Consider the following 72,089-nt stretch of genomic DNA (forward strand, 5'->3'; position numbering starts at 1 on the left):
CTGCCTCACAACAACCTACAAGCTCCTAACAGGGATAATCGCTGATGCAACATACGACCATCTGATTGCTTGTGATTACCTCGAAAGTGAGCAGAGGGGGTGTACAAGGAAAAAACTAGGCACAAGATACCAACTCCTTGTAAAGATAACAATATTAGAAGACTGCAGAAGACAAAGAAATCTGTCAATGACCTGGATTGATTACAAAAAGGCCTTTGACAGTATAGCTCATTCCTGGATACTTCGCTGTTTGGAGCTGTACAATGTGTACACTGATATTACATCATACCTTAAAAACAAATGGCCAGATGGTGCACATCAATTACGTTGCAGCACACGGAAGGAAGTATACAGACCCCAAACATAAAAATCAAGCGAGGAATATTCCAGGGAGACAGCCTCTCGCCGCTCCTTTTCTGCCTCACAATGAATCCACTAACTAAGCTACTTAAGCGATCGAATGCTGGATAAAATCTCAGCATGGGCAGAAAGAAGGAGGAAAATAAAAGAGTAAAGAATCTACCCTTTATGGACGACTTGAAACTCTATGTGGAATCCGAGAATCAACTTGTCTCTCTGATCGACATTGTTAAAAATTATACATGGGACATCTGCATGGAGTTTGGATTCGACAAATGCGCTAATTGCACCATAAGGAAGGGAAGAAAGACAGCATCAGAACATCTTAATCTTGACAATGGCTCTATTGAAGACCTTGAAGAAGATGCTGTCTATAAATACCTGGGAGTAGAGGAGAATGAGACACTTGAACATGGAAAGATGAAAGAAAAAGTGCAGGGAGAATACTTCAAGCGACTTAAAAAAATTCTCTCATAAGAACTATCACCGAAAAACAAAATTACTGCCATTAATTAATTGGCAATACCCGTTGTATCTTATGGATTTAGCATAATCAATTGGCCACACAACTGCATCAATAATCTTGACGTAAGAACTCGATAAATGCTAGCCCTTCATAAAGTCATTTACAAACATCAGTGCATGGGCAGGCTGTACTTACCATGGAAAGCAGGTGGTTTAGGTCTCACTGAAATTACCTACGCATACCGAGCTTCAATGGTAAGCATAGGCCAATATACCAAATGTTCTTCTGATCCAAAAATAAAAATGGTGAATGAACATCATACCAAATGTTTGCCTTAGCAGACGTCAATTACAAAGCTTGGTGAAAGTTTCAGTGGTAACACACTGGATAGCACAAAAGAAGAATATGACAACCCAGCCACCCTAATCGCCCGAAAGAAGAGAAAGGAGTATACAAAAAGGGAACTGAAGACAAGACTAGAAAGACGGCAACAACATAAGAAAGCAGGCAGGTTTATGGACGAACTGATCCAGAACTACATTGAAAAAGAGGCTTCACTACAATGGCCTAAAAGTGACAAATTTCCATTTGATGAAGAACGATTAATTATAGCTGCACAAGACCAAGGATTACTCACAAATGGATTTAAGAAAATGGCTGGTTAACAAAAAACCGACCAATGCAGATTCTGTCACTTTACTGTTGAAAGCCCAAGCCACCTAATGTCTGGATGCAAGATCCTTCTAGCCGATGGTTATTACACTGCCCGCCACAACAAAGTATGTAGATACTTACATTGGACGATCTGTGGAGAGATGCAAATAGATAGGTTGTTGAACATCTGGGAACATGAACCACCACCGATAACATCAAATGAAAAAGTGACAGTGTTTTACAACAAAGATATACAGGCGGGCAGATACATAAAAGACAAGGCCATCAAGCAAGATATAGTAATATGGAACAAGCCCAAAAGGACTGCACTCGTTATCGACGTCAGAAATACTTAGAAGCAATCCCTGGAAAACCAAGCTGCAAGGAAATACAGAGAGCAGCCATAAAGGGAACAGTATTCTTAAAAGAGCCCTCGGATATAAATTTAAACTGTAATAGAATCAAGTGTTAGCCCCAGGAGGGAGCCCCTTGATCTCTTCAAACTAAAAAAAGTAAAATAAAACAAAGAAAGGGGATTGACGTATGCAAAGAGGCCATAAGGAAATGGAGGAGGATGGAGCGGGCCACTAAGATTGTCGAGCTGAAGTCAACCTATCTGCAGATCCATGTAGATGAAAAACTCTGGCAACATCACCTCGTCCAGTATAAGGGGAAGATGTATCGCCTGACGAGGTTAGGCTTTGGGCTGAGCTCAGCCCCCAAAATTATGATGGCCGTGAAGATGGTGCTGAGTAAAGACTTACATTGACGACATTCTTGTGGAGAAAGCAGATGTGACAGTGGAGAAAGTGAGGCGCCATTTCGAGAGATATGGGTTGACTGCACAACCGGCAGGGTCCCTGGATGGAGGAGCGATGTTTGGGTTGACGAGATGGAAAAGGAAACCTTGTCTTTAGACGAGGGAATGCGATATCCGAAGTCGGAACTGACCTGACAAAACAAGAACTCTTCTCGGTCTGCGGGAGACTGGTGAGACACTATCCAATCGCCGGCTAGCTCAGGATAGCATGCAGCTTTATTAATGACAAACGGGCACGTATGGCTGAGAGGGCTGTGTGACGGAGGAGGTCACAAACATGCTGCAAGAGAGTGACGAAAGAGAACCCTATGAAGGGGGAATAGTATTTTAGCGGCGGAGACGCGGGTGTGATTTGGTACGATGCCAGCAGCCTTGCATTGGGCATCATATTAGTGATGTGAGGTGTAACTGTGGAAGATGCGGCATGGCTAAGAAAGAAAAACGACTATTCCCATATCAACGTAGCCGAACTGGAGGCCGCTATGAAAGGAATCAATCTGGCCCTGAAGTGGGGATTGAAAATAATTTAAATCAAATCCAATTCGGCAACGGTAGTTTCATGGATCAGGTCAGCAGTAACTGGTAATAAGAGAGTTAGGACTAGAGGTGCTGCAGGAATGCTGATGAAACGCAGACTCAGAGCACCCGCAGATCTGGTAGCAGAATTCTAGTTGAAGGTTATCTGTTGTGCTGGTGCCATCAGAAGAGGACAAGGCAGATTCGATGGCACGGGTAAAGAAGGCTTGGCTGCAAGAGGGAAAGGAGGTTTCCTCGGTATACTGTGGAGGGGAGAAAGTTAAAGAGTTACATGAAATGCATCACTTTGGTCAAGAACGGACGTTATTCCTGCCAAGAGGGATTTAACCGGAAACCACCAAGGAGGAGGTCAGGGAGATAGTGGAGCACTGTCAGGAGTGCCAATCGATAGACCCCAGACCGTCGAGACACGAAGCAGGAGAGTTACACATTGTGGAGGACTGGAAGCGATTGGCCATTGATGTGACCCATTATCGCCATAAGCTGTATCTGTCGATGTCGACTGTGGACCGGGGAAGTTTGCCATCTGGAGAGGGATCAAGGCAGAAGCTGCATGGGCGATCAGAGGGGTCATCGAAGAAATAGTTTTGGAGAGAGGGTCGGTGTTTTGGTACAACATCTCACCGAAAACCAGACAAGATGAGACAACTGTGTCTCATAGAGCCATCTTTGCATATAAGTGGCGGCATCTGTGCAACAAAATGGCAGGAATTGAGGGTGAATAAGCTACCATTAAAGTGGGTGAGGAGGTGTGAGTGAAGCCCCCCAATGCAAAATGTACCACTCGCTGGGGAAGGGGGGCGTAATGGGAACGCAGTCAAAGAAAAACGTGATGGTGCATGGCGTTCCCTGGCATATCCTAGACCTGCGTCGTTTGACCCTGCCAGTGTGCAGTGATGGCAGTGAAGAGGAAGAAGTCGAGATCCACCGAGAAGCTAACGATGCATCCTAATTCGGAAGTAATTAAAGTGATAGAAAGAAAATTTGAAACATTGTTTGGATTCTTCGGACTAATGTTCTCAACTTAATCGCTATTTTCACAATAGTTCAGTCCATGTAACCTCCGAATATTTTAGAATTTACACAGAATTTCTAACAGAACTTTTATTTGATTCACAGGGCTCTTGTTCAATAAGCCATGATCAGGTAGAAACCATAAGTAATTCGCCATTGCATTTTCATAAAAATGGATAAAATAAAGAGTTCCATTCAAAATTCCGTGCATATTCTCGTTAGACAAAAAGATTCTCGAGTCCGACAAAAAAATCCAGAGTTCAACAAAATACACATGAAGAAGGTTGGAGGTTACATCAACCGAAACATTGTGGAAATGACACTCAAAATGAGAACAGAAGTCCGAAGAATCCAGATAATATGAATAATCAATCCTGATTTAATTTTTTTTTTTTAAATATTGATTTTATTTTTTTATTTTAGATGTAGATCCCTATTCACTTCAAATCCATGTTTCCTTCACGTATGCTCTGGCAAGCGTATTATGTGATAAACCTTCAGTGCTGGATGACGTCAGTACTAAAGTAAAGGAAATCACCAACAAGTACATCAGTAATTACATAGGATTCTGTCACGGCAGTTGTTCAAGTATCCAGTATAATCCTACATGCGATAACACGAAATACATTGCGATGGTTATTATCATTCCACATACAGCGTAAGTATAGCAATTAATCTGGGTATTAATTAATAAATCCACCCTATAATTAATATTAATTCAAAAAGGTACTTCTGAAGTGTAATACAATTTCAAACAAATGCATTTCAGTTAAAAACACAATTACGTACTTGCGTGGCATGCCGAAATTAGCATAAATTAAAAAAAGTTGCGAAAAATGATCGAATGGAAAAATAATTAAAATAAAATAAGTATAAATTAAAAAATCAAGTAGAAAAATAATAGCAAGTAAAAAAATGAAAGCCTTAATTAGATTTTGTCATTTTACGTTTATCAACAAAAATAATTTCGATGTTTGTGTAGATTGGTGAGCTTTAAAACAAACACATTTTAGGTGAAAACATTAACACATATTCATGAAATTGAGATTTTTTTTAATTACGAAAAATGATCCAGTAGAAAAATAATTACTAAAAAAATGTTTTTTCTAATTATAGAGTTTTATCGCATGTTTTAATGTGGAAGAATTCTTAAAATTTACGAGAGGTAACTGCGATCTATCATTTTATCTTATCTCCCTTCCTTTCTCTGCATTCAATGAGAATCCAACATTTCAAAAGAGAAAATGTTGGGCAGCCAATATCTATGATTTTTTGTAAAAATAAAATAGATCTAGTACATCTACTTAGTCATTTTTTGTAATTTTTACTACATATGACATAAAACATAAGTATACAATAGCGTTTTCTAATTGAAATGCATGTGTTTTAAATCTCATTATTTTACACAAGCACAAAAATATGTATAAAATCATTTATGTACAAAATTAATAATGGTCAAAATCAAATACTAGCAGGACCTGTGGAAATTCAATTGTTGTATCCTTTATTTGTTGTATATTATTGTCATGCTTAAAAAATCGATTCTGATGACGTCCGGATTGAAGGTGTGTAAGTTGATGAGTAGATATTTTAGTGTAGGTGAATGGGTACGAGTAGAAGCAACTTTATCCATGTATAAAACAAATACATTTGATAGAGTGTATTCGAGAATAACAAGGCATCAGAGGTTGATGGGTGAGGTCAGAGAAGGCAAGATTCAGAGTAATATTGTGTATTGTTGAGCTGGAGCATCTACCAGTATTATTTCACCTTTAGAAAAAGTCAAAAAAGAGTCTCAAATGTAATAGATTCTGCACTATCAACCAAGGATATTGTGTCCCTTTGTTTTGATGCTTCCTTGACATACATACTCCTGATGAACCTGATAAGCAACACACTCCCATCCCTTTATTGTTGAGATCTTTAGATACCGGAAAGCCTTCTAATCTAATACCTTTCCCCCTCGGACAGCTCGACTTTGGAATTCCCTCTTTGTTTCCTGCTTCCATGATTGTATTAACCTTCAAAATATGATGTGAATCGACATCTTGCTGCTCAACTTCGTTCAGTCCCCTGTTAAACATGGCCCCAGATAGTAGCGTCTTGCATTCTAAGTGGCAACATTCCTTGTTTGGTTTGAAAATGAGTAAAAAAGTGGAGCCCAACGGATTTGATATCATATGGCACCAAAATGGCGAACAACGATTGTAAAAAGACCAGTTTCGCATTTTGACATAGCTTATCAATGAAATAATGCTTTAAATATAAAATAACTGTTGAATCTCGCATGTGGTCATAAGCATTGATATCTCTTTACCTATCTATCTGGCTCTCAAATAATTACCTCAGGTTAAAATTCTATCCGTCTCATACTTACTTAATGCGTTAATGTGCATTAGGTGTAAATTATAATCGTAACTTCTTTAATATTTCTTCTTAATAAACCTCCATTTCTGAAATCATGTCTTCCGCCAATTGTTTTTACATGAATTAAATAAGAAGATATGAAGCAGTGACAAAATGATGACATATTTCGACAAAGAAATAAATGACAACTCAATAAAGAATTAAATAACAAAATTTACATTTTTCTGTTTACTGACCTATTTTTCCAACTTCATATGAGTTGTGTGGCGAATGGATTGCGAAGTTATTCCTACAAACACGAAAAAGAAAATGGTTCGAATTGCTATACTCTTTCTGTTCTAAATTTATGTGTTCATACGACTGATTACATCTAATATGTATATAACAAATGTATAAATACGTGTATGAACGTCTTGCATTTAAAATGTTCCACTAGTTGTATGTATGTGTGGATGTTTCACATATAATTCTATTCACATCGTAACAAACAAACGTACATGGGACAGTCTTTCATAACAACGAATGACATCTTAGTCTGCATGGTCCGCATGAAAACATACTCTTTTTATAGGGACTAATAGGTCGCTCACGCTTCTGTTTTTTTTTCTTAGTCCTAAAACAAATGTCTCTTTTCGAAGAAACGCCAAATACCAACTTCATTTCACATAAACTTTATTCTTGACTCTCCATCAGAGCTGCAAGACATTGTAAGTTCTACATCATGTTACGGTCTTGTTTTCTTCAGCTTCCAAACACGGAGACGATATCTTCCGTTCTAACTTTTCTAACTTTCCCAATCTGACTCCAGACTCTAACTAACAACTGTATATATCTCAAAATCTATCCCCATTCATTATATCATTGATACACGGAGCATTAAGATCACCTGATGTTTTTACATAATTTATAATGTTTATGTGTTAACATTACACATTTCTACTGTAAATATTTTAAATGTAAATTACCTAATTCGCCTCGATACATATTTTCGAAACACTCTTTTTCAAAACATCAGTAACAATGATAATTATAATCGTTTAGGTTAGTTGGCATCTCCGCACAGAGTTCTATATAATATTTCTTCGTTTCATCTTAATTCATTTGAATTGAATCCCCTGTCTTTGTTACTTCCAAAAATAAGTAAGTTTCACGGAGAAGTGTTTAAGAATTTTTAATCAATGAAAATCATTTCAAACTCCCAAAAGTAACACATCTATGTGAAAGTAATAAGCCAGTGCAAACTAAGACCTGTTTAACAATATCAGTTTTTCTCCAGACTTCACTAGCAAGCCACATGCAGAAAACCCAAGAACGTCTGATAATCCTCTCCCGTGCTTTTGGACCTGGGCAGTCAGAAAAGACTTAATGACTCACATACTAGCTTTCTTCAGTTGCTAATTAGTGATCCTTTTATTCTCTCATATTTCATTAATTGCTTGTTTAATATGAATGCATGCCCTGCTTATATGTCTTATTTTCTTCCTCTGTCGTAAGATTATTTTATACCTAATTTTATATAAAATGTCAGTGTAGTTCTTGACAATACCCAAAGAAGGTGTCATTGTTCAAAATGGCCAGAGACCACATCACAATTTTTAAAACTATTTTCTCACACTTGTGACTTTGATATTTCTCGTGGCATTTGTCAGCAATAGCATGGAATATGAGTTTAACAGTATGCATGTATTTTTCTGCTTTTTATATGCGACTGATTGATTTTTTTTATTTTTTTATATTTTAAAGAACGACGATAAAAAGAAAAAGTGATGGCGTCGACGTTTCTACAGATGAGGAAATAAAAAAGATTGTATTGCTCCAAAATGTCTACAAGACAGTAAGTAAACATGCTATTGCACTAACAGATCTTCTGTAACATTTCCTTTATTTCTTGGGTTCACGTCGCTTTAATGACAAAAGGTAGATAAAAGCATTATACATCGTCAGAGATCTAGGCCTTTTTGTTTAGAAACCATAAAACATCATAATATATTGAATCAATTTTAATAGTCAATCCTAATCAGTTTTTCATTTGTTGTCATAAATAGGGGTTGATAAGATTTTGCTCGCGAACTGGGATGTACTCTTTCTACTCTTATTCTATCCATAGACACAAGAACAAAGATTTATAAGATACATTTTATTCATATACGTCAGTTGTCAATTGTATTACAACCGTTTGTATTGACAATAATTCATGATGTAATCAAGGAAAATAACATGTACACGGAATCAAAGATGGTGTCAGGTTCTTTAACTTTGTTCAGAGATAAATTTTCTTTTAATTTGTTTCACATTTCCCTGCAAAATTTAACTTTTTTTTAATGTAAGTCATAGTTATCTTAAATTGTATTTTAGAAAATTTATTTTCTATAAATGTAAAATAATAAACACCTTACTAATAACATCGTAGGGGATGTTCGGAATAATTTTTATGCCTCACAATCGACATTCAAAACTGATTATAACTTAACCGGAAATTATTATCTAATAGGGACGTTATCAAAATTCATGGTTGTCATGGCCGAGTTATTAAAGCAAATCTATTTCGGTTCCCAGTTTCGAATCCGGACAGCAACGATAATTTTATTAAAAAAAAAAATGTTTACCTTTCGGGAAGTGTCATGGAGCTTTGTTCGACTCTAACTACTGAGCTGAGCGTCGCCGGTTGTCGTAAAGAACCCACTTTTCATTGCAAGTCACAGCCCGAGAAACGAGTCGTTCTTTTTGGGTAAAAGAAGAGAAGATGACATTTCATAACAATGTTAGATTTGGTTGTCGTTCAATTTGTCAGGCAACCATTTATGAAGTCTTTTTGTCTTTCCAATCTCTCTCAGGTGGTTGGAAATCGTCGTATACATTACGTCTGATTCAGAAGGAAGTTGTGCGTGGATTGACCTCGTCTAAGGCTCTTGATTGATAGTTGTCAGCATCCGATAGTCGATCACTGCGCTCATCTCCTTCAAGACTCTCGTCGCCACCGCCACGAAATTTCTTAAACCACTATTGTGCTCTGTGTTCGGTCGTGGTGCCTGTGCCTAACGCTTCGTTAATATAGCAAGCTGTTTCAGCAGCTTTTCGGCTTAGCTTGAATTGAAATAAGAAAATTGTGCGAATTTGCTTTTTTCCCCCCATTTTTTATTCAACGTTCTGAAAAGAAGACATAATTGTTTTTAAACGATTGTAATTTAACCGATTAGATAGAGCAAAAACACTCTTTAAAATTATATACAAATTAAAGGTATGGTAACGAAAAAAATTTTGAAAATACATCGTTTGAAATCGAAATTAAAAATTCCGCAAGATCTTTTTTCTTAATCTAATGTGTGTGTGTGTGTGTGTGTGTGTGTGTGTGTGTGAGTATATATATATATATATATATATATATATATATATATATATATATATATGTATATATATATATATATATATATAACAATTTGCTCTCTTTATCTAATATATAAAAGGCTACATGTCTCTCTGCCTGTCTGTCTCCCTGGTCGCTCACTAGTCTTTTTTCATCTATATAAGGGCAATAACTCTTACTTCCTTTATAAGAATTCTCCCACCTTTAGCTTTTAATAGCTATAACAAGACTTATAAAAATATCGAGTACAATTATAAAAATATTGATTATAGCTTTAAATATATTGATTATATTTATTAAAATATTGATTACAATTATAAATGCAGTGATTGTAAGTATATTAAATATATTGATTATAATTATAAAAATATCGGTTACAATAAAAATCTTAATTACAATAATCAAATTGTTGATTATAATCATTAAAGGATTAATTAGAATTATAAAAATATTGATTACACTTATAACAATATATAGTACAATAATTAAACTATTGATTACAATTATAAAAATATTGATTACAATTATAAAAATATTGATTATAATAACAAAAAGATTGATTACAATTATAAACATATTGATTACAATTATAAAACTTGATTATAATTATAAAAATATAGATGATAATAAAAAATATTGATTATAATATAAAAATATTAATTACAATGATAAATATATTGCTTGTAATGTAATAAAACTATTGATTATAATTAGGGTGAAAATATTCTATATAATTATAATAAAAATATTGCCTATAAATATAATAAAATATTGATTATAAGTATAATAAAAATATTAATTAAAATTATAATAACAATCTTCATTATAGTTATTATAATAATATTGATCATACTTGTGATAATGAAAATTATAATAGTAATAATAATTATTATAACTATAATAATTATTTTTATTCTAATTATAATAAAAATATTGATCATGAGTAGTATGAAAATATTTATTATAATAATATTTATTACAATTACGATATAAATAATGATTATTAATAAAATAACATTGTATTATAACTTAAATAATAATATTTATTATAATTATAATAAAATATTTAATCTAATAGTAATGAAATGTTCATTATACTTATAACATAATAAAAATAGAGATATTAATTTAAATTGTGAAAATATTTTTATTATTAAAATTACAATAAAATTATAAGAATTTTAAGCAAAATTCAAATTAAAATATTGATAATAATAATAATAATAATAATAATAATATTTATAATAACAATAATATAGTGTACATAATAATAATTATACTGATTGTAATTTTAATTAAATTATTGATTAAAATTATAATTAAATATTGATTAAAATTATAATAACACTATTAAATATAATTATTATGAAATAGAAGGAAGAGAAACATCATTTAGTTCCAACCACCTCATAACCAGATGCTAAAAACTAAATTTGTTAAGAAAGTTTGACTTTGATAACAAGATGAATATCACGTTTTACTAAATGTATTTTAATGAAATCTATTTCTTTTTTACGGCGTTTCTTCTTTTTTAATTTGAAAGATTGAACAACAAACATTAGGAAAATTGGAAACGGACAGCATCAATGTGATTACTATACCAATGTGTCAATTTGGTTACGCACTTGTCAACAATATATGTGGTAAGTTAAATTCTTCTTCGTAAAAAAAGAGGCTGGTGGGAGTTTGACTGATGCAGTGATGGCATCCATGTACTCTATTACCATACAATTTCTCCTTCCGAAAATCTAAGTAGAACTAAACAAAACTAATCATTTACAATAGTTACTGCGTTTGGATAGTTTTCCCCTATTCTATTATTATTTCTATGAAAGATATTCGTTTCAATCACAAATGAAAAACTTCTTTATACATATGTAGAGGGGGTTTATACGTGGATCTCTTTTTTCTTTTTGTTGTTGTCGTTTCGACTAGTCGTTGCTATAGTAATAAGCTTATTTTCATGAAGACAGATCGCCCCACACGGAGACGTTTGCTGTGAGTTTTCTTCAAGGTTTTATTTGGAGACAATTGATTCAGGAGAGATAGACTAATATTCTCTTAGCTAATTATTTACTTTTTTTTATTGAACTTTCCAACTTAGCTGAAATGAGTGACCACACATGGACAGAGACCTCGAGATAACATTCTGCTTCGTTTATCAAACTTTTATATTATTGACAGTGTTTCATTCGCAGTTTCTACGGAGAGATTAATTTGAAAAACGTTGTTTCTCTCCACTAAAAAGACATGACACCATACATCATTGCTTGAATCTGTTTTGTCTATCATTTGGTCCGTTGACTCCTGCCTCTATTTTATGTCACCAATCTCTGGGAACGATTCAGTTTTGCAAATTTAGGTTATCATGACATGTACTGAGAGTGACCCGTGTTAAAATTCATACCAACTAACGTAATCGCCATTGATGTATGGTCCCTAATATGTAGCATTTTACTAAACTCTTATCTTTGGTTCCTCCTTATAAAATATTCAAAGCAAGAGCTCGTCTTCTACAACAAATTAAAAGAATTATATATATATATATATATATATATATATATATATATATATATATATATATATATATATATATATATAAAATGAAAATTACAATTGAATTTACCAAAATGATCCAAGATGGTAAAATTAAAGTAAATTATAAATATTAAAGAATTAATATTTATAAAATTATCTCAGCCAGATATAAAAGCTCGATAATACCAAATAGGAAATAGAGCTTATAATACGAGCAAACAGTTAATGAAATATGTTAAAAAACACTTTGAAATGAGTTAAAAACATATTTAATCTGAAAAGGAAACACTAGATAAATGGATAGTCCTTAATCCGCGGAGTTTCGAAGAAATACTCTCCTTCTCATCAGAGGGTAGGAATTAGCAAAATGCGGGATCGGATTTTGCACGCAGAAGTATTTGATGAAACAACAAATAAGTCAAAGTTAAGCAGAGGGAATATGGTAAAGAAAAAGGTGATTACACATTAATGGATAGTTTGGTGGAAGATAAAAAATCCAGTGACGGTGAAATCCAAATGTAAAACTTCAAGAAAGTTAAAAGAATTTCCATTTGTACAAGTAAAATCCAAGGAAATCCCGTAATTGGAAGAAGATGGTCCATAATAATCCAAAGGCAGAAATCCATGGAATAATTCACAAAAATGTGTACAAGGAAAAAATAATATTAATAAAAGAAAAATAAGATGTGCTTTTCACTCTACTTCCGAGACATAACTATAAATAAAAAAATCTGGGAAGAGAAAGGAGAGAAAAAAATAATGATGAAGTTAAGTATGAAATATAAAATAAAGGGAAACAAAAGTCAAACTAACCCAGACAGAAAATGTTAAAGGCGCGAAAATATATATAGGGCAAAATAATATAGGTCAACTGAAATGTACAGGTCATCACTTAAAAAAATGTCAAGCAAGTGTTTGTAAAATCACTTCACGATTGAGTTACTGAATAATTACCATTTTATTATCAAAGCACAACATTGCCCGGTCGTACAATATGCATCAATATTATATTTTAATTCATACAGAAACTGAGACAAATGCATGTGAGTATTATGTTATTTCTAAACAGGTCATTTTATGTAAGTAAAAATAAATACTCGAGCTGAAATCGAAACCAAAAACTAAAGACAGTGAGCCAAGTACGATAACAATTAGGCCAGCTTGACACTTTCATGAAAAAATGTTTTCAAACTTACTTATTCTTAACATAAGGAATCTGTCATGTGAACCATTTATGCATGCACATTCGTGAAACAGTTGCCAAACGGATAAAAATCCGATGACCCCCCCCCCATGTACTAATTTTTCAGTTTTGACCCCTTAGTAGCCCTTCTTTCATTATGAAAACCGATTAAAAAGTTTTTCACGTGTCTGACTGCCTATATACCAAATTTTAAGTCTGTTGATTGAAAATTTGTTGAATATAAAGGTTTAGAATTGTCATCATCACACACACATTCTCACATTATTTTTATTATTATACTAGTAGTTCAGCCCGGCTTTGCTCGAGCCCTATATACTGTCCATGTGTATATGTGTATATGTATTAAAAAGTTTGACTCATGTCCAGGTAACTTACATCTCAAATGTCAAGTGTTTATACCCAAAATTGGCGGAGGAGTTTGGTAGACACTGCAATGGTCAACTCTTTAAACGTTGACCTCTTAGCAGCCAAATTTTAGCCCATAAACTGATTAAAAAGCTTTATTTTATGTTTACACCCAAAATTGGCTGAATAGTTTGCTAGACAAAGCAAAGGCATAATCCTTGGAACTTTGACCCCCTAGGATTCCAGATTTTTCGGCCACACACCAATTAAAAAGTTGTCCTATGTCTAAATACACTTTATGTAAAATTTCAAATGTTTAGACCAAAAATTAGCTGTGTTATTTCGTAGAGACCGAAGAGGTCAAATGGTTTTTTAACTTTAAACTCAATTTGGCCCCTTAACATTTATTGCTTTGAGCTCAAATCCAATTAAAAAGTTTGATCCATGTCTAAGGAACTTACATCTAAAAATTAAAGTGTTTAGACCCAAAATTGGCACAGGAGTTTGGTAGAGATTTCAAAGGTCAAATCATCGAACTTTGACAGCGAAATTTCTGGCCGAAAACTGATTTAAAAGATTTTCCCAAATCTCAAAAACCTTTATGTCAAATCTCAAGTGTGTAGACTGAAAATTGACAAAGTAGTTTGGTAGGGAAATGTACACACACAGACACACGGACACACAGAGACAATTTCACTTTTACACACACACACACACACACACACACAAACACACACACATATATGTATATATATATATATATATATATATATATATATATATATATATATATATATATATATTCTAACATTGATATGATAATATCTATATTTAAAATTAATTGTGAAATTAAGATAATCCTTGATGAGCGGATATCAGTGTTTTTGATTGAAAAGTCGTTCTTAAAAGAAAAAAGTTTAGTTCCAAGCAAAAAAGAATGGAAGCATAAATCTTGTTAAAAAAGATTTTCAAGCAAATAATTAATTCACTTTGCCATCAGCACAGATGTAATAATCCTCTCATTCTGACATGGGAACCCTAGATAATTTTACAAGATTCAGTATATTTTATAAAGCCATTCTGGCATCTGATTGGTTCATTCTTATCACACATGGTTATAAATAGAATCGCCCAAATCTATGAAGGCATATCATCACCCAATTTTTATTGAGTCAGGGTGGGTCTCCTTCTTGAAGATCAGGACAGAAATACTAGTCTAGGATATTGACAATCAGTCCAGTAGGTGATGGCCTATGTAACTAACACAGTATCTGTCGGACTAACGTATGCCATCTGGGTAGTGCTAAAGAGGTTCACCCCTTCCAGGCCTTGCAATCCAGTTTTTCGGTGGAGTAAGTTTATTGCTTACTGCCTGGGGTTGTCTAGGCAAGTTTTTTTTAGTTCAGTTCTCATTCTTTCAGGCACTGACTTGACACTCCTTATCTTCCTTCCTTGTGTCACATCTTGCTGTGGGAAGAAAGTAAAATCTACTCTTACACATAGCAATTAAATATTACAAATATTAACCTTTTTGAGATGGCTAAGCAGCATTAACTAATGTGGCCACTTAAAATGAAGTTGGTTTGGAATAATGTAGTCAAAATGAAACCTATATACCAAAATAAGGTGTTAGGTATGTTTGTAAATTATATTGTTTTGCTTTTTGCCTGAATAATTTTTAAATTGACATTATAGTTTCATCTTCTATGGAAGAAACAGTGTGTCAGAAAACCACCTATGGTGGTCGAATTTTACATTAATAACGATTATAATAGAGTTGAGTTAGAACTTTTATTATGTGAATAATTCCGGACAATTTTCGATTGCTTTGCTGATTCCATTTTTTCCAAGTCGATGACGCAACACAACATAAGGAAAAATTGCTTCAGCTAGCGGATCTGGGATTGATAATAATATTTGATAATAATTGTCTTGCTAATAAAATAAGGTTTTTCGAGAGAATAGTAGTGAAACGTTGTTTATCTTACAATCGAGGACAGTACCTGACCCTGAGGTCATCTTCCTAAAGCCTTCTCCACATGAGAAACACCTCAAAAGAAAATTACTTCGATGAGCGATTATGTATGGTTGGTACTGGATCAATCAAAAGAGAAGAAAATATAATGCAGCGATCACCAATTGGCTAGAATGGACATGAGAGTTCCAGTTTCCAAACCGTCACCTCCTTATATAAACTTATATACGCTTATGTATGAGGATTTTAAAGAAATCAAAGTTGAATCTCGAGGATTAGAAAAGTCTCAAGCCCCCTGACAGCTGAGCAATGTGCCACTGTTAAATATCGCTCCTCATCTGTTGATCCTCTAGCGAGCCGGAAGACTCTGGTTGAGTACGCCTGTCATATTATGGTTCTTACACAAAAATAGATTCGTTTCCCACGTTTGCAGACAGAGATAAAACTAAGGTTTTCAGATGAGTCTCTTTGTGGAAGCTGTTTAAAGAAAACATCTATAAATATAAAAGCGAAGATGTATGTATGTATGTGTATTAGCTTTTTCTGTGTGTCTACAAAAGGCTTCTTTCAGAGAAGCGGTCGGTCGGTTCACAACTTTTTAAAACTTTTTATATCACATATAAATCATAATATCTCACACTAAACAACGAAGCTCGCCTGTCTATTTAATTTGCTCGATTGCGGGAAGATAAATATTCAATATTTGTCGCTCGCCGCATGTGGGTAAGTCTTTTTCCTATAACATCTTGGGGGGAAAAAAGAGTTCAGCAGTAAATGAAATCTCGCATTCAAACTTGACCTCATTAACTCATTAAGTAATTAAATAAATTCAAACGTGTTTCCGTAAGCATGTCGCGGTGGGGCAATGGTTAACGTTGCACTTTTTTTTCTTTTTTTTTCACAATTTTGCCTCAACGGTTCGGGTTCGATCCTCATACTTACTTTTTTTAACCCCCCCACACACACCTCCAAACAACTGGTCAACGCCGGGTACCCCTCGCTAGTGTCTAATAAATGTAAAAATAATCTAAGCACAATGTTGCCTCAGTGTCTATGTCTATGTGCTGCTAGAAACAATTCATAGTATTGACGCTATCGCTGACAGAATCCCTCCCTCTACTACCGTATAAGTAGGCTTATGGTAACCACATTAAAACAAGAAGGACGAACTCACTTATTTGTGACATGGTGATTGTGCCACCACTATAAAGGTTTACAATGCATGAAAATGGTATTTTTTGAAGTGATCGATTACGTTACCCATGGACTCCCGAGAAAGAGAGTGAAGAAACCTGAAGTGACCAACCACCTTTGTCTCCATGTAGACAATTAAGGCGAAGCTATCGTGTTAGGAGAACTGTTTTGGGTGACCAGAATAGCTGTTAAACTTTCTTGGGCGTTCTGTGATCGGAAACGCCTAAAACGAACTCATATACCGGCGAACCTCACTACTGTAAGTCGTCGACCGATTATAAGTGTAAAACATAAAAGATGATTTGTTGGTAAATTAGAATCATTTTGTTTTTTTTTAGAACGTTAATTCTTCTGACCTTTGGTTTTTCTACTTTCTTTTCAGTACAATGTGGTCCTGGTACTTACTACAATGAAAGAACACTTAATTGTTCCTACTGCCCTGTCGGACATTACCAGAGCAAGAGCGGTCAAGCAAGTTGTGAGCAATGCCCAAACACTAAAACAACCCAAGAAGTCGGAACTCAAAAATTTGACGATTGTTATGGTAAGTTGGAACGTTCTACACATAACTAGTACATATTACCCTTTTTAGTCTTATCATATATCATATGTATCGATAATTACAATTATAGTCAATAGAACCTCTACAAAAGTTCATCCATTAATTCAAAAAAAATTTGAGCCGATTATAACATTTTCAATAACAAAATAACAAAAGAAAATTTTCAATAACAAAATAACAAAAAAAATTTTTTTTAATTAAAAAAATGAAAGCAGTAATCCCCCCCACCAACCTCCACCATATCCTTTAAGTACTCAGAATAAAATCAGTTAGGTCTGCTAGTTTTTCCTTCTTTTTCGATATGACCTCAAGAAGGACAGGTCAGACTCTCCAGACCCAAAGCTAAGTTAATCAATTTTTCTATCTATAAGTTTTGAAATCTATTTTGTCTTAATACCGCTAACATTTGTGTATTGCAAATATATATATATGTTTTTTTCTTATTGCAGCTTTGACTTAAACTCGAAACATCTTAACTTTACGTATCTTGTTGTTTTGCTTTTTCTTTTTTTTTTTTTGTTTTTTTTTTTTTTCTTTTTTTGTTCTTAAATCTTTTTGGTCAAATATGCCTAGTATTACTCTAAACCAGTCTTTAATGAGGTCCTCAAATCTAAATTAATACAAAATAACCCGACTTCACAAGATTTTAATTATAAGGTAAAGCTTAAACATTCTAACTCGAAGTAGATAAAGCCAAAAACATCCACGCATTAATATGGGAGGGGAGATCTTCAAACATCGTCCTAAATTGGTAATGGAGCAATGGACTTATGAAATAGATATTTATAAGTCCCTCTTACCTATTTTATTAATGGAGAGTAGATAATGCACAGTGGATGTGTTATCGGCAGCTCCAGTAACTCCGCTTCTCCTTTTTTATCCCTCAGTCCTCATTCCTATTGAGTGATTTTTCTGACAAAGGGTGAAGAAAAAGCTGCTTTCCAGATCGGTAGTACTTCGTAACAGTAGTCTGAGATGTCGGAAATGTTTCTGTTTCTATGTCTATCCTTGTGGTCATGTCACCAGTAAGGGTGCTGGAGATAAACATTCCATTTGGGCTGACGTTATCCGCTTGATAGTCAGGGACCCGAACCTTGGATTAACCACTAAGGAGGCTGTCCTATCAGCAGGTGCAAAGTACTGGGGCTGCTTTGGTGAATGGATTCTGGACCATGCAATAGTCTCTGGTGGGACATCTCGATGCCATAATAGTGGGTAATTGTTACGGTTTTACCTTATCATGTGCTACAAAAAATTTCCTGTTTTTCTCTCTTACTTTCCCTTTCCATCCTGCTCTAACCAAGTATGCCGACCTGTTCCACAAATCTCAAAACCTCAACATGAAATATCTCCAGAAAAAAAACAGGAATAAACCTAGAACCCCATCCTTCAACATAGACCCCTTACTACTATGTCTCCTTCTCCAACATCAGGGGTCTACATTCCAACCTTCCAGAGGTTGAAACCCAATTACAGGAGACAAAACCGGACATAGTCTTTCTAAGCGAAACTGGAATAGGGCCGACCATTTCCCTAGATGAGTTCATAATTAAAAGAATACTCTAACTTAACATCTAAATCTGACCCCCAAGATTGCCATGGACATGGAATATGTGTCGCAGAGATATCTCCAGAGAAACCCTTAATTTACCTTATATGTGCTTCTGGATTGCATTTGCTTACACCACCGCATTTATATTTGCCCTCTATCGCCCCCACAACAACGGAGTTACTATCTTTAAGAGTATATCTGAGAAAATTGACCATATTCTGTCTGCTCATCCCTCGGCTAACATTCACATTTGCGGTGACTTCAATGTCCATAACGTGGAATGGCTGACCAACTCAAATAAGGCAGATGATGAGGGGAGGTTTTGTCATGATTTTACCATTGCCTATGACCTCACTCAGATTGTTTGCGAGCCCACCCATGTGCCCGATACTACTGGTCAGTATGCAAGCCTTCTAGACCTTTTTCTCTCAACTTCCCCTGAACCATGTTCATGTTCCGTTCTATCTCCTCTGGGATCATCCGGCTACTCCGTTGTATCAGTTAAGATAAAAATGAAATGTATTAAGTCTTCAGACGTACCTCTCCACCGTACTGTATACCAATACAGTATAGCTGACTGGGATAGCTTCTGTACATTCATATCTACCTCTGCATTTCATGTTTAAAAAGGATGTGCCCTCTGTAGTGTCAGACCTAGTGGAATGGTTAATTGTAGGCATAGACCGATTCATACAATCCAAAATTTCCAACAAAAACCTAACAGCCAGCCATGGTTTTCCCCAGAATGTGCTGCTGCCATCGCGCACGGAAATCATTTTTTTCAACATAATAGATGCACTGAGACTAAAGCTGCTTTCAGGACCACCAGCAATCACTGTAAAAGAGTAATAAAATATGCAAGACAGCTATATGCTCAGTCCGTTAAATCCAAAGTAGCTAAGCAGTGGCTTGGTTCCCACCAGTTTTGGCAAATAACAAATAGGATCCTGAACAGAAGCGTGCGTTCTACCCCAACCATTATCAATGGACCAGAGGTCATCTCGTCAGCATCAAACAAGGCCAAACTATTGGCCAAGAACTTTGCAGCTAATTCTACCCTATGGGACGATGGCCATCAACTTCCCGTATTTCCTCCTATACCACACAACACGCAAGGTTGTGTGAAACTGTGCGAAAAAGAATGTCCTTTTTTCGTTAACACTTTGTTTGTCGTGCTTAGCAAAATCGTTTTTTTTCTTCTCCGACGTGCAGTCCGTCAACCAGTGAAAAGTTTATTTTAATCGGATTAAAATCCGACGTCTTTGTGTGTGTGTGTGTGTGTGTGTGTGATGTGTGTGTGTGAATACTCGCTTTAGCCAATAAAATAAAATATACTATCATTTACTTTTGCAAGAGTTGTTTTTCAACGTTAACCATAGGACGTATTAGCAAGACATGCTTTTTAGAACGACAATGTTATTTTTCAACATTACTTTTTCATATGGATGGAAAAATGTTGTTTTTTTTGTACTTACTGCCTTGGTCTCGCAATTGTATTTAGTTCTGTTTCAACTTGTAGTTTACGCTTTTAAGAGCTATTTTAAAAGGAAGATAAGGCTTTTTGACGATGTCTTTGTAAAATCTTTTTTTCGGCAAAAATTGTTGTCCCTTTTCGCAGCCTTATTCATACCCTGCTTGTGGATTTTTACGCTCGAATGTTGTTTTTTCCCCCAGCGTAGATAAATGTTTTTTCCCCCCGTTCTTTACTGAACTTTTGAACTTTCGAATTTCCCTCAAGTGTAGGAAAACATTATTTCGAATATCTGCCTGTGTTCTCTTTTCTTGAATCTTTTGGTCGTCAAATGCTGCCTTCCAATTTATTTAGTGTGAATTTGTTTTCCGAATATTCGTCATTCGGTAATTAGCAATTATTATAGATTGATCTGGGAAATTCTTGAACCGTCCTCGTCAGCCAGTTGTGGTAGATCCGTGCTAGAGGTTACAAATGAAAGAAACCAGTAGTGTAAAGTGTATAAAATATCATTGTTAAAAATATCAGTCAGACAGTCTAAAAGAGTCATCTGCTCTTGTTCCAAGAAAATTATGTAGGGATTATCTCCCTTTGTACCTTTCTTTTCTTTCAATGTAAATAAAAGAGAACGTCTCGTTCGGATTTTACTCTAAGCTAACAATCCATGGTTCTGGTTATTTTTTACTATGGGGTATAAAGATTGAAGCAAGCGAGGTATGCACAAGTGTCTAACCGTTTGATAATTTCTCTTTATTGCTTATGGGCCCAGCTACGTCTTGAAGATAATAGAACACACACTGGCGTAGCTGGGGGGGCACACCTGAGGGGGCGGCATTTTGAGAGGGTAAAAATAGAAAGTAGAAAAATAAATAAAAATAAACAAAAGCTAACAAAAAATAAGAAATTTTATACCAAACAGGTTGTAAAAAATTCGAATTTTGGTGGGTATCGGAATCAGAAAAAATGTATCCCTATTTTCTGAGCGTCGGTGGGGGCGGCACTGGGGCGGCATGAGGCGGCATTTTGAGATGGTAAAAGGGGAAAATCGAAAAAAATGCTAACAAATTCATACTTAAAGGGGAACTTTCATATAAATTTTTATCGAATAGGTGCGAAAAGAAAGTTGGATATTTGGGTGTATATACACCGACATCAAAGAGGAAATAACATTAGATGCGAAAGTTTAAATTCATTAATTTTATTACTGTCTAATTCATGAGGCTAAGACTTTGAGAGTATCAAACGTTTGTTTTTGTAGCATACTTTTTATAACTCCTTGTAAACTTTACAATTGTTAGCTGGGGGATCGGACAAAATCACCCCGGCAATCCCCACCATCTACTTAAAACAAAAGGAAAACTGATAAAATCTCAAATGAATAAAAAATATTAAAAATCAGTTTTCATATTTTAATTTTAATTTAATTGAATTTAGGAAAATTAGATACCGTAGAACAAATTTTAGCAAGGTATGAAAATTAAGCAACTACAGAATAAATGTTAACTTAATAATGATGGACCAGTTTTCCTACCTAGCAAAAAATGGACAAATTTTCCATGGGCGAATTTTCCATAGACGAATTTTCCATGGTCGAATTTTCCGGGCACCCAAAAGCCGGGGGGGGGGAATTTTACTACCGCCACGGGCGGCAAAAGGTCTAGCTACGCCACTGAGAACACGTTAAGGGTTTTTTTTAGTCATATAGAATTTTGTTTTAGTGGAAGTTTTGTATTGCTTTTAAATGTACAATGGCGATGGAAACAAATCTTAGTAACTTGGTGCCACTGAATGGTACAAATTATAATACTTGGAAGGTTCAATGTAAAATGGCTTTAATTAAGGATGATTTATGGAACATTGTTAATGAAACGGAAATCGTTCCCAATAAACGAACAGATTCTGCATCGCACGTAAAATATTTATCAAGAAGGGACCGTGCATTAGCGACGATTGTGAAATCGGTGGAAACTTCAGTTTTATATTTACTTGGAGACCCTACCGATCCCGCAGTAGTGTGAAAGAAATTGGCTAATCAGTTTCAAAAGAAGATGTGAACGAACAAGTTAGCATTGAGGAGAAAATTATATTCTCTTACATTAAAAGACGGCGATTCCGTACATGAACACATTAAAACTATGATGGAAATATTTGATGAATTAGCAGTCACTGGCGATTCAATTGATGAGGAGGATAGAGTTGTTCATTTTCTGGCTACTCTCCCAGACTCTTATAATATGTTGGCAACAGCACTCGAAGCAAGCCAGGACGTTCCTAAATGGGTGTTAGTCACTGAATGATTGCTGCATGAGAAAACCAAGATTAAAGAAAGGGAACTAAATGATATCGAATTGAAAGTCATGGCGTCTAAACACCACGTCAACAAACAGTGGCCAAAGTGTTATCACTGTGGGAATAACGGGCACATTAAACGTGACTGTCACTTACTTAATACTAACGGCAATTTCAAGTCGAACCCTCGGAAAAAGAAAGTTTTTTTTTTCACTAAGAAAACACAGGGTGAATCAAGTGACTCTAGTGATTGCGTTGTTGGACTCCGCACACATCATGCGTTATTATCCAAGGATAAAAGGAGCAACTGGATTGTTGACTCCGGAGCAACATGTCACATGTGTCATGATGTTGAGAAATTCATAAAATTCAGAAAATTGGATGTAACAGAGGAAATTACCCTTGGTGACGGATTTTCTGTTGAGGTACTAGGAACAGGAACAATAGAACTGAATGTGATTATATACCAGATGGGAAATGCCAAAAATGCAGGTTATATGATACTTTATATGTTCCTAAATTGTCTTACAATTTATTAAGTGTTTCTAGAGCCATTAAATCGGGGGAAACATGTATTTTTGATGACTTAGTATGTCAAATACTGATAACAGACAAAAAATAGTGGCTACAGGTTCAAACATTGAAGGCATCTTTTATTTAAACTGCAGTGATGTAAATGAAACAACTCATGCAGCGAACTCCTGCTTAGGTAGTATCACAAAAGAGGAGATTTGGCATAGACGTTATGGCCACCTTGGAGAAAAGTGGCAATTTGCCTTGTTTGGGGTGAAAATGTAATAAAAAAATAGTTTACAAAAACTAGTAAAGAACCAGCTCGTAACTTGCCTTGACTATGATGCAACCAAGGATATAAATTTTAGTGAACCTTGCGTGCGCAATCTTCGCTTCATCAACAACTCTGCCAGGGTAGATCCCGTTGTTGTGTGAGGCGTTGTCCGGTATGTCAGCAGAAAACGGGATATCTTTGTTTCCAGAGTTCCTCCCGAAATTTTTTTAATACCGTTTTTAACTAGCCCAACTGAGCGTTCGGCTAGACCATTTGATGCCTGATGATGTGGACTGACAAATTTGTGTCTGATACCATTCCGTTTCATGAACTCTGCAAATTCTGAACTGGTGAAGCATGGACCATTATCACTGACAACAATGTGCGGGAGACCATGAGTAGCAAAACAGCGCCTCAACCTTTCAACTGTAGTGGCTGAAGTAGCTGCACTTGTGGTATAGACATCAACCCATTTTGAGTGTGCATCCGTAATGACAAGCAGGTATTGGCCATTGTAATCGGCATAATCAACGTGAACCCGCTGCCAAGGTTCAGCTGGCCATTCCCAGGGGTGTAGTGGTGCCTTAGCAGGTAGGCTTCTGGAGCACTGGCAAGGGTAACAGTTGTTCACCTTTTTTTCGATGTCAGCATCTATCCCAGGCCACCATACATAGGTCCGGGCGAGGGCCTTAATCTTGACTATGCCAGGGTGGCATTGGTGAAGCTCGTCCAACACTCTCTGTCTGAAATGGTGGGGAATTACCACTCGTTAACCCCACAGCAGGCACCCCCTTTCAACACTTAGTTCGTTTTTACGAGCGTGAAATGGTAAATACGGAGCATCATGTGGGAGATTGCACCCTCCATGTTGTGTGGCTTGAACAACCTTAGAGAGGATGGGGTCTTTGCGTGTATGAGCACAAATGTCAGTCGAGTCAACGGTGGAATTGTCCAGGTGATCCATGAGATGTATAATGCAGCCTGGTGTTGGGACATCTAACGCTTTTGCAGGGGGAGACGACTCATTGCGTCGGCAGTGACGATGTGTGAACCAGGCCTATATTCTATCGTGTAATCGTAAGCACTCATCAACAGTGACCAACGTATTATTCTTGGTGGCAGGGTGTCCAATGTTGGCTTTGTTGGGCTAAAGAGGCTGATAAGTGGCTTATGCTACGGAATGCACGTCCAAATAAGTAGTGATGAAACTTTTGAACCCCAAAGATAATACTCAGTCCCTCCTTGTCCAACTGACTATAATTTTTTTCAGCCGGTGACATTATTCTCGAAGCAAAAGCAACAGGTTTCTCTGAACCGTCGGCAAAGATGTGCGACAAAACAGCTCCGACACCATATTGACTGGCGTCACAGGTCAGTACCAGTTCCTTCTTCGGGTCATAATGAACCAGGACATTTGTGGTCTGCAATGCATCTTTGGCTCGCTGAAAAGCTGTTAATTGGTGGGTGCCCCACGTCCAAGAGACACCTTTCTGCAGTAGATAATAGAGGGGGCCCGACTTATCTGCGACGTTGGGGACGTACCTAGCGTAGAACTAGAATAAGCCCAAGAAAGCCTTAAGTTCGGTCACATTGCGTGGGGCTGGTGCATCCAGGATGGCACGGATCTTTTCTGCTGTAGGGTGAAGGCCTTCGGAGTCAATCCAATGACCTAAGTAGGTTACGAAGGGTGCCATGAACTTACACTTGTCCAGAAGAACGCGGAGACCAGATTCTGAGAGTTTCCCTAACACTCGGTCAAGGGTGCTCAAGTGTTCCGCGTCTGATTATCCTGTAATTAGTATGTCGTCCTGATAGCATACGACATGTGGTTCATTTGCCAACAAATGGTCCATACAACGTTGATAGATACCAGGAGCTGATTTTACTCCAAAACTGAGGCGGTTGAACCTGTAGACACCCCGTGGTGTATTGATTGTAAGGTACTGCTTTGAGTTTTCCTCTAACAGAACCTGCAGGAACGCTGATCTCAAGTCAAGCTTGGTGAATTTCTTTCCCTGCACCAATTTTGCATACAAATCATCAATCCTGGGGATAGGGTACTGGTCGAGATTTGAACATTTGTTTATTGTAGTTTTATTATCTCCACACAACCGTATTGTTTGGTCAGTTTTGACAACTGCTACTATAGTGGCAGCCCATTCTGAGTATTGTACTGGTTCGATAATACCCAGAGACTCTAGTCGGTCCAGCTCCTTGTCAACCTTTTCACGCAATGCAAAGGGCACGTGTCGAGCCTTGCAGAATATGGGCTTTGTTTTCGGGTCAACACTAAGTTTTGCTGTGAAACCCTTCAGTGTGCCCAATTCATCCTTGAAAACATCGGGGTATTTTGCAATAATGTCTTCAACTGCAGGTGTAGCATTTACTGTTTTCAGCTGATGGATGCGTTTCCAGCTGAGTTGCACTACTCGTGACCAGTTTCTACCAAGAAGTGCAGGGCCAGAACCAGGAACAATCACTAATGGCAGACGAAACTGTGGGCCATCATAGTCTACCGACACTCGACACCTTCCACATGGCGTGATACTTTCTCCCGTGTATGCTGCTAGTTTCTGTGATATAGGCTTAAGTATCGGCTTATCAGGTTCACACCATAGTTTTTCAAATGCATTGCGGCTGATTAATGAAACAGCAGCTCCGGTGTCGATCTCCATCTCAACATTGCGACCATTTATGCCCACCAACACCATCAGGGGCTCGGTTTTGCTATTTGCTGGCAGGTTAAATAGCCTATGCACCGAGGCGCAATCGCTGCCTGTATCTTCGTTTACTGGTTCTTCACTGGTGACCTTGTTGGTTTTACGATTTCCAGCTCCGTCGTTGTACTTCCAGATTGTGGTGTAAATAAAGAAACAAGAACGACCGACCGCGTTTTTGTGTGGCTTACCTCGTGTTCATAATGAAGAAGAAAGAAACAAAAATGGCTGCCCTGTTTCTTTATATGCCTACAGGGTGACCACGAGGTATGCAAATGAGATGCTCCTGATTGGAGATAAAATAGGAGTGATTTGGGGAAGGAAGGCATTCTGAAGTTAGATTGCGAGCAGAGAAGTTGTATTTGTAGAAGAGAAAAGTCGGATTCGGGGAGAGAAAAGCTAAAGTTGCAGAAGTTCGTTTTGGAGTGGAGAGAAGACGCGTCAAGTGGTAACCAGAAAGTGAAAGTTCGGACAGCAGTGTCACGCAAACGACAAGCTATTTCGGCGCATCAAGCAAATTAACATGGCTGAGTGGAGACTGAGCACTCAGATGTTGAGACCCTTTACTGGGGAGGGTGACCTGATTAAGTGGCTGGAGAAATTAAAAATGGTGGCGAAGCTGCAAAAGATAGAAGATGTGGTCACCCTGCTGCCGCTATACTTAGAGGGGGAAGCCCTCACGATTTACCAGCAGATGCGAGATGAAGACAAGGAAGACCTTGCCTTAGTGGAGCAAAGGCTGAAATTGGCCTTCGCTGAGGGTCCATTTGAAGCACTTGGCAAGCTGTCAAGTTTGAGGTGGACCGGCGAGTCCGTTGACGTCTTTGCGGCAGAGATCAGAAGACTGGCAGGGTTGGCTGGTTACGTGGAGAGGAGCCTGGAGATGACGGTAAAGCTGTACCTAGTGAACGGCTTCCCAGAGGAAATCTCTGCGAACATGCAGAGAATCATGGGTATCCATTCTATGGAAGTGGACGATCTCTTGGTCCACGCCAGAGTCCTAGTGAAAAATGTTAAAAGCCCAATCGTGGCTGCAGCTGTGAGTGGAAATATGTGCATGAGGCCTCACTTGAATGAGAGGCAGCCGGCGACGCGACAGGAGGGGAGACCTGCCATCAAGTGTTTCCGGTGCCAGGGTCCTCATCTGATCAAGGACTGCAAAGAGCCGAGACCGGGGATCACGTGCTACCGATGTGGACAAGTGGGGCATATTAGCCGCTATTGTGTTGCTGCACGGGACCAGGGAAACGAGTGAAGGGGAGCTATTGCGCCAGTGGTTACCCCTTATGTGTAAAATGGCGCATGATGGAACATTGCCTGGGTTACCGGTGGTAGTCAATGGGAAGAGAGCCATAGCCCTTGTCGACACAGGCTGCACTACAACGTTGTTAGCGAGGAATGTCGCGAGGTCATGGAGTGGAACCAGGATTATTAGGACCGTGGATGGCAGGGATGTGAAATGCCTAGGAGAGACGACAGCGGAAGTAATGGTGCAAGGGGTGCCCATTGGACTGCAAGCCCTAGTGTTGAATCATCTGGTCGGTGGTGTCGACGTGATTATAGGTATGAGTGCAATTAACCGACTGGGGGGTGCTACGTTAAGAGGGGGCCAAGTGACGTTTGGACGTCTCGGCGCAGTGGGGATGGCAGGAGTGGAAGGTGATAGAACCGTCAAAACCCCAAAACCGGAGGTTTGCTGCATTGAGGACAAAGATTTCCTGGCGAAGTTTGATGGCGTGAGGTGGACGGTGGGATGGAAATGGATCTCCGGGCCCCCAGAACTACAGAATAAGGTGGGCTGCTACGAAAACACCCTGCGAGGAGAAATAAGAAAAGGATTCGAGGAAGAAGTGGAGAGGTGGATAAAAGAAGGAATTCTGAAACCGTGGACAGGGGAAGAAAAAGGAGTGTTGCCACTACTGGCGGTTGTTCAGCCTACCAAAAACAAGATTAGGCCCGTGCTGGATTTTAGGGAATTGAACAGACACGTAACCTGCCACACTGGAACGGGGATCGACGTATGTGAGGAGGTCATGAGGAAATGGAGAAGAATGGGGCGGGCCACTAAGATTGTCGATCTGAAATCGGCATATCTGCAGATCCATGTAGATGAAAAACTCTGGCAGTACCAACTGGTCCGGTACAAGGGACGGGTGTATTGTCTGACGAGGTTAGGCTTTGGGCTGAGTTCAGCCCCCAAAATTATGACTGCCGTGCTGAAGACAGTGCTGAGCAAAGACTGTACAGTGGAAGAGGCCACTAGTTCGTACATTGACGACATCCTGGTGGAGGAGGCAGAGATGACAGCAGAGAAAGTAAGAAGCCATGTCGAGAAGTATGGGTTAACTGCAAAACCGGCGGAGGCCCTAGATGGAGGAGCGGTGCTGGGGTTGAAACTAAGGCGAGATGGAAAAGAAAGCCTTGTCTTCGAACGAGGGAATGCAATACCCGAAGTCGGATCTGAACTGACGAGGCGAGAACTCTTCTCAGTCTGCGGGAGGCTGGTCGGGCACTATCCTATCGCTGGCTGGCTCAGGATAGCATGCAGCTTTATTAAACGACAAACAGGCACTGATGGCTGGGAGGGCTGTGTGACGAAGGAGGTCATGAACATGCTGCAAGAAGTCATTGCGAGAGTGAGGAATGAGGACCCAGTGAAAGGGAAATGGTATGTCAGCGGCGAAGACGCGGGTGTGGTTTGGTGCGATGCCAGTAACCTGGCGTTGGGCGTCGTACTAGAGATAGGAGGTGTAACTGTGGAGGATGCGGCGTGGCTAAGAAAAAACAATGACTTCTCCCATATCAACGTAGCAGAACTAGATGCCGCTATAAAAGGAATCAATCTGGCCCTGAAATGGGGATTGAAAATAATTGAAGTCAAAACCGATTCGGCAACGGCAGCGTCGTGGATTCGGTCGGCAGTAACTGGCGATAAGAGAGTTAAGACCAAGGGTGCTGCGGAAATGCTGATCAAGCGCAGACTCGGAGCGCTCACCGACCTGATAGCGGAATTCCAGTTAAGAGTATCTGTTGTGTTGGTCCCGTTAGAAAAAAACAAGGCGGATTCGATGACACGCGTGAAGAAGGCCTGGCTGCAGGAGGGAAAGGAGGTCTCCTCAGTATGCTGTGCAGGGGAAGAAGTCAAAGAGTCACACGAAATGCACCACTTTGGTCGAGAACGAACGTTATTCCTAGCCAGAGAGGTTTACCCGGAGACCACCGAGGAGGAGGTTAGGGAGGTGGTGGAGAACTGTCGAGAGTGCCAATCAATTGACCCTGGACCGTCCAGACACGAAGTAGGAGAGCTACACGTTGCGGAGGACTGGAAGCGATTGGCCATTGATGTGACACACTATCGCCACAAATTGTATCTGTCGATGGTCGACTGTGGACCGGGAAGGTTTGCCATCTGGAGAGAGATCAGGGCAGAAGCTGCATGGGCGATCGGAGGGGTCATCGAGGAGATATTTTTGGAGAGAGGGCCAGTTGAGGAACTCAATGGCCCCGCTTTCCGATCAGAAGCCTTTAAAGGGGTGTGCGATAAGTTGGGAGTAAGGCAATTATTCAGAGCAGCGTATCGGCTGAGTGGCAACGGAATAGTGGAGAGGAATCATCGCACCATTAAAGCCGCTGCGGAAAAAAGCAACGTATCACCCATAGAGGCGGTGTTTTGGTATAACATCTCGCCGAAGACCAAACAAGATTAGACAACTGTGCCTCATAGGGCTGTTTTCACATATAAGTGGCGGCATCCGTGCAACACAACAGCAGGAATTGAGAGTGAAGAAGCCACTATCAAAGTAGGTGAAGACGTGTGGGTGAAACCCCCCAATGCACAGTGTACCACTCGTTGGAAAAGAGGGGTCGTAACAGGATTGCAGTCGAAGAACAATGTGATGGTGAATGGCGTTCCCCGACATATCTTAGACCTGCGTCGCGTGACATTGCCGGTATGCAGTGAGGGCAGTGAAGAAGAGGAAATCGAGGGCCACCGAGAAGCAAATGATGCTGCTCGACCTGACTTAGGCCCGCGTTGTAGTGAACCTGAAAACGTTAACCCCCGAGAAGTTGTGCCCCAGAGGCCTCGACGTGAGAGGAGGCGGCCTGCTTGGATGGAGGATTACGAAGTATCCTATTGATCTCGAAGATCAGGGGGGGCGTGTGGTGTAAATAAAGAAACAAGAACGACCGACCGCGTTTTTGTGTGGCTTACCTCGTGTTCATAATGAAGAAGAAAGAAACAAAAATGGCTGCCCTGTTTCTTTATATGCCTACAGGGTGACCACGAGGTATGCAAATGAGATGCCCCTGATTGGAGATAAAAGAGGAGTGATTTGGGGAAGGAGGGGATTCTGAAGTTAGATTGCGAGCAGAGAAGTTGTATTTGTAGAAGAGAAAAGTCGGATTCGGGGAGAGAAAAGCTAAAGTTGCAGAAGTTCGTTTTGGAGTGGAGAGAAGACGCGTCAAGTGGTAACCAGAAAGTGAAAGTTCGGACAGCAGTGTCACGCAAACGACACAGGTGAAACAGGCTGGCGAAATGTGACCGGTTTTGTGACAGAAATTACACGTTGCCTCTTTGAAACGACAAGAATCGGGGTAATGTTTTCCGTTACATCGGAAACATGGTCTTTGTTTTTGTCTCCGTAGTGGAGTAGGCCGTTCAACCTGGTTGACTTTCGTCTGTACTGTAACATTGGATGTTGAACAGGCTGCCATGTCACTAACATTCCTGTCTGCACTTTCCATGGCAAGAGCTATCTGTCGGGCATAAGGAAATGTTAGTTTCCTCTCGGAAAGCAGTCGCCGACGGATTCGGTCATCCATCAATCCAACGACGAGCAAATCTCTCAACATCTCTTCTATCGTATTTCCAAACTCAGAAAATTTTTTTTAAATGAGCAATAAAATCCGAAATGGACTGACCTGGTTGTTGGCGGCACATGTAAAAGTTGAATCGCTCAACAATTACGGACGGTGTTGGGTTGCAGTGCTCTTTTAATGAGAGCGAGAATTCCTCATAACTTTTGTCTCTTAAGCTGTGTGGCGTAATGAGCTCCTTCAGCAGAGAAAATGTTTCGCCACCACAAACAGAAAGAAGGACGGCCTTTTTCTTTCCTGGGTCTTGTATTCCGTTAGCCTCGAAATAATACTCCAATCTTTCTGAGTATGTGTCCCAATCACTTCCACTCGGCGAGAATTCGTCGATTTTACCATAAGACGTCATGTTTTTAAAATGCGTGTGTGCAGGTAGAAATATGTCGCCATTTAATTTCTATTAAACGCGATGTTTTTCGGAGAAAAAGTTTAAATAACTTTCCCCTTTATGAGAAATGATCTCATCCTCGTCACCATGTGGTGTTTCTCACTGAGACCGCAAACGCCGAGTTTGTTTTAAGACTTTATTCAGCCGAGAGCCGACCGCAAGTATCTACATGCTGTCTCCTGTTTTGCACCGCCCGTTTTTCCGGTGTTTCCCCTGTTATCGTCCCATGTGTACCTACGTACATTACAACATTTATTGATGATAAATCAAGATTTGTTTGGATATACGTGCTCAAGCACAAGAGAGATGCCTTTAAAATGTTCCTGAAATAGAAAGCCATGGTGGAGAAATTAGCTGGGCATAATATAAAAACCCTACGCACCGACAATTGTGGAGAATACACTTCAAGAGAATTTGAAAATTATTTGAAAAGGGAGGGTATTCGACATAAAATATACTGTTCCCAAAACTCCAGAGCAAAATGGAGTAGCCGAAAGAATGAATCGAACATTAGTGGAAACACTGCGAGCAATGTTATCAGAGTCGAAGCTGTCTGAGAAATTTTGGGCAGAAGCCTTATCTACGGCTTCATATATTCGAAACCGGAGCCCAACAACTGCTGTACAGGGTATGACGCCATATGAAGTATTGAAGGGTCGCAAACCTAATGTGAAACATTTACGCATTTTTGGATGTAATGCTTTTGTCCACGTACCAAAGGATGAAAAATTTTAAATGGATTCCAAAGCAAAGAAATGCATATTTCTTGGCTATGGTATTGGCGTAAAGGGGTACAGACTCTATGATACCAGAAAATCTAGAGTATTCCATAGTAGAGATATCATATTCAATGAAACAGGTTCAATAGCTGAACAGGAGGAAAAGGAAATAGCAAACCCATCTCCAGTAGAAATTTAATATCAAGACAGCTATGAATAATAATGATGACGACGACGACGACGACGACGACGACGACAATTTGCAGGAGGTGGAAGAATTGATTATGACGAGACCTTTTGCCCAGTCGTCAGATTCGAATCTGTGCGAACTGTTATTGCGTTAGCAGTACAGCATGACATGAAGCTACATCAATTGGACATAACCACTGCATTCCTAAATGGTCAACTTAAGGAAGAAATCTATATGAAGCAACCTGAGGGTTTTAAAGTTGAAGGAAGAGAACATCTTGTCTGTAAACTGAAGCGAAGCATCTATGGCTTGAAGCAATCTCCAAAATGTTGGAATGAAACATTGGATTTTCAGTTGAAAAAGATGAACTTCGAGCAGTTGGTGGATGATCCCTGTATTTACATACAATCTTCAGGGGGAGAAATCTTTATCGTTTCTGTTTATGTTGATGATATCATTGTGGCAAGCAAATCCTCAACTCGTATTCAAGATTTTGTGAAAACTATATCGAAAATTTTCAAAATCAAGGATATGGGAAAACTGCGTCATTTTTTGGGTGCTAAGATTGTTTATCCTCAATCAGGGAAAATATGGATTGGGCAACCAGTATATACAGTAAAAGTCATGAAAAAATTCCAGATGGAAAATTCAAAACCTGTATCAACTCCAACTGATGCTGGGGCAAAATTAATGAAGGCAACTGAAATAAGTAAGCTGGTCACAAAGAATTATATCAATTAGCAGTTGGAAGTCTGCTGTATCTGTCAACAAGGACACGACCTGATATTGCCTATGCTGTCGGAATTGTTGCAATATTCTCCTCTTAGCCTACAATGGAACACTGGAAGTCTGTAAAGCATATCTTTCGTTACTTAAATGGTACACGAGGATGCGGTTTATTGTATGACAAGGAGAAAGCTAACAATCTCCAGGGATACTCAGATGCAGACTGGGATGGTGATTTAGATGATTGCAGATCAACATCTAGTTATTTATTTAGATTAAGTGGGGCTGCTGTCAGCTGGAGAAGTAAAAGGCAAACTTGTGTTGCATTGTCAACAGATGAAGCTGAATACATGGCATTAGCAAATGCGGCACAAGAGGCTGTTTGGATGCAGCACCTTCAAGATGCTTTATTAAGAACTTCAATTAGACCAACACTTATCTACGAGGATAATCATTCAACAATATGTATGACAAAGAAACAGCATCATGGAAGGGCCAAACATATTGGCATTAAATTCGAGAGCAGGTGGAAAAGAACACAGTTAAACTGGAGTACTGTCAGAGTAACGACATGATAGCAGACATATTAACAAAAGGACTTGTGAGCACACAGTTTGTGAAACTCAGGGAACTGTTAGGTCTTAAAGAACTGGAAATTTAGACTGTCAGCAATTGAGGAGGAGTGTTAAAAATATCAATGTCAGACAGTCTAAAAGAGTTATCTCCCTTTGTACCTTTCTTTTCTTCCAATGTAAATAAAAGGGAACGTCTTGTAGTACTTACCAACACAACAAACGCCCTCGTGTTTGTGCCTTGTATAGGCATGCGCGACAACAAAACTTAGGTTTTTATAAGCGGAAGTCTCGAGGTTGTCAGGAATCTACAGGCGCATGCGCAAGAGAAGGGATTGAGATAGTGGTATAAAGGCAGGTCGAGTGAGAAGGTTGTTGTTGTTGTTGTTGTTGTTGTTGTCATTGGACGTTACAGTGACGCGTGCGTTATCAGGTGATTAAGAGGCGGTTTATTTTTGTGTGTCAAGTCGCGCACCTCGGTGAAGGTCATATAAATCGTTCACCTCGGTGAAGGTCATACGTCTCGTTCGGATTTTACTCTAAGCTAACAATCCATGGTTCTGGTTATTTTTTACTATGGGGTATAAAGATTGAAGCAAGCAAGGTATGTACAAGTGTCTAACCGTTTGAAAATTCTCTTCATTGCTTATGGGCCCAGCTACGTCTTGAAGATAATAGAACACGTGTGAGGGTTTTTTGGGGGTTTTCAGTCATACAGAATTTTGTTTTAGTGAAAGTTTTGTATTGCTTTTAAATGTACAATGGCGATGGAAGCAAAACTTAGTAACTTGGTGCCACTGAATGGTACAAATTATAATACCTGGAAGGTTCAATGTAAAATGGCTTTAATTAAGGATGATTTATGGAACATTGTTAATGAAACGGAAATCGTTCCCAATAAACGAACAGATTCTGCATCGCACGTAAAATATTTATCAAGAAGGGACTGTGCATTAGCGACGATTGTGCTATTGGTGGAAACTTCAGTTTTATATTTACTTGGAGACCCTACCGATCCCGCAGTAGTGTGAAAGAAATTGGCTAATCAGTTTCAAAAGAAGATGTGGATGAACAAGTTAGCATTGAGGAGAAAATTATATTCTCTTACATTAAAAGACGGCGATTCCGTACATTAACACATTAAAACTATGATGGAAATATTTGATGAATTAGCAGTCACTGGCGATTCAATTGATGAGTAGGATAGAGTTGTTCATCTTCTGGCTACTCTCCCAGACTCTTATAATATGTTGGCAACAGCACTCGAAGCAAGCCAGGACGTTCCTAAATGGGTGTTAGTCACTGAATGATTGCTGCATAAGAAAACCAAGATTAAAGAAAGGGAACTAAATGATACCGAATTGAAAGTCATGGCGTCTAAACACCACGTCAACAAACGGTGGTCAAAGTGTTATCACTGTGGGAATAACGGGCACATTAAACGTGACTGTCACTTACTTAATACTAACGGCAATTTCAAGTCGAACCCTCGGAAAAAGAAAGTTTTTTTTTTCACTAAGAAAACACAGGGTGAATCAAGTGACTCTAGTGATTGCGTTGTTGGACTCCTCACACATCATGCGTTATTATCCAAGGATAAAAGGAGCAACTGGATTGTTGACTCCGGAGCAACATGTCACATGTGTCATGATGTTGAGAAATTCATAAATTTCAGAAAATTGTTATTTTTTACTATGGAGTATGAAGATTGAAGCAAGCGAGGTATGTACACTTGTCTAACCGTTTTATTATTCCTCTTCAATAATATGTATTTATCATAAAGAACACAGGAGTCAGTAAAGTGGTATGAGAGGAACGTATTCGTAGCATGCGGTTAAACATGGTATGAATGTCTCCATTTAGTCTTTGAAACCAGAGGTAGTCATTGGACTGGTTGATTCCACTTAGTTCTCAAATAGGGGTGATTTGTACCCCACAATACTTGCTTTCTCATGTCGAAAATTGGAATTAAAACAGTGTGACAGTTGCTATCTGTCGTTTGCGGTGGGCTTGTGGTCACTCATTCTTCCATACGAAATTTAAAAGCTGAATACATTTTTTATGTTGCACACATGGCGGAAAAAGTATATTTAGGCAGCGAAAAAGGTTTAAAGTTTGTAACATGTAAATGAAATGACGTGTGTCATCACGGCGAAATTCGTAAATAATTTTTGGCGTTCAAAAATAAGTTGAAACAAAAAAATTGCTATTTATTTTGTTAGTATTTTTATTGGAGTAAAATAACAGTTATTATTTCCGTTCGTTTATCATGTGCCTATATGTCTCTGACTTGGGAAACCGGTTCCCGTTACCCGGAAGTGACGTCATAGACGGAAGTGACGTTATGAAATAGTTCATAATTTTAGACAATACGTCTCTAACACTCCCCTCCGTCCAAAGATTTTTGTTCGTAAAAGCTATTAATTCTCCTTTGGTTTAGGATTGATCATTAGTGGATCGGTGACCTTTCTTTTCCGAACCGACGTCGTTGTTCGGGTATTGTTTGGGGATGTTCGCGATCAAATGTCTCGAAAATAGCGTCGATCTGTTCTTCCTCCAACAGTGGTTTATCGCTAGTGTCATCTGTGCGACATCCTTATTGATTTTGGTGACGTTTATGGGTATGTTTCGGTTCTTGTACGATATATACCATATCACCGACTCTTTTAATATTTACCCACATCCCAGAATGAGTTGGTATTTTTTAACTTTTGAAGAAAACTCTCTCTCCTGACATGAAACGTTTACTGGGTACACAAGTGGTCATTGCAGTCGATCAACAGGCAAAAATGATTGCTCACACAAATTCTCCCAACTGATTTTACCGCTTATCAAACGTCAAATGATTTCTCTCTCCTTTCCTACCGACAAGTAACCTGTTTTTATAAGGCACGCGCACGTGATCTTGCGAAACTTCGTTCACTACAAAACGTCACGGGCGTTATGATGGACTCTTTCTTTCTTTTTCGACGCGAGCGACTCATAGGACAGACAGACACGAGGACGTTTGTACGGTAAGCCATTTTCCCCACAGTAGACTTGACTGTTTTGGCAAGAGTTTGTCAAAACAGATCTCACATTCCGTGCAAACATAGTGATCCCCGGAGAGGCCGCTGTTGGGTTATTAGGATAAGGTGTAATCCTATACACGTGTAGCAATTGTTATAGGGCTTCATCTGTTACGGTGTCTTGAGCCTTCTCGAGTTCTTTTTTTTTAGAGTGGTCACAAAACGTTTTCAAAACAGTTCATGTAGGAAATTTATTGTTGTCCTACTTGTCGATCTTTTCACCTTAATACTTCAGGCCACTTGGCGTAGTTATCGACTAGGATTAAGTAATAGTGGTCGCCGAACAGAACTGCAAAGTCGATATCAGTTCTAGACCACGGTTGGTCAGTCTTCAACCAGGGTTTGAATATAATGGCCGGTACTTTTGAAGCGAGGACGCAAACTGTGCAAAGTCTTTCATCTCCATGATGTCTTTGTTCATGTTAGACCATTAGACGTAACCTCTCATTAAGCTCTTCATTCGGGTTTTTTCCAGTGTGTCCTGAGTGAAAATCCTGTAAATTTGTTTCTGGATTTGTTTTGGATTCAACACTTTTTCGCCAAATAGTAAGACCTCGTTGCAAAGTCAGAATACTTCAAGAATATTGTGGTTCTTCATGGCGATCTTGTTTTTGATGTTGCAGATAAAGTCGTCCTTATCTGCTTCTCTTTTAATTTTAGATAGGGATACCAGAAGCTCTAATCGTGTTGCCTATCATTGTTTTTATTTCGCAGTCAGTACGAAGAGCAGTAATGATGGACTCCTCAAAAGATTCCCTTTCCATAGGTATCAGTCTAGACAGGCTATAAGTATGGCTACTATGTTTTGATGACAAGCACTACAGTGTAAAATTATAATTCAATAAGATTGTCCCCCCTCTCAGCAGTCTATTGGCAATATATGTCGGGAAGCCTTTTTTTGATCAGAAGATGGTAAGTAACGGCTTCTGGTCCGTTTGCAACGTAAAATTTCTGTCATGAAAGTATCTATGAAATTTCGTTATGGCGAATATGATACTTAGTGCCTTCTTTTCGATCTGCGACTACTTTCTCTCGGCTGGTAGTAGCGATCTAGATGCATGAGTGTTTGGTTTTTTAGATTCAGACCCGTGGAAAAATCTGCACATACATAACTCTGATTGGTCATTTTGGTCACATATTTAGTAGTGGCTGCCCAATAGCTGATGCTCACTTTCGATAGTATTTCGGCCTTTTATAGCCGACCCAGTTCATTATCGATTTTCTCAGTTTCCACAAACGGGACGTTTCGTTTCTTCTTGAAAACGGGTAAAGCGTTCCCTTCAGTTTTAAGCTGACACATGGTACATCTTCCGAGATCCGCTAAGAAAACTTATGGAAACTTTTCGTTTTATACATCCTTTAGTCGTTGGGCCCCCGTAGACGAGTCTTCTTCCTTATGATAAAATCTGTTCACAGGTTGGTTCCACAGTTCAAATCGCTCCATCGAATCCGTTCCGAAGAGGTTTTCGGATGTCTTATGTACATAAACTTTCACTTTTTGGTGGCGGCATTTAATGTCACAGGGAGTGTCAGCTCTCCCTCAAATTTTACTTTATCGCTTGTCACTGCTCGAGCTCATTTGTCTTACGCATGATTAGTTTCTTCAATCTTTTGCATGTCTGTGGATTGATAATGGACAGGTCTGAGCTGGAGTCCAACTGTAACCCCACTATCTTATTGACGATGTTGACAGTGATGTATTTCGTCGGTTCTTCTCCGCTTCCCCATCGAATCTTGTTTGTCGACCCTGTTGTTTTTGCCCCTTTTGCAATGCGTCGCTTTGTGGCTTTTCCTGCTACACTCATTGCATATTTTTTTGTAAAAACATCTAACGAACCAATGTTGTCCGCCGCAAGGATTGCACAGCCTTGTGAGCAAATCAGGTTTGGAGATAGGATGACCACTCTTTCGTTGTGCCTGTTTTTTTTCTAGTTTGTTTGTGTTTCCCCCCATGAGAGTATTTTTTGGTCTGAAAATAGTCTTTCGCACGTATAACACGCCTGATTCCTCAATGTTTTGTGAGTCGTTCTTTACACTAACTACACGTTCGCAATCCTCGGCCAACTTCTAGAGAGTGAGCCCTTGTTCACTTTCGAGTCTAGAGAGGACGCATCGTCTTATCTGTGTTTTTTGCTGGGACGAGACCCTGTGCAAAAATCAAACATTTGAAATCTTCCGCTGATAATTTAACTACTCGAAATCATCACTAGTATTTACTAACAATAGACGCGAAAGTAAGATAATTTTCTGTTTGCAATGAATTAATTAATGAACAATCAACTGTGATACACGTTTGCAGAATTAGGTCAACTCTTAAAAATAGACAGTTTTTTGTTCTTCAAAAAGGACAGTTGTGTTTTCTCTTTCAAGCCCAAAAGCCTACTTTACGTAAAAGTGGACAGTTATATTTATAATTTAAGTTAATGTTTTTTCGTCCTTGTCCCCACAAAGTACAGCGTAACGTTTTTTTCTTATTTCTTTTTCCTTTGCTACAAGTAAAAAAAGGTTCAAACTATAGAACGCTTTATAATAGAAGTAGTTTTTTCTTTCAGAAAAAAATACTTTTTGCACAACTTAAATAAAAATTAAAAAGATTACTAAAAAAACTGTATGGTTTACAGTTCTTCCGCTTTTTTCGTAAAGAGACAAATAGGGTTTACTTACGACTCAATCCAAACTGTTTTCGTATTTAAGTCAGAGCTTACTTGAATGTTTCTTTTTATTTCTTTAAGGGTCCTAGCGTAAGCTGTTTTGAATAGTCGCTGACAAGTTCTGTTGGCGTAAAATTCAAATTTTCTCGCCGTCAAAGTTGTTTTTTTAGTTGCTTATGTAAGTTTGAATCCTCGTTCGCCAGTGTTGTGGTGTTAGTTTTTGAATAATTGACAAGGTAAAACACAGTGCCACTTAAATCAATATGTATTAACGAAAATACATGAAAAAAGTAAATTGAGCAATAGCTTTGCTCAACTGCTGAACTTGTAGGTGACAACCATAATCTCCCTGGTAAACCGGTCCTTCTTACCCGGATGTGACGTCATGGAATAGTTTATTATTCCAGGCAGTAGGGGTATATATATATATATATATATATATATATATATATATATATATATATATATATATATATATATATATATATATAACACTATAACTTCAGTTCTGGGCATAAAAATATTTAATGTTTCGTTTGCTCACAAAATGTGGTACCATTGTGGAGCTCTGTATCATACATTAGTGGGAAAGCTGATGAATATGAAACCCTTATCTGCCACAATTTTCAAATGGACGGGTGGTATGATATAAGTAGGTTCTCACAATGGTAATCGTCTCAATAATTTAATCAAATTAAAGTAATTTTTAAGCTTTCTTTGCTAATGCGATTATATTATATGTTGTTCTTTCCTTGCAACGTTTTGATACTCTTCTTTCTGGATAACAGGAAACAGAAGGGTAATAACAATGTTTGCATTTTACATGTATTTTATTACACTTAATCATATTTCCTTATCTATCAGTTGCTCCTGGCTATCCAAATAGGATCACAAGCTACCCTATTTACATGGACTATTACTATAAATTTTAAGAAATAACTAGTTTACTATATTCTAAGAATATTGTAATGTCAAAATTTATTTTTATTATTTAATAATTTTCATTATCGATGTTTCTTATAAACTATTTAAACAATTATATTATATGTGATTATAATCATCTATTTAAACAATTATTCTATTTGTTATTAAATGTTTTCCCATTTATACAAGACGTTCTTGGTAAGTACCATTATCGTTGCAGTTCTTTGTTAAAATTCCCGCAGCAGATCAAACTTTGGTCGTCTTACTTGCAGTGCAGAAAAAAGTGACGAGTACTTGACAGTCAAAATCCTGAACAACAGGCATCTGCAAACGACCATAGCAGACAAAGGATGATTCAAAGACGTGCCAATGAAGCAGGAGAGCGACGTGCAGCCAGACTTGACGAGGTGTGATTGCGGATACAGCAATCCCGTAATGCCTCAACATATCTGCTTCGTTCTTAATGGAATGAACGTGAGAGGCTGAGACATGCTGAAAGACGTCAACGAGAAAATGCAGATCAGCGTCCAACACGAACCCATGCTCAACAATCCCAGAATTGGGAAAGCCTTGCATTCTACTACAACCCTGATGATGATTATAGTTTGAGTCACCATGTTCACATCGCTATGACTGAAGTGTGTCCCTATAGCAAGGCTCTGAAATTTAAGGGAGAAACTAAAGGATTGTGTTGCGCCAACAGAAAAATTAAACTACCTCACCTTGAATATATATATATATATATATATATTTATATATATATGTGTGTGTGTGTTTGTGTGTGTGAATGACAGGTGAATTTATATATATATATATATATATATATATATATATATATATATATTAAAATAAGGGAGTAGTCACCAACAATGTGTATTTTTTAACATTATTTTATTATTCCGTGTCTTGTTTTTTTTTTTTTTAGAATTATGTTTAGATCATTGCAATAATGTTTTTAAGTCATTTAAATCGTTTTTACGCGCGTTTCAGACGTTCTGTGAAGCGTCCTCTTCAGAAATTATTTTCAAATGTGTTGGAGATGTAAAAATGGCAATTTTCGTAGTTCATTTGAAGTGTTTCCAAAGGGTGGAGACTTGTAAGTGTCTATTATTCATTGGCATGTTCAATTTTTATTACTCTTTTATTGGGCCTGTCGCGACCGCTGACCTGGCTGTAGTCACTCTCTCTTTCTGCTAGTTTTTTTTTCTTTTTCTTTAGGGTGGGGTAGGGTGTGTGTGTGTGCGTGTTCGTGTGTGTGTGTTGGAATTTCTTAACCCATTTCATATAAATATATATATATATATATATAAATTCACCTGTCATTCCTTTTTTAAAAGATGGAATCGTCCGATCCTCGAAGATAAGATTCAAGCAAGGACGATCGAACGGTCCATAGAGTTTTGTCGATAGATAGATAAATAGATAGATAGATAGATAGATAAATTAAAAACAAACAGAACAAAAACTGTAATACCTTCATATTAATGTTTTTTTTTCTAATAATTCTGATTTATTCTTTTCAATTAACATCTTTTGTTTTGTTTTTCCAGAAATATGTTCATTCGGATTTTATTTTGACAAGAAGAGTAAGAATTGTATACCTTGCGATATTGGTTTTTATCAAAGTGATAACGGCCAAAGTTTCTGTAAACCCTGTCCCTTGGGAAAAACTACATACGCAAAAGAATCCAATTCTTCTTCCCTCTGCCATTGTAAGTATACGTTTCTTTCATAGCCTTGATGGATCGTTAATATTCTACGGTCCGTATTAGGGAATTGTAGTAAATACTGGATAAAAGATTCGTTTTATTTTAATTATTGAAATTTCTAAGGATATTAAAAAATTCATGTTTACTTATAATATTAGTTAACTATTCACTCAAGTCCTTCTTAAAAAATAGATGAATTAAGAGACTGTTAAAACTCCCTATAAACAATTTAAAAAGGAAAGCATGTGAATGTATGGTATTATTTCCATACATTAACATGGGTACTAATTAGAGGTCACCATTTCGGTAGGCTCCCCACTTCGGGGCGCCTCCGATTACAGGGAGAACTGGAGCTCTGAAATAGAAAGAAATACTGGTAAAAGAAGACATTGTCTTCTTATAACAATGGGGACGTGTAACGCGACTTTGTTATGAATTCATGAGGTTTTATATATACAATATATATGTGTGTTTTTCCGAAACTCGGGTTACAAAGAAAGACAGTGCATTTTGTAAAGTCTGTATTAATGTTCAATGCTCCTCTTGGCTACCTAACGGGAGCTGAGGAGTGAGGCCTGTGCTCTGTCTCTTGTCGCCGTGGAATTAAGGACGTTTCCTTCACTTGAATGTCCCACGTCAACCATTCTCGCTTTTCATTGGCTGGAACCTCTGATGACGTATAAGAAGAAACGAAGGAAAATAGAAATAAGTAGGGAGAAAGAGAGAACTAAGGTTAGAATACAGCCTAGTCTCGTAGTAGTAGCAGCTCGCTACAAGAGTCCTCCTCCAATTAACAGTTAAGTAACTTATACCTAATTATTAAATCTGTTCTTTGTTTAAAAATAAAAGTATTCGTTTTTCTTCTTCCATGTCACCTTCCTTCCTTCTCTAGACTTATATGTGTCAGTAGCAATTCCATCTTCGACTTTGTCGGTATCGTCTGTGTAGAGAATAGGAACGACCATTAAGACGGGACACACAAAAGAGTGACACCGTCGTCTGATTAGTAGTATATATAGAGCACGCACGCACGCACGCACCGGGAAGAACGACGACTACGACGATAGTCGACTCGGAAACCTTACATGGCGCTACGAACAGGATTTATTTTTCAACATAATTTCTTTTGCACGATTTTTGGAGTATAATGGCGTCAGGACAACACGAGGACGGCCAATACATGCAGTTGATTCAACAAATAATAAATCTGCAAAGAGAAAACAATGAGCTTCGCGGAGGGAGTGCCTCGAGTCGGTCTAACACCAAGAAACCAGACCGGCCACGTATCGAACATGGATTCACCGATGCGGACTGGGCGCTTTTCATCGACTCGTGGGCCCGATACAAACAAATGTGCGGCCTTACCGACCCCGTGGAAATCCGCAATGAACTAAGGACAGCCTGCTCAAATGAGGTAAATAACCTTTTATTTGACTTAGTTGGGCCTGAAACCCTCAATTCTGTCACAGAGGAACAACTCTTAAGGCATATACAGTTCATTGCGGTGAAAGGTCTACACCCGGAGGTGCATAGACATAAATTTCATAACATCAGACAACAGACGGGGGAGGGACCCGCACAGTTCTTGGAAAAGCTTCGGTCCCAGGCACGGTTTTGCAATTTCATGGTTCTGTGCCCCAACGAGAACTGCCGGCAAGCCGTAAACTATTCGGAGGACATGGTAGCTGGCCAACTCGTAGCCGGTCTGGCAAATGCGGAGTACCAGTGTAAATTGCTGGCAGAAGCTTCACAGGCTGGTTAGTTTAGAAACTACAGAGACGTCTGCTCCTCAGTTGCAACGAGGCTCAGAGGGACACTCGACTTTTGGCCTACTAACAACCGAGAAAAAACCATCTCGGAAGGAGCAGCCGCTCAAAACCCCTCAGAATAGTCCTTGTGAAGGGTGTGGGAGGACCTCACACCCCAGTGGGTTAAAAGGGCGGAAGAACTGCCCGGCGAGGGGGCTAAAATGTTTTAATTGTGGCGTCACAGGCCACTTACAAAGAGTGTGCCAGAAACAGGAGAGGTCGACGGCGGAGTCAACAAACGATGCCACACATCAATCGAATATTTTCGGCAGCAGAATGGAGGGGGCCCCGGCATGTTACAATCAAAAAGGTAGAATAGCACTAGTGCCACACCTTGAATGGAACAGTGGTGGGTTCAGGAGAAGTCCCCCTGAGCCACCACCCTCATTAATGGTCAATGTTTCCCTGATACCAGAGTCCCAAGCTAAATTCGGGTGCGCTTTGGATAAGGGAGTAAGCCGTCGAAAACACCGCATCCAGGCCATTGCAGATACCGGTGCCCAGACGTGTTCGAGTGGCCCAGAAATATTGAAAATATTAGGGTGCACCAGCAGGATCCTGATACCTACCACCCACAGGATACGGGAAATCACAGACGAACCCCTACATATCAAGGGGGTGGTCCTGACTCAGATTAAGCTTGGTCAGAAGGAAACGCGATAAGTGGTCTACGTTTCAGAAAACATGTCAGGATTCTACTTGTCAGAATCGGCCCTCAAAGACCTAGGAGTTATCAATCGCGACTTCCCGCATCGAGTATCAAAGGCCGATTTATCGGCTTCAGAAAGTGGGACAGCACCGTATGGATGTCCGAAAAGAGAATCCGTCCCGGACAAGCCAGCGAGGATCCCGTTTACCCTCACTGGAGATAATAGGGAACGGTTAGAGAAGTGGTTACGTGAACACTTTAAGTCCAGCGCATTCAATACCTGCCCCCATCAACCGTTACAAGTCATGTTAGGGAGGCCGCTGGATATAACTTTTACCCCGGGGGCGAAACCATCGGCCATACACACACCTATTCCAGTCCCTCATCACTGGAAGAAAAGGGTAAAGGATGATTTGGATCGAGATGTTCCGTTGGGTATTATCGAACCGGTACCAGCAGGCACACCTACGATCTAGTGTTCAAGGATGGTAGTCGCTCCAAAGAAAGACGGGTCACCAAGAAGGACGGTAGACCTACAAAAATTGAATGCAGCAATGATGAGAGAGACTCATCACACACCGCCCCTTTTAATCAGGTGTCCGTGGTGCCTGCCCAAACCAAAAAGACTGTCTTGGACGCATGGAATGGGTACCATAGTCTGCCACTCTCCCCAAAAGCCCGGGACGCGACCACGTTCATAACAGAATGGGGTCGTTATCGGTATCTCAGGGCTCCCCAGGGTTTTCACGCATCCGGGGACGGGTACACGCGCCGGTTCGATGACATCACAGTTGACATGCCTCGAAAGACCCGGTGTATAGACGACACACTCCTATGGGACAGGTCCTTAGAATTAGCTTTCTGGCATACTGTGGACTATATTACCCATTGTGGTAAAAGTGGGATAGTCTTTAACCCTGACAAATTTCAATTTGCTGACGATAAAGTTGAATTTGCCAGCTTTGTGATAACCTCGGACGGCGTGAAGCCAACTAAAAAAATGACAGAGGCTATTCTCAATTTCCCGACCCCAACGAGCATTACTGGTATCAGGTCCTGGTTTGGTTTAGTTAACCAGGTGTCGTATACATTTGCACAGGCCGATATAATGGCCCCTTTTCGAGAGTTGCTGCAGACAAAGAACCGTAAATTTTACTGGGATGACACATTGAATAGACTTTTCGAAGAGTCGTAGAGGAATATCGTTCAGAAAATCGAAGAAGGGGTGAAAACCTTCGATATGAACAGAGCGACCTGCCTTTCAACCGACTTCAGTAAGGTTGGCATTGGGTATTTTCTGTTCCAGAAGCATTGCCAATGCCCAACGGAACTAGGTCCCAACTGTGGTAAGGACCACTGGAAGATGATTTTGGCCGGGTCTCGCTTCACGAAAGATGCAAAATCTCGTTATTCCCCTATAGAGGGGGAGGCTCTAGCGCTGATTTATGGCTTGGAGTCTTGTAGGATGTTCATCCTGGGATCCCCAGACCTATTGGTCACCGTGGACCACCAGCCCCTAGTGAAAATTTTCTCGGATCAGATCCTGGAGAATATAAAAAATCCCCGCCTGTTCTCATTCAAGGAGCGGTCGTTGATGTACAGGTTCCAGATTAAACATGTTCCTGGGAAACTCAACGCAGCACCGGACTGCACATCCCGATACCCGGCGCCGTCAAGACACAGCAGACTAAAGGGCACTGACACTTCCCAGCAAATCGAGGGGAGTATACAAGCATCCATCATAGCTGCATACGCACATGACCCCAAGTTCCGAGCGATCACCTGGGAGAGGATAGTCGCAGCTGCAGCCACCGATGAGGAGTGCCGAACGTTGGCGTCATACATTCAAGACGGGTTCCCAAGGTCACGCCACGAACTACCACCAGAAATCCGGCAATTCTGGCCGATGGCAGACCAACTATATTGTCTGGAAGGGGTACCCATAAAAGGGGACAAAATTTTGATACCAAAACGGCTTAGAGCCGAGGTGTTAGAGGCATTACACTCCGCCCATCAAGGGGCGAATGGTATGTTGGCTAACGCCAGACAACGGTTATTTTGGCCTGGTTTAGACGCCAGCATCCGACAAACAAGGGCGCAATGTCGGAGTTGCAATTCGATCGCCCCATCCCAGCCTAGGGAACCACTAATGCCACCCATAAACCCGGAATTCCCATTTCAAAAGACAGTCACTGACTTGCTAGATATGCACGGGAAAAGTTACATGGTATACGCGGACCGATATACCGGTTGGATTGAGGTCGCACCACTACCATCAGGAAGGACTGCAGCGGTGTGTAACGCCCTGAGGGTTTGGTTTTGCACGTATGGTGCGCCGGAGGAAATATCATCCGATGGAGGGCCACCATTCGATTCACTAGAATACAAATCGTTCCTAGAAGACTGGGGCGTAAAAAGGCGCATATCATCTGCACATTACCCCCAGAGTAATGGCCGAGCTGAACTGGCCGTAAAAACGGCCAAAAGAATGCTGATGGACTGCGTTGATGGCTACGGACACCTACATCATGATCGGGCAGCACGGGCGATGATGACTCATAGGAATACGCCCAGTCAGGACCTTGGATTGTCGCCGGCGGAAATACTATATGGTCGAACAGTAAGGGGCCATCTGCCCGCACTTCGCAAAAAATACTGCATCCACAAGCGTTGGACGGAGACCAGAGATTTGAGAGAGGGCGATGGCGAAAAGGCACGTACTTAACAAAGAACAGTACGACATACACAGCCGCCCCCTCCAACAGCTCCGAGTCGGCGGGTCTGTGCAGGTGCAGAATCAGGAGGGACCAAATCCACGACGATGGGCGAAAACTGGGAGAGTCGTCGAGACAATGGGTAACAGGCAGTACAGGATACGGTTGGATGGTAGCGGCAGGATCACATTACGCAATCGCCGTTTCCTCAGGAAAATCAAACCGGTCATGGATACGCCGGAGTATCCACCCACTCAACAACCCCATCAACCACCTCCCCAAACACCAAGAAGGGAGGACAGCAAACCACCGTGCAACATGCATGGGATGATGGAGGTGGAAGAAGCTGATTGTGACACATCAGAAACAGATATGGAGGTGGACCAAGATCCGATCAACCACAAGCCAATGCAGACGAATCCGGTCCCACGACGCAGCATGAGGGTAACACGAGCACCAAGGCCACTTTCCCCTCAAATGCAAGGACCAACACTACTACACGGAATTCTCCAGTCACATGACCACAAAACGACGGTAGTGTGGTCACATGGTGGGGGGAGGGCATGTAGAGAATAGGAACGACCATTAAGACGGGACACACAAAAGAGTGACACCGTCGTCTGATTAGTAGTATATATAGAGCACGCACGCACGCACCGGGAAGAACGACGACTACGACGATAGTCGACTCGGAAACCTTACAGTCTGTCCTAATAATATTATCACTAGTATTAACTTTATCTGTCTGTGACTTCTCCGTCTGTTTAATTTTATTACTAATAATTAGTTCTATATACGGTTTTAATCTATCTATCGATATGTGTGTGTGAGTACCGTTGTTCATGTCGATCTGGAAATGCTTGTCTGATCGAGTCAAGACTTTATAAGGACCTGAGTAAGGTGCTTCTCATGGTTTTCTAACTCGATCGACCCTGAGCCATACTTTTTCACAGGACCGTAAGGTTTTTGGTATGAAAGTTTTTGAATCGTCGTGGATATGCCCTTTTCCATTGGCGAGTACATCAATTTGGGACATCCATTCACACAAATTATGTATGTACTTATTATTAACTGGAGTCTCTCCTACTCTCTGTTTGTGTATTAACTGCTGAGGAATCAATATCGGAGCTCCAGTAACAGATGTAAAAGGGGAAAAACCTGATTCGTTAGGGGTGCCACGTATACCAAGTAGAATCACCGGTATGGATTTCATCCATGATTCTTTGCGAGCTATTATAGCTGATTTAAGAGTACGGTGTGCTTTTTCGATCATCCTGTTACTTTGAGGGTGATACGAAGTTGTCCTCAATCGGTAAAAACCTACTACCTTGGCTAATTCCTGGAACAACTCGCTCTCAAACTGACTACCTCTGTCAGTTACCACATGCAGTGGGACTCCAAATCTGGATATCCATGCATTGATAAATGCCTCTGCTACCGACTGTGCAGTTATTTCAGTCATAGGCTGTACTTCAATCCAGCGAGTTGCACGGTCAATGCAGGCAAGCAAGTATTTGTAAGGGCTTAGAAAAGGGTCAGACTCATTGTGCGTTAAGGGCAAGGGACCAATAATATCAATATGTACCGTCTGGAAACGTGCAGACGGTAACTCGAATTCTTGGACCACAGACTTTGTGTGTCTGTGAACTTTGGTTGCTGACACTCTACGCATTCTGCGCAGAATTGCTTAATTGTTATATCTAAGCTGGGCCAAAAGTATCTGGACTTAACCAGTTTAATAGACGCACCCATACCAGGATGCGCTAAGCTATGTAAACTGTTGAAAATAGCCTGACGAAGTTCTTTTGGGATAAACGGTCTGGGGTACTTCATCGAAATATCGCACAGGACTGAGCCGATTTCCTTCGACACACAATATTCTTTTAAATCAGTGCATTACTTTATCTCGTCATCACCTCTTTGTGCCTCTGCTATTTCAGCTAAATCGCATGCATCTATCTGGACAGCTAATGCAGGCCGAGACATACAGTCTGCAACTATATTCTCAGTTCCTTTAATATACTCCACGTCAGCAATATATTCGGCAAGTTCTAACAAGTGTCGTTGTTGTCGATCTGTATTTGCCGGTGTCTGACTGTAAAATGCTCCGCACAGTGGCTTATGATCAGTGAATAATGTCACGTGGCTACTTTCTATGAGGTGGCGGAAATGTATCACTGAAAAATAAGCTGCCAGTAGCTGTCAAACGTGGAATACTTAGTTTGGGCTTGGGAAAATTTTTTCGAAAAGAAACCTATAGGTACTGGTTTCTTATCTACCAACTGGTGCAATACAGCACCCGCGGCAAATTGGCTAGCATGCATAACTAGGTGGTACTCTGTAGTTGAAGACTGTGGATGAACTAACGCTGTTAGTTCAAACAACTTGCTTACTATTGCTTTGAAAGCGTGAGTTTCTTCCTCATTAAGCTCGGTCTTTGCTTCCGGATCCAACCTCATTCGTTCAGTTAACGGTAAAACTACGGATGCATAATTAGGGACTAACTTACGGTAAAAACCTGTCATCCCCAGAAATCTGCATAAGCTTTTAGAGTCCTTAGGGACTGGAAAATTTTCCAACTCTTTAATTTTCCTTGAAGTAGGCAATAAACCTTCTTTGTTTACGTGGAAGCCAAAAAAGTCTAACTCTGGTACTCCAAATACACACTTATCTAAGGAAATCTTTAAATTTTTATCGCTAAGGATTCTAAATACTCTTGTAATGAAAAATAAAGACCTTTTGAGATATTAGAAAGGTTTTATTCAACATAAAATTCAGCAGGTACAACAACATGGTCGGTAACGAACGACTAAGCTGGGAAAAGGCGCCAATTTCGTTCTATTTGTAAACATCTGGTGCGCATGCGCACTAGCGCTCTAAACTAACAACACTCTCCACCACATTTTATTATATTTCGGGTTGCAGGTGATCTTCCTTCCCCTTTTTGTTGTTTCTGGAAGAAATTTGAAAACGCCCTTCTTCGAGTCAGACTGTTGCTGTTGCTCTTCTATTTCTAAACACTTTGTTTTGTCGACTGAAGAGAAAGATTCTCCATTTGGTGAGGTATTATTCTTTGGGGTCTCCTGTTGATCAATCAACTCTGGTTCGCGGATGTTTGATGGAGTAGTAGAATCTGGTGATGTACCATGATCAGGGGAGACAGGAGATCCCAAGTTTGTAGAGGAGGGGCCAGTGACAGGAGTGGGGGCTAGGTCTTCTGCTGAGAATGTTGACTGACGGCCGTCAGGGAAATGAATTCTGGCAAAATTGGGAGTTGCAGATATTATATCTACTGGTTCCACTAGGGGATCTGACTTGTGTTGGTGGACAAACTTCCTAAGGAGGGCCGGTCCTCCTTGCAGCCACTCGGGTAAGGTATATCCGGTACCCGACCTTCTGGAAAAGTTAAATATTCTCTCGTGTGGGGTTGAGTTAGTTGCTGTACAAAGTAGCAATCGAATAGAGTGCAAAGCTATGTCGGGTACTTCATGCCAGTGACGTTCGTCCAATTGCCTGGTTTTGAGTGCAAGTTTGATCGTTTTCCAAATTGTGCCATTTACTCTCTCGCATTGTCCATTGCCGATTGGGTGGTGTGGAGTTGAGTGGGTAATCACAACTCCATGAAGTGAATAGTATCAGTAAGTAAAGAATTGCCTTTTAGAAAGGTTTTATTAACTGTAAAATACACGTACGCTCTTGAAAGGATCGAGCGGGAAAATGAAACAGAGGGCGCTTTTATTATGAATGTCAATCCCAAGGGGGATAACTCTTAACAACAAATTAAATCATAACATTTTCCCCGTCCTAAAGTATTCAAGTAAGGGGTAATTAATTATAGACAAATTTTTTTTTTTTTTTTTTTTTTTTTTTTTTTTTACAATCACATAAGAATCATTTTATTTACAAATAACATATGAACCCAAACTGCAGTTTTTTCAGTATTTAGTCACAAACTCCTTATATTTACTAGGGAATTGTCGAACTCGGGACGACCTCCGCACAGATTGGCAGGAATGCTGATTTTCAGTATTATTTTTTAGTGAAATCTGATTTTCTTCAAGATCAGACGATTGATTTTTGTCTTCCTCATGACCAATGTTTTCATTAGTAGAAGGTTCAAATAAAGTCTCTGAAGTAGTAGGATTATTATTAGAGTTTTCTTCATTTGATGAGTTTGGAGCTAAGTCTCGAACGTTGACAGTGGTTTCAGTACCAGAAGGTAGTTGAACATAAGCGTAGTGGGGGTTGACATCTATTAGGGTGGCAGGCGTTACAGGAGGGTCATGTTTACTTGTTTTAGTGTGGTTTCTAATATATATTGGGCCTGGTTTAACCCAAGAAGGAATTGAAATTCCGGAAGCAGATTTACGACTATATTTGAATAGTCTATCATGGGGAGTCATGTTAGTGGCAGTACAAAGTAATGATCTTATTGAATGAAGTGCGTCCGGTAGTATGTCTTCCCAATAAGGTAGTTTCATTTGATTAGAATGTAATGTTGTTTGAATGGCCTTCCATAAGGTACCGTTGAGTTTTTCAATCTGTCCATTACCTTCAGGATGATACCTACTTGTTTTAGAAGTAGCAATTCCTTTTTTGTGTAAAAAATCCTTTATTTCTCTTGCTAAGAAATCAGAAGCACGGTCAGTATGTATCATGTCAGGCAAACCAAAAATTGAAAAGAGTTTGTTTAGACAGTGGATAATGGTTTTGCTTGTCATATCTCTGCAAGGAAAAGCGAAAGGAAAACGGGAATACTCATCAATTAGAGTAAGTAGATATTTGTTGCCATGTACAGAAGTAGGTAGAGGGCCTTTAAAATCAAGATTTAATCGTTGAAAAGGTAATATGGCTTGAATGAGAGTCCCTCCATTGGTATTGGCGAATTTGGGTTTCAGTAATTGACAGGATGAGCAAGAGTCAGTAATATTCTTAATTTCATCCAAAGTAAAAGGGAGGTTCCTCGTTCTTATAAAATGGCTTAATCTTGAAACACCAGGATGACATAATTGTTTATGTAAATCACGAAGATCTTGTAGATTGTAAGTAAGAGCAGAGATGCGAGAGAATGTGTCAGCAGCAATATTTTCAGGTCCAGGTCGATAAACTATAGTGAAATTGTATTGGGATAATTCTATACGCCAACGACATATTTTGTCATTCTTAATTTTAGATTTTCTTTTATTGTCGAATATGAAGCTGATGCTCTTCTGATCTGTGATGACTTTAAAGTGCCTGCCGAGTAGAAAGTGTCGCCATTTACGGAGAGCTTCTACAATAGCGGCTGCCTCTTTTTCTACTGCATGGTGCTTAATTTCGTTAGTATTGAGAGTTCTTGAAAAAAATGCAATAGGACGACCTTCTTGATTTAGTGTTGCAGCAATGCAATAGTTACTAGCGTCCGTTTCTACTTCAAATTCTTTATTTGGATCTACCGTTATTAAAGTGGCGTCTTTTAGATCATTTTTCAATGTTTGAAAAGATTTTAATACAGATGGAGGTAGTGGAAATTCTTTGTTTTGATTTAGTAATAAAATTTTATCAGAAATTTTTTTAATGAATTTGCAGTAATAGGAAAACATTCCAACTATTCTTTTTTGAGATTTAAGATTCAGCGGAGGTGGCATTTCGAGTAATGGTTTTAGTCTTTGATAATCGGGAGCTATTTGATTATTTTCTATGGTGTAGCCGAGTAGAGTAATAGAACTAGAAGAAATTATGCTTTTATTTTCATTTAAAGTGATGTTATATTGTTTAGCAATTTTGTAGAATTTTTGAAGATTGTAATCGTGTTCTTCTTGATTTTTCCCACATATAGTTACGTTATCAACATACACAAAGGTATCGGTTAGATTTTCTTTTTCTATAATATAGTCTATGCTCCTCTGGAAAGCACTTACTCCATTGGTGACGCCAAAAGGAAGACGAGTAAATTGAAAAAGTTTGCCACTTACTTCAAACGCAGTGAATTTACGATCAGCATGATTTATAGGTATTTGGTGATAAGCAGATTTTAGGTCGAGAGTAGAGAAGATGTTATATTGAGCGATGTCGTCTACCATCTTATTGATATTAGGCATTGGGTAAGCGTCTAGTTCCGTGAATCTATTGATGGTATCGCTGTAGTCGACTACCATTCTTTTCTTATGATTCTCATTCGAAGTTACAAGAACCTGCGCTCGCCACGGAGATATCGAAGGTTCAATTATGCCTTCTTTCAACATTCTAGCAGTCTCTTCTTTTATGAATTTGTTGGCGGCAAAAGTGTAACGTCGGGATTTTGTCGCAATAGGAGTAGTATGAGGAGAAAGATTAGAAAAGAGAGGAGGGGGTGGAACGTTTATGGTAGGAAAAAAATTATTCGTGTTTATAGCTCCAATTATAAGTTTGTCTCTAGGACCGTCAAATTTAAATGTTACTTTTTTATATTTTTTAAAAATATCTTTTCCGATTATTAAATCAATGAAAAGGTTTTCAATGATTTCAATTGTTATTCCAGAATGGGTTTTATCTTTCAGTATTAAATCCACGACAGCTTCGCCAGTTATTTTAGCATGTTGATCGGAAGCAGCCAGAGCTATAGTTTTGTTTTTAGGTATTGTGAAGAGTTTAAGTTTTTTAGCAGTATTTTCATTAATGAATGTTTTTACACTGCCGGAGTCCACCATAGCGTTCACGAAGTGCCCGTTAATTTGGCATTGAGTGAATGTGACATCTTTGGAGTTAGTTCCTAGTCAGGATAGAGAAGGTGAGGGGTAGTCAGAGTCGTCATAAAGAACAGCAGTATGAGTGTTAGAAATAGAAGATTTACACACTTTAGCCCAATGACCATTTTTTTTTACAGTTAATAAAATTGAAGTGAATAGTACCAGTAAGTAAAGAATTGCCTTTTAGAAAGGTTTTATTAACTGTAAAATACACGTACGCTCTTGAAAGGATCGAGCGGGAAAATGAAACAGAGGGCGCTTTTATTATGAATGTCAATCCCAAGGGGGATAACTCTTAACAACAAATTAAATCATAACACCAGAGAAACTCTTTTAGTTCACATGAAATAAACTGACTTCCTCGATCACTATGGATGGAATCTGGGCAGCCAAAAAAGGTAAATAGATTCTGGAGACAATTTATAACAGTTTTTGTTGATATGTCCTGACATGGATAGACAAAAGGATAGCGTGAATATTCATCTACAATCACGAGTAGGTATTTGAGATTATTCGTAGATGGTTTCGGTCCCATGAAATTTATTGAAAGACGTTCAAAGGGGGATCGAGAATGGATTAATCAACCTGATGGAGCTATGAAGAACCTTGGTTTTAGTTCAGCACATATTTGACATTCAGCGCAGGTGCGCTTAGCATCTTCCATGGAGAATGGTAGATTCTTCTGCCTCACAAAGTGATAGAGTCTTGTTACTCCAGGATGACAAAGTGCTGCGTGCAGGTCCTTTAGTGATAATGAGCGCGAAGCAGAGCATGATCGAGAAAGGGTATCTGCAGAGTTATTAAGAGAACCTGGTCTATATACTATCTCATAAGAATAGTTTGAAAGTTCAAGTCTCCACCGAAGCAGCTTATCGTTTTTAATACGATTTGGTGTCTGCGTGTTGAACATAAATGATGCAGCCTGTTGGTCAGTAATAATGGTAAAGTGTCGACCAAGTAAGAGGTCACGCCATTTACGCACAGATTCTACAATGGCTGCCGATTCACGTTCCACTGCTGAATGTCGACGCTCTGACTGCGTTAGAGTTCTGGAAAAATATGCTACTGGACGTCCATTCTGGGAAAGGCAGGCTGCTAATGCTGTCGCAGATGCATCAGTTTCTATCGTAAAAGGAACTTCATCCTCAATGGCTGCAACCGAAGCCTTGCAAATTTCATCTTTCATGGCTTGAAATTGATTTTTGAGTTTCTCAGTGATAGGAAAGGACGTAATGTTTAATAAAGGTGAAATCCGATCTGAGAAATTCTCTATCCATAGTGAATAGTATGAGAAGAGACCTAGAGCCCGCCTGAGTGACTTACTGCAGTTCGGAATCGGTAATTCTTTTAGTGGTGTAAGTCTGTCTAGATCAGGACTGATTGTTCCATTTTTCAATAAGTGCCCCAGAAACTTTAGTTTGGTTATACCATATTCACATTTTACAGGGTTTAGTTGCAAGTTAAGACGGTTGATAACCTTTCTAAAAGCTTCCATATTTTCGTTTAATTTTTGATTAGTTTTTCCTCCGATGACAATGTCATCAATGTAGGCAAATGTACATTGGAGTTCATGTTCTTGAATCAAATTATGCATAATACGTTGAAACACAACTACTGAGTTCGTTAGCCCAAAAGGTAACCTAGAAAACTCGTATAGTCCTCCGTCAGCTTCAAATGCTGTGTAAATTCTCTCGTCTCTACGTATAGGGCATTGATAATATGCAGACTTCAGGTCCAACTTATTGAAAATTTTGTACTGTGATAGTTGGCGTATGATATCCGAAATTTTGGGAAGTGGAAAAGCATCCAAAAGTGTAAACCGATTTATAGTTGCAGAATAGTCAACGACCATGCGACGCTTATGTCTTTCATTTCTAGTTACTAGTACTTGGGCTTTCCATGGGGAATTCGATTTGATTATGATACCTTCTTTTAATAATTTTTGTATCTCATTCCGGATAAATTTGCAGTCCGATGCTGAGTAGTTTCTGCTTTTTGTTGCGATGGGTTTACAGTTCTTTGCTAAATTAGCAAAAAGAGACGGTGGCTCGATTTTCATCTGAGTGACGTTACAAATCTGTAAAGATGGTATCTGTCCGTTATAACGGAATTCCATCCGGTTATGCAATTGCATGAACTCTTGTCCTAGTATAATTGGAGCACACAAGTTGGGAAGGATAGATAGACGCATATTAGTGTAAATTTGTCCATTAACAGCGATGGACGCAACAGTGTCCTAAGGTTTTGCTCGTGAGATTCGAGGAAGCCATGCTTACCGTATCATTAGAAGGTAATATACTAAGGCCGAGTGATCTCACGATGTTCATTCGTATAAAGTTATGAGTGCTTCCACTGTCTACCATAGCTTTCAAACAGGTACTATTAATTGTTGCATTTACTACAGAATATTGTGTGCATGGAGTGCATTGGGATGACGCAGTGAGGGCAATATATGCAGAACTAGTCCTGGTATTATAAGTTGTTTGTTTTATTTTAGATCGGCAGACTTTAGAGAAGTGGCCCCTCTTTCCACATTTAAGGCAGTCAGCATTCCGAGCTGCGCAAATATTTCGAGAATGATTTTCTCGCCCACAGAATTGGCATCTAGCGAAGTGAGTCGCCTGATTATTTCTGGAAACAGCAGCACATTCATTAGTTAGTTCCAAACTAGAGTTATTTTCAGATTCATCTGCATGAATAGATGCCTTTGCTACAATTGATGTGTCATAAGCTGCTGCATTATGTTGGGCCATTTCTAGACTTCGTGCAGTTGCTACGGCATGATCTAGGTTAATTTCAAAACTTTCAAGTTATCTCTGCCTAATAGTTGAGGAAGTGAGACCTGTGATAAATGCGTCACGTATCGCTAGCTCCGCATGTTGAGAGGCAGTAACATCTTCAAATTTACAATCCTTAGAAAGATTCTTTAGTTTTAGGAGAAACTGATCAATAGATTCACCTTGATTTTGTTTCCTAGTGGCGAGAAGGTGACGAGCAAACACAGAATTTACCGGTTTTACATAGGTTGCTTGAAGGATGCTAATAGCCCTCTCGAATGTTGAACAGTGAGATATAAGAGAATAGACCTTCGGTGAGATGAAATTAATCAGAATACTTAACTTATTCGGAGGATTTTGAGGATGAGCGACTGTGAGAGAGTCTATGCCGTTGATGAGGGTACGATACCAATGATTCCATTCGTCAGCGGTTGTATCTGACGATCCTTCGAATTTACCAGGTCTCAGTATAGCATCCATTGTTGTTGTTAATTTTTAATTTTATGTTGAATAAATTGTAATGAAAAATAAAGACCTTTTAAGATATTAGAAAGGTTTTATTCAACATAAAATTCAGCAGGTACAACAATATGGTCGGTAATGAACGACTAAGCTGGGAAAGGGCGCCAATTTCGTTCTATTTGTAAACATCTGGTGCGCATGCGCACTAGCGCTCTAAACTCACAACAACTCTAAGTCTTCCTTGTGTTGTTGTTTGCTATCGCTAAAGACTAATATGTCATCTAGGTATATAAATACGCAGTCTAACTGTAAAAATATCTTGTCCATAAAACGCTGAAATGTAGCCGCAGTATTCTTTACACTGTGGAGAAATGCGTGACTTACCTGGATAGACCACGTGCGGGTCGGTCACCAAAAATAAATAAAAAGAAAGAAAAGAAATGGTCAAGACTCTTATTTATAGAGTAGTGATCACGTGAGTTAGAAGAATATGCAAATAGAGGTGAACGATTTTGCGATATAAAAAGCCTGTGTTGTTAAGAGGAGGGGCAGACTGTTGGCAGAAGTCAGTGCTGTCAGACGTGCTTTAGAGTTTTGTTATTATATGCTGTGTTCGATTGTTGGGAGAGAGAAAAGAGAAGAGGAGGAACCAAGAAGACATTCTGCAGATACTTGACTTTGTGTTGGTTTTAAGCTATTTCGGCGCTTGGTGTGCGGTTACTAACAATGGACAGATTCGACATTCGCTTAATACCCGAGTTCGACGGATCTACCACTGGACCGGCTGTCGTTGAATGGATTGAAAAGGCAGAGAAAATCTGTAAACTGTGCAAAATTAAAGAACCAGCCACAGTTATCCCTTTGAGGCTAACCGGAGGGGCCTATGCAGTCTACCAACAACTCGGGGATGAACCAGACTGGGATGAAATCAAGCAGAGCCTGTATACAGCGTTTGGTACAGATCCATTTGTTGCGTGGCAACAGTTCACGAGCCGGACACTTCAACCCAAGGAAACAGTCGACGTGTACCTAGCCGACCTGCGAAAATTATCTGTACCGTTTGGTGGGGTCAACGATAAAATATTAAGCTGTGCTTTTTTGGTAGGCCTACCCGAGGAGGTCAGTAAACTGTTGCGGGCATCATCAAGAATCGATGAATTGTCAACTGATGAGTTATTGGCCCGAGCTCGAAACATCTGTAAGGAACAGGAACCAATTGCAGCAGCAGCTCGTTTTCGACATGGAGGCAATGTGGACTCTCTTCCAGATAGTAATAAGCATGCCACCCCAGTGTGCTATAAATGTGGGGAGGCCAATCATTTTGCTAAAGAGTGCCGGAGTGATAGGAGAGGTGTATATCCACAATCAAAGAGACCAGTGCAATGCTATCGCTGCAATAAGTTTGGGCACATATCTCGCAACTGTTCGGGAAACGAAGTTGGGGGCAAGGTACTATCGCTACCCTTGCCCCCTGCCAACCAATAAACACAGGATTGCCTGTCATTAGCGTTAAACTTGATGATGTGCAGTGTTCAGCACTTATAGACACGGGGTGTTCCCGGTCTATAGTTAGTGCCCATTGCTGTCCGGTGTGGCGGAGGAACCCAGTTGGCGTTATGACCATCAATGGCTTATCACGGGTATGTTGTGGTGAAGGGACAGTCACAATCTGCACTGAGAAGGGTGACACAGCTAAAGTTGACGTTCTGGTGATGCAGGAGAAACCCCTTGGCTACGACATGTTGCTTGGAATTGATGCAATACAAGCACTAGGAGGCGTTACAATCACAGCAGCTAGAGGTATCAGGCTTGGAGAAGGGAAAGACGTCTGTGCAGCCATGTCGATTGAAGAAAAGGACTTCTGTGCTACATTTGATGACAACGAAAGGGTGTGGACTGCAAAGTGGAAATGGGCCATGGGCCAGGAACCAGATCGGCTGTGCAACACGATTCCAGAGTATGCAGTTTCTACCAAGAATAGGGCCGCATATGAAGAAGAACTTCAGATGTGGATTGACAACGGTTGGTTAATACCATACCCACAGGAACGTCTGGGACCACCCAAGGGATTAATTCCGCTCATGGCTGTTGAACAACCTACCAAAGAAAAAATTCGTCCCGTAATGGATTACCGAGAGTTGAATCGGCATGTTGATGCGTTTACCGGAAACGCAGATGTGTGCGCTGCTAAACTGAGAGAGTGGCGTCAAAAAGGGAGCAACGTAGCACTTCTGGATCTAAAGAGGGCCTACCTGCAGATACGTGTCCATGAGTCATTATGGCCGTTTCAGACAGTACTACTCAAGGGAAAACTATATTGTTTGACACGTTTGGGTTTTGGCCTAAACGTAGCACCCTTGATTATGACAACCATTATTAAAACTGTTTTGATGCAGGATGAGACCACAGCAAAAGCTGCTTCAGCCTACATAGATGACATCTATGTTAATGAGGACATAATGTCTGCGGATGCAGTTCGAATAAAACTGAAAGCGTTTGGGTTAATAAGCAAAGACCCTAAGCGCCTAAAGGATGGAGTGCCCGTGCTAGGCCTCGAGGTCTGGGAGGAGGGCAATACGTTGCGATGGAAACGAGGGAGCCCACTTCCAAAGTTACCCAATGTATTAACAAGACGTACTGTGTTTTCTATCTGTGGTAAATTGGTAGGACATCTACCTGTCTGTGGATGGCTCCGATCGGCAACAGGAGTGGTGAAAAGACGAGTGACTACAGTAACAAAAGGTCTTAATCTCGCATTGCAATGGCAGACTAATGTTGTGCATCTCCACACTGACTCATTGTGTGTTTACTATTGGTTAACCGACACCTTGACTGGAAAGGCTCGAGTTAAGACTAGAGCTGCAAGTGAAATGCTAGTACGAAGGAGACTAGCAATAATTAAGCGTCTAGTTGACGAATACAGCTTGCAGGTAGACATTACGTTAGTCTCGTCGATGCAGAATTTGGCTGATAGCTTGACTCGAGTACCAAAGAGGTGGATCGATGCAATGAGGCAGGGATCCGATCTTCAACAACAAACATGCGCGACTGTAACGGATCAATTAACACCTGACCAGATCCGTATGATACACCAGCAGATTGGACATCCTGGAATTCAGAGGACTGCATATTTTGTCCGAAGAGTATGCCCTGCAACTACAAAAGCATCAGTGAAAGCAGCCATACGTTCGTGTGAAGAGTGTCAGAGAATTGATCCGGCACCATCCCAATGGCAAAAAGGGAAGCTCGAGGTGGAGGGCAACTGGCAGCGAGTAGGGATGGACATAACACATTATGGGGGCAAACATTTTTTGACCATGACGGATTGTGGTCCGACGCGTTTCACAATATGGCGCCTGTTGACACGACAGGATGCAGCCAGCATTATACAACAGTTGAGAGCCGTCTTTTTTGAACGTGGTGCCCCGATTGAAATTCTGACTGATAATGCCGCCACATTTTGATGTCAAGAATTTCAGAAATTCGTGCACGAATGGGGGATTAAAATGCATTATCGGTGTGCATATTATCCCGAGGGTAATGGTATAGCAGAACGGTGTCACCGCACCATCAAAAGAATTGCAGCCAGGACGCAGTGCTCTATTCCAGAAGCTGTGTACTGGTATAATATAACACCCAAGGACAATGCAACACCAGCAACTGCACCAGCCAATGGGATTTACCAATATGAACAGCGTGTGAAAGGAGTTGATGCCATACCATCAGTGGTGAGTGTTGTCAATACACCATATCAGGTGGGAGACCTTGTTTGGATAAAACCCCCAAATGCTGGGTGCACTACGAAATTTTTCCGGGGAAAAATAGATGAAATCATAAGTCCTCAGACCATGTTGATTGGTGGCATACCACGTCACGTAAAAGATATCCGCCCTTGTTATACCTCTTCTGATTCTGAGGACGATGAGGAGGATCACACACCGTTCAGAGATGATCCTGATCACTTACTGCCCCTTCAGGTGAGCATAGAAACACCACCAACAGAACCAGATGAGGGAATGATGGGACATACTGATGACAATAGTGAGGAGAGCGATGGACACAAGGAAGTAATGCCTCATCGAAATACTCGACAGAGACGAATACTGCCCACCCCCCGTGATTGCGAAACCCAGCGAGAAGGGATGATGGAGCATACCGAGGAGATGACGCCTCCGATTCTTCGGAGAAGTACCCGACAAAGACGGATACTGCCCCCCTGCCCTGATTGTGAGACACCGCCTATGGAACCACGAGACGGGATAATGGAACAGACTGGTAGTAATGATGGTGGTAATGAAGAAAACAGCAATGAGGAAGTGCTTCTTCGAAGGAGTACCCGCCAACGACGATTGCCCGCATGTCCTGTTTGTGATCATGAGATCAGGGGGGAGTGTGGAGAAATGCGTGACTTACCTGGATAGACCACGTGCGGGTCGGTCACCAAAAATAAATAAAAAGAAAGAAAAGAAATGGTCAAGACTCTTATTTATAGAGTAGTGATCACGTGAGTTAGAAGAATATGCAAATAGAGGTGAACGATTTTGCGATATAAAAAGCCTGTGTTGTTAAGAGGAGGGGCAGACTGTTGGCAGAAGTCAGTGCTGTCAGACGTGCTTTAGAGTTTTGTTATTATATGCTGTGTTCGATTGTTGGGAGAGAGAAAAGAGAAGAGGAGGAACCAAGAAGACATTCTGCAGATACTTGACTTTGTGTTGGTTTTATAAACCAGCATTTGTATACTGCTCTTCTTCTTCTTTGGCCACTTACACCAGGGCTTGCATGTGCGAGCCTCTTCTGCAAAATAAATATGTGCTCTACACATCTTCGGTCGCTGTTTCCGTCGATATGGACGTAAACCAGCCGGGATGTTTTCAAAAGCGTGTCTGGTGGTACTATAATCGTTTGCCTTAGTATGACTTCTAACCGCCTGGAATACTGATTTATTCTCTATCAACGGCATCAAATTGTCGGAATTTCCTTAACGGCATCTCGGTGTGGGCTGCTACCACTGGTGCTATTTGCTTCGGAAGCGCACGTATAAACTTGTGGCGCATTATCTCTTCGCTCGCTCCTATCCTATTCGCGACCGTCACCATCTCAAGGAGGTATAACGATGGACGACTAGATAATGTAGTGGTCCTCATCAACTTCTCCAGGAGTTCGGGTCTGGTCTTTTCATAGGCAGATAACACCGATTCCTTTAATTTAGCGTAATTAAGTGACTGTAAGATTGCTGGGGGAATATTTGTCACTACGTCCGGTGGAAACGCGCTAATGACTGTGTAAAACTTTGTATCGTCGGTCGTCACGTGTCGGAGATGGAACTGCGCTTCTAATATAAAAAACCAACCGTTTACACTAGTCTCCATGAATTGTGGAGGTTTAATACTAACTTGCTGTGCATCCATTATTATTATTATTATTATTATTATTATTATTATTATTATTATTATTATTATTATTACTACTACTATGGTTATTAGCTACTATCAGTTAATATTATTTCTTCTTTTTTATTTACTTGTAATGGCGACTAAAGGAAATTGCTGGGGAAAAGGGGAAAAGTGTGATAGAAAGAGAGAGAGAGAAAAACGTACTCACCTGAGGTTAAATTCAGCCGTTACTGGGATTGATTATTATTAGTTTTTTGTTATATATATATATATATATATATATATAGTAAATGTTCTTCGGGGGGGGGGGGAGAGTTCGTCTGGTAAAATTTACCACGTATGTTCCAAAGATGGCGTATGTTGTCACGCACGTGCGTTTCAAAGAAAGTTTTTTTTTTGTGTGTGTGTGTGTGTCAGCACGCCGTTTGTGAATCTGTTTTAACTGCTCAGGCCGTTTTCGTCGGACAATAGTTTGTAGACCTGGTTCGAATTTAGCAATTTATCTGATGAAAATCACGTAAAATGACTTTTTTTTTCTTTAGTGTAAAACTGTTTCACAAAAATAGCAATGCATATATATACATATATATGACTGGCATTTCTTAGAAAGCGGATTCATATATACCTTATTTTTGTATGGTTTTACTGTTGTCCTCGAAACTTTTTTTTTCTTTCATTTTTTTTAATTTCTTTTTTTTACTCCGTCCCGTTCTCCTGGGGTTTTCTTGGAGATTGCGTGTATATACGCGCACAGGGTTCACCATATTATGGTATTATTACCATACATTAACATGGGTAGTAATTAGAGGTCACCATTTCGGTAGGCTCCCCACTTCGGGGCGCCTCCGATTACAGGGAGAACTGGAGCGCTGAAATAGAAATAAATACTGGTAAAAGAAGACATTGTCTTCTTATAACAATGGGGACGTGTAACGCGACTTTTTTATGAATTCATGAGGTTTTATATATACAATATATATGTGTGTTTTTCCGAAACTCGGGTTACAAAGAAAGAGTGCATTTTGTGAAGTCTGTATTAATGTTCAATGCTCCTCTTGGCTACCTAACGGGAGCTGAGGAGTGAGGCGTGTGCTCTGTCTCTAGTCGCCGTAGAAGTAAGGACGTTTCCTTCACTCGAATGTCCCATGTCAACCATTCTCGCTTTTCATTTGCTGGAACCTCTGATGACGTATAAGAAGAAAGGAAGGAAAAGAGAAAAGAGTAGGGAGAAAGAGAGAACTAAGGTTAGAATACAGCCTAGTCTCGTAGTAGTAGCAGCTCGCTACAAATGTATTGGTCTATTCAAAATTAATACAATTTACTTGCGTCACTATTTAAAAAAAATAGATTGGTCGGTTGGTTGGTTGGTTGGTTGTTTTTGTTTTACAGCATATCAACTCTTTTCAGGTTATTTAATGCCGAATCCAGTTATTTTGAAAAAAATTTTTTTAATAGAATATATTTGTCTTTTTATTTTCAAGCTGGTTTCTATTCAACCCATAGTTTGGCCCCTAACAGGTACTATCACTCTGCGTCAGAGTTGACCTGAGAGCAATGGCAATTAAAGGGTGGCTGAACACTCCCCAGAGCCAGCAAGCTGGAGCCTCACCATCGGATATAGTTTAAGGTCATATCCAGGACATATAGTCACAGAAAGAAAAAAAAGATAAATTCAACAGAATCCTATAGCTACAAGTGGGTCATTACTTTCCTACAGCAGTGTGTATTATTATTTTTAATGTTCTCATAATGTAATTTTGATTTTTTTTGCAGGGATTTGTAAACCTGGCTTCCAGCTTATGGAAAACGGAACATGCGAAGAATGTCCTCGTGGATATTATCGTCAATTTTATAATCAACCTTCTTGTATTTCCTGTGAAATAAGCAAAACGACCGAGACTGTTGGATCCAACTCACCTGAAAACTGCTCTATCCGTAAGTCATATCATTTTAATTTCAAAATATGGTGTCATGTAAAGGTACGTATATGATGATTGCGTCCTCTTCAAAAAGATTTGCTATATTTTCAGTTGATTGCTTTGTAGCTGTGTGCATGTAGGTGGCTTTTAACCCAACTTCAATCCTACATGAACGTTCACATATGTGACACAGAACCATTTTCTGTAAGGGTACTCGCATGTGAATACTGTGAATCCTCGAATGTCATGTTAGGCCATTTTTTTTATTTGTTGATTGTAATAGAAATCATCACTCTCGCAAACGACCTCATGTTTGCTTAAGCTGTAAAATACCAGCAGCAAATGTAGAAAAGAAAAGATAAACATACATTTTTAGGTCGCTAATTGGTGAACGTATGTCATTAATTTGAATATGTACACAATTGGTAACTATTAAATAGGACGAATTTTAAAGCATGGTAGTTGAGTGGAGTTTTTTGTTGAACAGCTTAGAACAAATGGTGAGAGACAATATCGAATACATGAGGATTTATTGCAAGTTGATTTCAAGTTGAGGAAAGAAAGGAAAAAAAGACTTTCGTATGTTGCATCGACAAGAGGACGGTTTGACACTGCCGGTCTTTTTTTTTTTTGTTCCTTTTTCATTATATACTGATTAGACCACAAATATGATAACTTAGTGTGAATTGAGAGGATTTACAAATCCAGTTTTAACAAAAGGGACCTATCACATACAATGCATTTCTGTTCCTCTTGCATATTCTCTAACATTATATTTTTATTCTGCGTTCTTAAACATGTTTTAAGACAAAATATACACTCCATTGTTTTTCAGAAAATCCTTAAACATCTTTCTTGATTTATGTTGTTGTCTTTTACCTCTACTTTACCATAGAACAGTTGTTTAGTTAGTCTTTCGTCCTCCATCCTAACCGGATGCTTAGTCTGCATCTGATTTTGAATGATTTTCATTTCTATACTGGTGCTATTTGACAGTTCAAGAATTATGGTGTCAGGCATACTACATAAATACTAAGCTTTGTTTTTTATGTGATTTCCCAATCTTACCTTACACGTTTCTCCAATTTGCCAAAAGCAGAACTGGCTTTGGCTATTCTGTGATTCATATCGAGAATACAGAACCTACTCTGCATACTATTAATATACACAAAGCTGTCCGTAACCTTTAACTTTTTCCATCAACCAAGATGTTTGGTTTAACATATGGCATTCCAAAAAGTAGAAATATATTTTCTTGATGCTGATGGTAAGCCGAAAAGCTATACATGCATAACTAGTTCAAAATCAATTGCATGCTGTCTTCTGAATGTGAAACAAGGTCTGCATCATCTGCATGTAAAAATTCAAGACCACACCCTAATATCGCAATTGCTAAAAGCATGCCCCAGCATCACAGCAAAATAAATAGAGAATAATATGGGAGCAAGGATATTACTTTGTTTCACACAATATTATCAATTGATATTGCATCAGGCAGAGACCCATTAAAGTTCACTCAGACATTGATGTTATAGTATAACTGCTGAAGTATCTCCACAAAACTTGTAGGATGGCCTAGTTTCCCAAGAATCTTCCCAAGTGTACTGTGATTCGTGATATCAAAAGTTTTGCTAGATCCATAAAAACTTGGTATAATGGCACAAGCAGTTTCATACAGTTTCTATTAACAGAGAATATCATGTCCATTGTGCCAAAACCAGGTCTAAAACAACATTGATTACCTGAGATGATAAACTCATGATATATACATATACGTATATATATACATATGTGTGTGTGTGTACACATATATATATATATATGTGTGTGTGTATATATGCATATGTCTGTATATATACATATGTGCATATATATACATACTAGCTGCACCCGGCCACGCGTTGCTGTGGCTCAGTTTGTTAAAATGGAACACATGTGAAAGTAGAGAAAAGTTTGATTCTTTTTTTCAAGAGAATGTACAAATTATCTTTTTTTAACAGATGTCAAGAAAATAAACAGAAAGATACTTCCATCATTAATTATGCAAAAAAAATAAATAAAATGTTGATTTAGTGTTTCAATATGCTTATAAATTACGATAAAACTTGCTGAGTATGCACTGTTTTACGGTTGTTGTAAAAACGGAATGGAAACCTTAATTTCGCTTCGTTTTAATCTTTCTTAATTTTTTAATTGTGCCCCCCTCAAACGAATATAATCAAAACAGTAACATTCAACAATTGTACTTTATGTATATAAAACACAAAATATTTATTTAACAAATTTTTCTTTTTTTAAAGTTAATAACGAAAGGGAAATAATTCCATTTTTAAACGAAAAAGTCAGTTTGGTATATCTTTTTGTTATTTTTTACATAAGACCAGCTTACCATTCATATTGGAAATGTCGCCATTTATAGGTTGTCGGGTACGTTTACAATGAATAAACACTCCAATCTAGTAGATGTATCAGAATTTTTGTAGGAATTTTTTACACCCCTATCACGAAACTACGAATAAAATATAAAAATCTCGTAATTTCTCTTTTAAAAGGGGGCTGTTTATTTTCTTTATGGATTATACTTCCAAAATAAACTATTAAAGTTGTTTTAAAAGTAATAGAAATATTGTTTTTTATTTAAAAAAAAAACAGTAAGGAATTTTACGAACTCAATATTTTTCAATTTTTAAACTTTAAACATCTATCAAAATTTTTCTATTGATTCTATTTTTACGATATTTTCAGGGTCAATGTGAAATTTTATGCTTTTTCCAATAAACCGAATATAATATTTTAGACAAACGTGTTTTTAATTCACGCCCCCTATTTTCAAGTGTCTAGTAAAAAGTAAATAATTAATTTACACACCAAAGTTTTATATATCACAAATTGAAGAGAAAAAGTCAATAAGTAATATATTCAAATTTAAAACAAAAAACGTAGTGTTTTTTAGAAATTTACCTGTAAAGTTCGAAGTTTAAAACCTTTTTTTAAAACCACGTTGTTTGTTTTTTCTTTTGTTTTTTTTTTATGAAATCTTGGTCCTTGCTCCTTTAATTGAAAAACAAATTAGGGCTTGAATTACATTTTTCGAGTAGTTATAAGCTTGGAAAGTCAGGGGGTAGAATAATTCACGCCTCCCATTTTGAAATGTCTATTAAAAAGTAAATAATTTATTCACCAAAGTGTTATATATCACAAATTGAAAAGAAAAGGTCAATAAATAATATATTCAAATTTAAAACAAAAAAAGTAGTTTTTTAGAAATTTACCTGTAAAGTCCGAAGTTAAAACCTTTTTTTTTAAACATGTTTTTTTTAATGAAATCTTGATCCTTGCTCCTTTAATTGGAAAAAAAATAGGGCTTGAGTTACATTTTTCGAGGAGTTATAAGCTTGGAAAGACGGGGTGGTATTATTCACTATTTTTCACGAAATTTCTTACACACCTACCAATCTACCCATGTTAAGAACGGCTTTCGGAATATACATAAACTATCACACACATATATGTATATGTATATATATATATATATATATATATATATATATATATATATATATGCGTGTGTGTGTATGTGTATGTGCATGTATGTGTGTATACATAGGTATATTTATATGTATAAAAAAAGGAGAACGTCTACCTAAACCACTAACTTAGTTCTAAAACAGATCCTTTGTTTGATAAAATACATGCCCATTGGCTTATAGGAAGGGGCGTGGTGGATACTAGAAAGCTGATTGGCCAACTAGAAATCCTCAACATATATAAAAACAAGAAGCAACCACAGAATTCGCGCATAAGCCTGACGAATCCTATAGTTGGATGAAACGCAGAATATTCAGTGTAGCTTAATCGCCATATATATTTTATAAATTACTATATATATATATATATATATATATATATATATATATATATATATATATATATATATACCGATTCAGGTTTGAGGTGCTCAAAAGTCAGAACTAATGAAGACCACGAGGTTATTAAATAGTGCTCAATAAAAAGAGCAAAATATCTTTTTATTGTTTGGAGTAAAGAGTTACATATGGTCGCTACAAATAGTGTTTAGACCCAAACTTGGCAGAGAAGTTTGGTAGAATTTTATGCGTCAACTCGTTGAACTTTGACCCCTTGAAAGCCAAATCTCTGGCCGAAAGCAGATTAAAAAGATTTATCCAAATAACAATACCCCTTATGTCAAATCTAATGTCTGTAGACTGAAAATTGACAAAGTAATTTGGTAGGGAAATATACTCACACACACACACACACAGATGCATACAGACAATTTCACTTTTATTGATATGCTAGCATGGGTGCCCGGCGTTGCCCGGGTATTTGGAGGTGTATGTTGAGCAAAGAAAAAAAAGCGGTCAATTTTTTTAACTTTGATCCCTATTATGACCCCGTAAAATGTATGGTTTTAGGCTCAAATCAAGTTAAATTAGATCCATTTCCAAGGAACCTATATCAAAAAATTCAAGTGTTTAGACCCAAAATTGTCGGATGAGTTTGGTAGAGTTCTCAAATGTCAAATCATTGAACTTTGACCCGTTAATCGAAAATTTCTGGCCGAAAACCGATCACATCGATTTTCCCGAATCTCAGTACCCTGTATATAAAATTTCGAGTCCGTACACATTAAATTGACAGAGTTATCGCGTAGGGAAATGTACACACACAGATACACAGACAGACAGATACTCAGACACGTTCACTTTTATAGATAGATAGATAGATAGATTAAACAAAAAAATTATACGTATAAATAATATATATGGAAACAATTTTGTGTTTACTGTAAAGATTTTACGCAAATATTATGCAAGTATAAATCATGTAGAATATCTGCATGAATATAATTACACGTAATAATAAACTCTAGATAATCATCCCATAAGAAAACCGAAAAAACTAATAGGGAATTAATTAAAATGGATGTTTTAATGAATATGCAAATTAGCTATACCTTTTGCTAGTGAATGCATTTCCACGACCCATATATAAGAACATTGCATCTTCTTTTTTAAATAAATAGAAAAGAGGATTTTTAATATGAATATCAAAAAACACAAAAGAAAAATAAACTTATAGGTGTATAGATAGATTAAATAAGCGTTTATATATTAAATTATTAAGATACAAATTAATAATTGATTTGGTACAACCAGTAAGTATATTTAAATCCATAACTTTACTAAGACGATAGAATATCTGTACGCATGTGTGTATTTTCGTGTACATTTGCATATGTGTATGTTTGTCTGCACATATATATGTTTGTGCATGTATGTGTATGAATGTCGTATGCATTGATATATATATATATATATATATATATATATTTGTATGTGTATATGATGTTTGGTTGTATGTGGGTATACACATATATACATGTATGTTTGTTTATAGTTATATATATATATGTGTGTGTGTGTGTTTAGTGTATGCGTATTGATATTGTGTCAATATTTCTATGTATGCTCCGTGTATATATACATATGTATGAGTAATATACCTAATACACCCATATAATTAAGTATCCCATTTATTTAAATCTACCACTAACAACTAAATAAGTATGAAATGCTAATTTTCCATAATTATATCATGCTAACCAATATTACTAGAACACCCTCAATAAAATTACTAACCAAGCTCTGATCGTTATTTCTCTAATATACTTTCTGCAGTTCTACATTCATACTAAATATATCGGCTTAAATAGTTTCACTGTACTTATTTCCTAACATATATTGGAAATTATCCAACTAAAGAGTCCCAATAATACAATTTAAATTAATACTTTCAAAGATATATAAAATACTAAGAGGACATGACGTTTTTATAAGGATAAATTAAGTTCCTAAAACATATACTCTATAATTTTGGAAAAAGACTGCTAAACTGCAGAAATTAAGGTTAACCGTAAAATGTTTTTTAAATTCTTTGGAAAATCCTTCGAAATTATTGAGATAAAAAACACCCTTTATATACCAAAACTTAAGTAAAAAAAATTATAAGTTTTAATAAAAGAAATAAAAGAATTAAAATAAGTAGATTATAAAAATAATGAATCACAATTTTTTTAAAATAATAATAATAAACATATCAATACTTATATAAATAAAAAAAATTATCTATACATGGACTTATGCTTATGTGCGTGTGTCTCTGCGGGTATATCTGTATACGTGTATATTTGTGTGCGTGTCTATATGTGTGTGTGTGTGTTTGTATGTATATGTATGTGTATATATAAAGCTAAAATAACTACTACTTGATAAGCTTAAATATTCTAACTTGGATAAATAATTGATAGACAATATGACCCAATTTAGTTAAACTTTTTTTCTATAGGTGAAACACTTCTAAATGACTTGGATTATAATATTGTTAATAACGTCGTCTGCTACTTTCGTTAATGATGTAATGGAATAACCTAACATCCCTTCATAGATGAAATGAACTATAGATATGACACTCTCACGTGATTGAGGCAGAAGGAAAAAAGACAGGAAGAGAATAAGAAAATATGTCGTGTAACACTTATGTTACATGTATTTCCTTGTAAATAAACCCCTTTGTCTTTCACCCAAACCCCCGTGTTTCTTGCTGTATTCTTATTTAAAGTAAGGATATAACAAATGGCGACAAGATTCGAATTCACAAAAAGGAAACTTTAAACCAAACCAAAAAGATATTGGACAACGAAGAAAAAAACTGTGAGGAAAAATTCAACTACTGGGGGAAAAGGCTAAGATACGCATAAAAAGTAAGTTATATATTTTTTAATTCAGTCTGTTACGGTCCTACTGAAAAAAAGAGAAATTGACATTTCACGAATCATTGAAAAGAACAATTTTTCTCGGAACGGAAGTAAGTTGTCCATTTAAAATTTCTTTTTTTTCATAAGAAAAAAATACGGCGGAAAAGAACGTGCGTATGCTGTTGGTTTGGTGTCAATTTCGTGTGTGTAACCCCCTCCAAAAACCTTATCTACAATAGAATGTTTTTTTGTGTGTGGTTAAAAATAAACTATTCAGTGAATTTATTTAATGCTTTGTGCAGGTACTGTTAACATTTTGTTTTATTTTACTGTATTTAAAAAAAAATTTCAACATGGAACAATTAGCCGAGTTTACAAAAAACTATACAATTAGCACTGGCGGCCCAACTAAGCCGGATGGATTTTTTACAAAAAGAACAGTTAAAACAAAATGAAGTATTAAAAACAATATTAATGAAACAAGAAGAAAAAAAGGATTGTCGGTTCACCCCGGAAGGAATTGCAAATTCGCTGACAGAATTTTTATGTGAACCCACTAATAGCTTAACGTTCCAGCATATTATCGTAGATACGAAAATATGTTTTCCAAACGATGCCAGGCCTGGTCGGTTGAAGAAAAAATTATTTTACTGTTGCAAAAACTGGGTTCCCATGAAAATACCAAGTATACCAATTTTATACTCCCAATGAAATCCGAAGATATTTCTTTTAAAGAGACTATAGAAATTTTATCGAACATTTTCAGGGAACGGGATAGCTTATTTTATACTTGTTATAGGTGTTTAAATATTTTGAAACAAGATGATGAAGACCTATGCTGGGA

General features: G+C 38.6%; 2 protein-coding genes across 3 annotated transcripts in view; both read left to right on the forward strand.

Moving 5' to 3' along the window:
* The first annotated feature begins 3,642 nt into the window (after positions 1-3,642).
* On the forward strand, positions 3,643-42,064 carry LOC145266648 (uncharacterized). The gene is made up of 6 exons (XM_080122574.1): positions 3,643-3,739; positions 4,275-4,509; positions 7,962-8,052; positions 11,126-11,225; positions 17,221-17,382; positions 41,880-42,064. The coding sequence occupies exons 1-6, from the start codon at positions 3,643-3,645 to the stop codon at positions 42,062-42,064; spliced, it is 870 nt and encodes a 289-aa protein (XP_079978700.1).
* A 22,270-nt stretch (positions 42,065-64,334) lies between these two features.
* The window catches only part of LOC145266710 (cysteine repeat modular protein A-like), a 199,509-nt gene continuing 191,754 nt past the window's right edge, over positions 64,335-72,089 (forward strand). For both annotated transcript variants that reach the window (XM_080122634.1, XM_080122635.1), the window contains exon 1: positions 64,335-64,483. In XM_080122634.1, the coding sequence (XP_079978760.1) occupies positions 64,348-64,483 (136 nt within the window). In that variant the 5' untranslated portion in view covers positions 64,335-64,347. The remainder of the gene's footprint in view (positions 64,484-72,089) is intronic.

This window comes from Euprymna scolopes, chromosome 41 (genome assembly GCF_053919585.1).
Source record: "Euprymna scolopes isolate OS-2025 chromosome 41, ASM5391958v1, whole genome shotgun sequence".
In the NCBI taxonomy this organism is placed as follows: Eukaryota; Metazoa; Mollusca; class Cephalopoda; order Sepiida; family Sepiolidae; genus Euprymna; species Euprymna scolopes.

What these genes read in the sequence shown, in the direction of transcription:
- LOC145266648 (XM_080122574.1), top strand. Translation starts at nt 3,643, where the DNA reads ATGGGAACGCAGTCAAAGAAAAACGTGATGGTGCATGGCGTTCCCTGG. An exon ending in GCCAGTGTGCAGTGATGGCA is followed by an intron (nt 3,740 to 4,274) that starts GTGAAGAGGAAG and finishes TTTTTATTTTAG; the next exon opens with ATGTAGATCCCTATTCACTT. An exon ending in TCCAAAATGTCTACAAGACA is followed by an intron (nt 8,053 to 11,125) that starts GTAAGTAAACAT and finishes TTAATTTGAAAG; the next exon opens with ATTGAACAACAAACATTAGG.